General features: G+C 32.7%; 2 protein-coding genes, 1 long non-coding RNA gene and 1 pseudogene across 4 annotated transcripts; all 4 read right to left on the bottom strand.

The window, feature by feature from the left end:
* Nucleotides 1–9,356: 9,356 nt before the first annotated feature.
* Nucleotides 9,357–13,511, bottom strand: LOC120169336. Its single transcript, XM_039177503.1, has 3 exons — nucleotides 13,336–13,511; nucleotides 13,106–13,248; nucleotides 9,357–9,514 (listed from the first exon to the last, which is right to left on the bottom strand). The coding sequence occupies exons 1-3, from the start codon at nucleotides 13,509–13,511 to the stop codon at nucleotides 9,357–9,359; spliced, it is 477 nt and encodes a 158-aa protein (XP_039033434.1).
* A 19,079-nt stretch (nucleotides 13,512–32,590) lies between these two features.
* Nucleotides 32,591–35,272, bottom strand: LOC120169256 (glycerophosphocholine acyltransferase 1-like). Of its 2 annotated transcripts, none has more exons than XM_039177448.1 (8): nucleotides 35,092–35,272; nucleotides 34,882–34,980; nucleotides 34,679–34,736; nucleotides 34,468–34,568; nucleotides 34,274–34,369; nucleotides 34,087–34,180; nucleotides 33,120–33,357; nucleotides 32,591–33,003 (listed from the first exon to the last, which is right to left on the bottom strand). In XM_039177448.1, the coding sequence occupies exons 1-8, from the start codon at nucleotides 35,179–35,181 to the stop codon at nucleotides 32,625–32,627; spliced, it is 1,155 nt and encodes a 384-aa protein (XP_039033379.1). In that variant the 5' UTR covers nucleotides 35,182–35,272; the 3' UTR covers nucleotides 32,591–32,624. The 2 variants fall into 2 exon arrangements, with proteins under 2 accessions (XP_039033379.1, XP_039033380.1); XM_039177449.1 differs by having other exon boundaries at nucleotides 34,882–34,983; nucleotides 35,095–35,272.
* An 18,229-nt stretch (nucleotides 35,273–53,501) lies between these two features.
* On the bottom strand, nucleotides 53,502–66,254 carry LOC120169294. Its single transcript, XR_005520654.1, has 3 exons — nucleotides 66,240–66,254; nucleotides 64,210–64,212; nucleotides 53,502–53,583 (listed from the first exon to the last, which is right to left on the bottom strand). It is a non-coding gene; the product is annotated as an uncharacterized LOC120169294 (long non-coding RNA).
* Nucleotides 66,255–69,133: 2,879 nt separating this feature from the next.
* Nucleotides 69,134–72,089, bottom strand: part of LOC120169280 — a 2,962-nt pseudogene continuing 6 nt past the window's right edge.

Raw genomic sequence — 72,089 nt, 5'->3', positions numbered from 1 at the left:
CTCCAATATTTCCTCCATCTCATAGTTTTAATCTTATATAACATTTCCTTAAGCTAACATATCACTTAAGTTTGCAAGAACCAACCAAAATCAAAAGGAAACACTAACCAATTAAAATTTTACCTTTACTATGGATGAGAGCTATTTCCACGGGAAAGAAGAAGAAAAGAGAGATGACTTTTGAGTAACTTATTTTCTCCTTTTCCCCTTTTCTTTAATACCTTATTAAAAATGAATTTTAAATTCATTTTCCCTTAAAGGACTAAAACACTCTCTTAATTCATCTATTGATACAATTTAGTTCAAAACACTATTTCAAATCATTTTTGCATCTTTTACCATTTATTCAAATAAATCTTCAAAATTCAAATCTTTTCAATATAGTCTCTGACCTGATATTTGGGGTATTACAATTCTACCCCTTAAGAAAATTTGTCCTCGAATTTAAAGACTTTATGCGTATAAAACAATACTTTAACTAAAAGAATCATTTTGTTACGCGATTTCTAGATTTCTCTATTCCAGACCTTTATTAGTTCATTTTCATAATTCAATTACATTTACCATAATGATCTCAAAATCATCAAATGGTAATTCCATTAAATTTGCTGGGAATATCATTCCTTGAATTTTATCAGGAAATTTCTACTTATCTATGTTACTCTGACGTAAAGACCCAACTGTTTCATTACTATAAATAAATTCTAAGAAAATACATGTTTAAAAAAATCTTTTATTAACATAACTTATTCAAGAATTCTATTCTCAACGATAATTTCTACTGTATCACTTGAAGTCATTCTTCATATACTTCCTCATTTCTATAATCTTACACCAATTACCATAATCGTAAAACCCTTTCAAGTCCTTGAGATCAACAACTACTCTTTTTCAATAGTACTCTAAATCCTTTCAAAGGATAACATAATTGTCATCTGATTCACTAAAAATTTAACTTTCTTTAAATATTAACAGACAATTTACTTACATTTAGGTATTCCAAAATCATTGGTAATTTCAATAATCTCTGCGTCTTTTTAATTCTTGATTTCTCTTTTATACTTTCTAAACTTTCTGCTAGTTTCCTCTAATCTTGCTACCTTATTAAACACTGGGGTATATCTTACACAGAATAGAGGAAAATCCCAGAATCCCTAATGTAACACACATATCCCTTATATCTTTTCGTACACGAGATACAGAGGTCACATCACTTTTTAAAACAATTTATCATTTGAAAACCCATAAAATTTTCAATTTTCAACCACAAATTATGATATTCATAGAAGCATAATACTAAAACTATCACTTTAAATACATTTCAACATATTTATTATAGTTTAATTACATGCCAACTAAGTTTTCATATTGAATAAGATTGTCCCAATGTTATTGATAGTCAACCTTTAATTGATAAAATTGTTATTACTGCACTCATTACTCGGCAAAGCCTTGATTGTTCCTTACGCGTGAAATCAACACACGTTAAGTATTTACTTAGTGAGACATAATACTGTAAAGATATCACAATTTATACATAAGTATTTTATGACTACTAAATGACGAATTAAATTGCATAATCCATAAGGACCATATAAGCCTTTCTCAGTTAAACCATAATTCTTTCATCCAATCATCAAAATTATTCTTAATAGGCTCAACATACCTATCCTTTTGTATATTTTCCCCATTATTCTTTATTTCCCCTGTATACATTAAATGAGAAAGTCCTATACATGTATTGCACCAAAGTACCTATTGATCATGTATATTTTATAATCGTCATGGGTGGAACCTTAAATACTGGCAATACATCATTTTGTATTTTCATTTGGGGCATCCTTTCATGCCCATTATGTACTGTTTATGTTTTCCTCTATGACATCCATTCATACCAATTTTGCATTGTTGTACATATATATATATATATATATATATATATATATATATATATATATATACAACATCCCTTCATACCACTTATGCACCGTTTATATCAAAAGGCATTATAATTCCTTTAGTGTTTTACCCAAAGGCATTTAGTCTTTCATCTAACTTTCATGATTGAAACTTTTCTGCCAAATGCACAGCTAGGCTATTAATATTTTACTCAAAGTTATTTAACCTTTCAACTAACTGACATAATTGACACATTTCTGCCAAATGTACAGTTAGGCTATTAATATTTTACTTAAAGGTATTTAACCTTTCATCTAACTAGCATAATTGACACCTTTCTGCCAAATGCACAACTAAGCTATTAATCTTTTACTCAAAGGTATTTAACCTTTCATCTAACTAGCATAATTGACACATTTCTTCCAAATGCACAGCTAGGCTATTAATCTTTTACTCAAAAGTATTTAACCTTTCATCTAACTAGCATAATTGACACCTTTTCGCCAAATGCACAACTAGGCTATTAATCTTTTACTCAAAGATATTTAACCTTTCATCTAACTGGCATAATTGACATCTTTCTGCCAAATGCACAGCTAGGCTATTAATCTTTTACTCAAAGGTTTTTAACCTTTCATCTAACTGGCATAATTAAAACCTTTCTGCCAAATGTACAGCTAGGCTATTATTCTTTTGCTTAAAGGTATTTGACCTTTCATCTAACTAGTATAATTGACACCTTTCTTCCTAATGCACAACTAGGCTATTAATCTTTTACTTTGGAATAATTTATACTCTAATAATTGTTTATAATATCAATTAACTCTCTCAACTCATTATAAATTCTATTGTATGCACACGTAGTGCCAATCACAATAAATTCACAAACTTATTATTATTTACATAGGTGGCATACACATTACCAATACCAAAATTCATTAACTTATTATGAATTTATTATTTTTGCACACAAAATGCCCATACGGAAATTCATAAACTTATTATGAATTTCTTAGTTTTGCACACATAGTGTCATTTGGAAATCACTATACATATTGTAAGTAACATATATATATAATTATTATAACATATAAGTAATAATAAATGCACTCACCTGGATTGCCTCGCTATTATATCTAAAATGCAAAGTTGATTACTCAGGTACTTCACCTTTGCCTTTTGTTTTGCTTGACTCGGGAGCTTGATTTCGATCTACTCAAGCATCCAATAAAGACACGTACAATATCAATTGTTAGTATATTTCCTAACAATTATACTTAAACATTACTCAAGAGTACATATTATTATATTTTCTATAACAATCTCAGCTTATCTTCACATTTCTGGCTCAATAGTATCGATACCCCTACCATGGTATCGATACTCTATTACGGAACCGATATCATTTCTGCATTCTGTTAACAATGGTATCAATACCATCCTCATAGTATTGATACCCTCTTTTGGTATTGTACTACTTGCATCGGTATCTTTTTTACTCAACGGATTTTACTGATTTTAAGCTTATAGTATTGGTACTGTTCTATCAGTATCGATACCCTTACCCATATTTTACCTTTTTCAGCCCGAAACTTACCCAACTTTGGTCAAATTTCCTTATGTTTACCCTTAACAATACTAATTAACTCGTCTCTACTTATCTCTACTAACTTTCCTTCATTTAGCTTCTTAAAACATCTAAAATCTCTCAAGCTCACTTGAATCTAAGAATCACACCATATTTTCTAACTTGTTTTAAACTCATCCAATGCTTCTAATCTCTTATTTACTTCATTGACAAGTCAAATCTACTAGTAAACATCAATAAACACTCATATCTTAACATATCATTTCAAAACTCATTTTCTTAAATCTCCAATATTTCATCCATCTCATAGTTTTAATCTTATATAACTTTTCCTTAAGCTTACATATTACTTAAGTTTGCAAGAACTAACCATAATCGAAAGGAAACACTAACCAATTAAAACTTTACCATTGCTGTGGAGGAGAGTTATTTCCACGTGAAAGAAAAAGAAAAGAGAGATAGCTTTTGTGTAACTTATTTTCCCCTTTCCCCTTTTTCTTTAATACCTTATTAAAAATGAATTTTAAATTCATTTTCCTCTTAAAGGACCAAAATGCCCTCTTAATTCATCTATTGATAGAATTTAGTTCAAAATACTATTTCAAATCATTTTCTCATTTTTTACCATTTATTCAAATAAATCTTCAAATTTCAAACATTTTCAATATAGTCCCTGACCTGATATTTGGGGTATTACACCTAACCTTACTAGGGTGAGATAATAAAGTCTCCCTGAATCCAATTGAATTGGTTCTAATCGCGATTCTATTTCTAATATTATCTATATTCTTACCATGGTTCTTAACTTCCAACATCTAACACATACATTTCCATATTACAATAGTAAGGAGTAGCATCACTAATAAAATCATTAAACAATACCCGATCAGTAATTTTGACATCCTAGTGAAATATACATATTTCTAACAATAACATAGGCTCGGTTTAAGCTGAGAATCGACTAAACATGCTACTTTGATACTAATAAACGTAATACCCATAGCTCATATATGTCTCGATATATGAACCATATATGTCACATCAACTTGAAAAACATTTACTGAGCATAACGACTTAAAATATGATTTCCTTTTTGAACTTTATCTATTTCAATTTAAAAACTTTAATATTATTTGTATGAAATCGTAAAATAAATTTAATCATTGAAAACAATTTCACTTAGTAAGAAAGCAGTTCATAACTGTTCATAATTATATATATCACATCCTAAATACCACTTAATTTAAAAACCATTTAAAACCAGTCAAAATATTCATTTATAAATACGATTATAATTGAAATTAACCAAACATTAAAATTATTTTAAATTTATATTTTAAACCCTTTTAAATATAAATATGATAAAGTAACCCAACATATATAATGTACATGCCACTAATAAATCAATGTTAGGATGTCTTACTGATACTGTCGGTAGGTTTGATTTCCATAAGATGCTGGTAAGCTCCTCACTGGACGTCCTCTACTATATTCGAACCTACGCATGAAAATAATCACGCACGAAAATAATCACGCACTAAGTAAAACATAGTGAGACAAAAGTATAGCTAAAACATAAATTCTAAAAAATATATACAATAAACTATAATTTAAATAAAACATTAAAACTTCAAATTGGGCTAGTCAAGTCGTTTCCCTTCTGAAAACCTGAAAATCATCATCTTAAGATTTTGTCAAAAATCTTGTAAGTCATCATCAAATATCATAAATAACTTTTATTCTTTCCATTCGAACATATTTCAGAATTTTTTTTCATATACTGCCATAACTTTCTCATTTACTGTTATAGCCCAGTGTATATGTAAGAGAATATAAGGTACGTGAGCATAAGGTGTGCACTAGGTACAACACGGTGTCGAATCATAAATGAAACTAGGATATGATGCACTTCAGTGCAATCATAACCTGTGCACCAACGATACTGATCATAGGGTACACGAATGTACCATAGTTGAACTGAAACTGAGATATGATGCACTTCAGTGCAATCCTAACATGAAAAGTACTACACTTAATGACATGCAAAATATACCTATGACTCTCAACGCAACATACAGTGGGCTTATATTTATCATCATAATATCATTTATTAATCTGTCTTATAAATGTAAAACATCTGATAACTGAAAAACATCTGATAACTGTGAACATTTAGAATTCATCATCATAAATTTAGTACTTGGGAAGTTCATACCCAAAATCATTTATAAAAATTGATGAAAAATATTATGAAAATATTCCATCATAAGAACTTATAAACCGTATTGGAAAAATAAAATGAGGTTGACTTATCACAAGTCATCCTCGATCATAATAATAAAATAAATAAATAAATTTCACTCACTTTAACACTTTACTTATAAATCAAAATATAAGCCTCACTAAGCTTTAGGTTTAATCCTTTGCTTTAAATTGCTTCCACCACACAATTTATCAAAATTTCATATTCTGACAGTTTGCACTACCTTCAAAGAAATATTATTATGTATTAATATATATACTAAAAATTATTTTTGTTTGCAGAACATAAAAATATACTTGAATAAGAATCTAACCATATAAGACACTTTGTTTAGTTCCACTTGTACAATTTATAGCAAATTTTCAAAGTTGACTAACAGAAACTGTTTTGACTATAATTTGCTGCCCTATTTTATGACCTATCACTGATTAAAAATTCATATCTTTTTGTATACTCCTCAGAATAAATTTATGTTTATTATAAAGAAAACTATACTGATATATGAATCTAATGGTATAAGATTAATCCTTCAATCATTGTTATAGAATTTATGGTGATTTTTTAAACTTACTGTTGAGAACATATTTTCTAGACATATTTTATTAATTTGCATCCTTAACTTATTTACTAATTTATTAGTTTACTAAATGAACATGTAGGCTCAAATCACACTACCTATTACACTAAGAGTCACTTATTAATTTATTTTCGACACAGACTTATCGCAAGCCAATGTTTGTTTGATAATTTTGCGTGTTGTGAGTACTAATAAATTATACGCAAATGATGTTCAAGTATACAAAATCGTAATGAGTAATAAAGTGATGAGTGAGTATCGTCTCCACATGGAATAGTGGAAATTATGAGTTTGACCATAGCACTACACTAATTAATCTAAGTATAAAATGATATATACACTGATGATGCTTCAGCAATAGAAATACGAGACTGAATGAAATAATGATGAGGGAGTGTGAATGAGTGAATAATGTTGTGGCCAAAGAGCAGTTTATAATGATGAATATGATGAAAATGCCAAGGCAATGTAAAATGGTAAAAATAGCAAATAAATTGAATAAATTGATAATCCTCACAAGGGAAACTACTTTGGGAATGAATTATGGGGAGTTACTTAAGGAGCTGAATACTTATCTTTCTAGCTGATTTAGTCTTCTATTGCTTTACTTGTTTGACGGGGTTTGTTAAAAGTGTTCTTGCTATCTCTATTCATAAGAACCTAACAAAATATAATGCTACGACATATTCTCTCAGTCTCAACTATGACAACCTACACTATTGAAGACGGACTACCCCTCTTAGTCATTGAAATCCTAGCTTAGTTAGTCTCAAGTACTAAGGGATTAGGCTATAGTGATTAACTATATCCCATTGCTTATGTTAATCATACTTAAGTTTATCTCGAATACTTAAGAATTAATGACTAGATTTATCTCGAATATCTAGTCTTCATCTAAGAAATGGACACTCTCATGCCTACTACAATCTTAGAAGATGAAGCACACATAAACAAAACAAGTAAAAACAAAAGATAAACATTTATCAACCATTAAAATGAAGTTTCAAGCATCCATCGAATCAACCCCCACCTAATATTATTTCATGGTTGGGTTAGAACAAACCATAGAGTATACCCAATCATTCATTCGGCCTTACAACCCGAATAAAGTTTCAAGCTTTAACAATGGAGCAAAGGTTGGAGAAGAAAACACTAGGTGTGCACGACCGACACTTCCCTCAAACCACCATGAATTGCTATAGCGTGAGCTCCTCACGGATACTACGCCACTCCCTTGAGCTTCACCAATGGTGGAACACCAATAAAAAAATAGAGGAAGAAGAAAAGAAAAAACTATAGTGCGCGTTAATGGAGGTGGAGAAAAATGGAGAAGATGGTGATGGATTTCTGCATCTTCTCTCTCTTGTGTGGTGTCCTTTTAAATAAAAAAATATCTAAGGGTATTCTTAGGAATTTTACACTCAAAATACCCATCATATCCCCAAATTCATTCATTTTGTGAGAAGTTTATCTCTACAGGTGGTAATGAACAAACACGTGCTTTGACAACTGTCCTATTGTGAAAATATCTCTGTCTTTTTCTGCGCCAGAAATGCCAAGGCATAGCAGTCTGCTTCAACAACATGTGATGCCACGACATTTTTCTTAGCTTGCCCTATGCTCATTATTTCCTGTATATCACTAACCAACCATATCTTTCCCATCATATAGCACCTTAACAAAGTAAAAATAACAAAACCACCACCAATACATCTACATGCAACTATATGAATATAAAATGACCTATATGAACACTTAGACAAACAATAACTTAAGTGAAAAAAGGCCTTAAAAATAACCTTTTTTATGGAGTTGTCACACCCCCAAACTTAAGCTATTGATTGTTCTCAAGCACTGGGTAGCAATTAACACAATCAAAATGTCATGGCAATTTTCAACAATAAGACAACAATTGAATTTCAACGCTTAGAAAATTTGGCTTCATATGCTATAAATATGAAGAAATCAAGTAATTTTCCCTCGGTTAAGATTCTTTGTGGTTGTGTGTGTGTGATTGTATATAATCTATAATTAACGAATCTAGGTAATTTTTAATTGAGTTCCCAAGTTTTTCCACAACACTTATTCATTCATTAAGCACATTTGTACTCATTTTTTACTTAATACACAATTTTTTCTCTTTTTTTTACACTGCTACGAGGAGAGTCATCCTATTAGAACTATGGTCTACACTTTCTTTGGCTGCCATTTATTGAAACACAATATCCAAGCATTGTCTCAACAGTGCAAACAAGTAGATTCATTCCGTGACTACTTTTATTCACTCGTATACGCGTGACTGCCATTTATTAAAGAGAGTTCCAGGCAATATCACGACAAAGAGAGGTGTCCCTCTACAGCTATGCGGAAGTATTTATTCATGATTAAACAAAATTTAGACATAAGGGAGTTCTTCAAACAATGATTTATCATTTAAGTACACTATCAAATCTTAATGCCAAGGCTAACCAAAGTTTTTTCCATAAAAACTTCCTAAATTCCTTAAGTATAGAGAACATACGAATAATTTAAGAATAATTCATAAAGCATCAAGTCCTAGAGTCAATTCTATCATTCTCAATAATAATTTACATTCAATTTCTAGCCTAAAATTCATCAGCATCGGGTATCATCAAAACATTTCATCTAATTGTCCTAACAATTACTGATGCCACAGCTTAATGTTATGCTAATATTATCATGCACATGTTCTTCAATGAACACTACCTCCTCCAAACTTAAGAGAATCATTGTCCTCAATGCTTAAGAGAACTAAGTAACTAATGAAACGAAATGCAATGTCATGCTATACAAAAATGAATGAAAAAATAAGGCACCTCAATTTATATGGTGGTGGCAATGTTGCGGTGGAGGTGCTTGCAGTTCCACGCCTGGTACGTTTCCTTAGTGGTGTGGGGTTGGATTTTGGAGATGTTGAATAGTTATGTGTAATAGAGGTATTAACGCACCACCTGAAGTCTTGATATGATGGCGAGTTCTACACATGGAATGAGGCTTTGGTGTTTCATCTAGACTAGGGGCTGAATGAGACGGCTTATCAGGAACACCATGAGATGGGGGCTGGGTTGAGGGTCTGGCACGGGCTCAGCATCAGCAAGATCGACATCATCAGGCTCAGGGGTTGCCTCAGTATCGACAAATGCTGGTAGAATTTCATTAGGGAAACCTGAGAAATTCTATTCCACGTGAGGGAGCATCTTCTGAAAGATTGACTCCACAACAACATCCCTATGCTTGACGTAGATAAATAAATTCTTTATATCACCCATGAGAACATTGTTTGGACAGATTTTTTGAGGGCAGGTAGTCTTTTCTCGGCATTACGAGGTTTCTTCCTCAGACTTCTCAGTATTGGTTGCCTTGGATTTGGGGTTAACCAGTTCCAACAGAATGGGTAGCCGTGATCTTGTGATGGCCGACACTCCAGATAAAATTTCATCAAAACCGCTTTCAATCACCTTCAATTTTTGACACAATGTCGTGATAAGATTCTAGAACACCAATGCACTAGATTTCTTTCCTAAACACTCATGAACTTCCTCAACAATTATTTGATCAATATCAATTGAATGAGTAACCATAATAGAATGTAATAACATTAGACGTGGAAGGGTTACTCTCGCATTATGGGAAGTTGTCATTAACTTGTGTTTCATGAAGTGGTTCCACAATTTTGCGTGAGGTTAGAGACACTTCCGGTTGACAGAAAAATGACCATCTTGATGGCTATTCCATTCGGTGTTCAGCAAACACAAATCTTCGAGTATACCATCTTACATCGCACTATCGACTTTATTTTCAAAATCAACACGTTGATCAACTACGTCCTGTAAGTGAAAATAACGGTTAATCATTGACAATGTAAAACAAATATAGTGACCTTTAACAAAAACAAAATTTTTGTTTGGTTTTGAGATTTTAGCATAAAAATCTTTAACCAACAAGGCGTTGACTGAATTGGGATGTCACGTAAACTTTTGTTATTTGTGTGGTTCGATAATGTCCATGACATTTGGCCCTAAATCGTCATCTTACTCCTCGGTGAAAATAAACCCCAACTCAAAAAAAAGTTTTCAATTTTTAAAAATTTTGGAATCGCTCATTCGTAGCTTCACCCACGAACTGTTCAGGAAGATTTCTTTCATCTATTTAGGGTCGCGTTCGTACCATTTTTTTACCTGTTTGGAAGAAGAAAGAACAAAAAGTTGAGAGCTTTGTTTGCAATATTGGCATCGATATAGAGGGAAAGAAAGAAGAAGAAGATGAAAAGTTAAAAGAAATAGTGAAAGAGAGAATGAGTGGACGATTAACAAGAAGTGAGTGGATGAGGTGAAATAGGTATGTGAAAAAGTAAACTATAAACATTAAATGAGGGGTAAAAGGACAATTAAAAAAATGGAAATAAAATAAAATAGAGGAATAAAGTGTAAAAAGAATATTTCCTCCTTAATTTTTTTTCTTCCATTGGTAACCTCTTCATCGGGTAGGTATGAGCTCTGGTGGGTTCTTACAATACAAAATAATTTGTAAATATCCATGAATAATAAAAATAAAAATAAGAAAAATAAAAATAAATTCTTTATTTATGCACAAACAACAAAATCCAATGATGTGGCATTGAAATTTGGTTCACGGGACAGGCACACTCAGACGTCGTGCAGGTAAAGCACTGACTTGTCGCGCAAAGGTGGAGCTCCATTGTAAACTTTCAAGCACTGACCATTAACTTTAAAGATCATTCCATCATCTATATTTTTTATATCAAATGCTCCATGAGGGTGGACGTGATACACCTCAAATAGTTCTGACCATATAGATTTGAGCTTTCCAGGGAAGAGTTTAAGCCTTGTATTATAAAGTAATACATGTTAGCCAACATGAAAATGTCGTGGTATCAACTTTTGGTCATGCCACTTTTTGGTCTTTTCTTTGTATAACTTGGCATTCTCATATGCTTGTACCCTGAACTCTTCCATCTCATTAAGCTCAAGCAGTCTTTGGTCCCCATCTAATTGAACATTAAAATTTAGCCTCTTAATGGCCCAACACACTTTGTGTTCTAGCTTAATAGGGAGGTGGCATGCCTTCCCATACACTAACTTAAAGGGTGACATGCCCAGATGAGCCTTAAAAGTTGTTCTATATGCCCAGAGTGACTAGTCTAACTTTGGTGACCAATCATTCAACCTCGAATTCACTATTTTTTCTAAGATCTACTTTATCTTACAGTTGGATATTTTAACTTGGTCATTCGTATGTGGATGATATATCGTGGCAATCTTGTGACAGACTTCATATCTTCTCAATGCCTTGACAATCAACTTGTTATCAAAGTGGGTTCCCTCGTCACTAATGATGGCTCGACGCACTCCAAACGAGTAAATATGTTATTGTGTAAAAACTTAAGCATGGTTTTGGAATTATTATTTGATGTTGCAATCACCTCCACCCACTTGGATACATAATCCATATCAAACAATATGTACAAATCACCACAAGAAGATGGGACTGGTCCCATAAAATAAATGCCTCGAACATCAAATAACTCAATTTCTAAAATGCCTTGCAATGGCATTTCATGTCACTTGGATATGTTCCCAGTGCGTTAGCATCGATCACAAGACTTGTAAAATACATAAGCATCTTTGAACCATGTTGTCCAATAAAATTCTGATTGTAGAACATTGGTAGCGGTCATCGCTCCTAAAAAAATGGCCTCCACTTGGGGTCGTGTGACAATGTTATAGGATGTCTTGTTGCTTCTCTTCAGTTACACATCGTCTAATGATTTAGTGTGCATAATGCTTGAATAAATATCGCTCATTCCAAAAGTAGAACTTTGCATCTTGCTTGAACTTTTTCTTTCCCCTGCCTGTTCATTTCAAAAGGTAGTATACCAATAACAAGAAAATTAACAAGGTCATCATACCACAGGATTACCGTGGCATATAAGATTTTCTCATCACATAATTCTTCTTGAATATATACAATGTCAGGGCATTCATAATTGCTTTTTAGCCTAGATAAATGATCGTCAACTTGATTCTCAATACATTTTCTATCTACAACCTCTAAGTTAAATTCTTGAAAAAGTAAGATCCATCTAATAAGTCTAGGCTTGGTATCCTTTTTGTTCACTAAGTATTTTATAGCTGAGTGATCAGTGTGAACAATAACCTTAGTGTCTATTAGTTATGGTCTAAACTTATCAAATGCAAATACCATGACAAGCAATTCATTCTTGGTGGCTGTGTAATTCATTGGGGCCTCATTCAAGGTGCGACTAGAATAATATATAACATGAAAAACTTTACCTTGGTGTTACCCCAAAATAACTCCTATAGCATAATCACTTACGTCACAGATCAACTCAAATGGTGATGTCTAGTCTGGAGGAACTACAATGTATTGAAATCAATCGTTACTTCAGCTCAGTAAATGCACCTGGGCAAAACTTGTTGAAGACAAAGAGTTGATTTTGTTTAAGCAAGGTACATATTGGCTTAGACATTTTAGAGAAATCCTTGATGAATCTTCTATAAAAGTCTGTGTGTCCAAGGAAACTCTTGATGCCCTTGGTAGAGGTAGGTGGAGGCAATTTTGCAATTACTTTAATCTTAGCTTAATCCACCTTAATGCCCTTATGGGATATCTTGTGTCCTAATACAATGCCCTCAGTCACCATGAAGGGACATTTCTCCCAGTTCAAAACCAAGTCATCCTCCTGACATCTTTTAAGAACTTTTTTCCAAATTACCAAGGCATAACTCTAAGTTATATCCAGAAACAGAGAAATCATCCATGAATATCTCAAGAAAGTCCTCAACCATGTCAAAAAGATGATTTGGATGCAATGCTGAAAAGTTATTGGGGACATTACAGAGTCTAAAAGGCATCATCCTAAAAGAGAAAGTGCCATAGGGATATGTGAATATGGTCTTCTCTTAGTCCTATGGTGCGATGACAATTTGATTGTACCCATAATACCCATCTGAAAAGCAATAGATTGCTTTGCCTTCCAATTGATCCAATATTTTATTGATGAAGAGTAGAGAAAAATGGTATTTCTTTGTAGCATTGTTGAGCTTACGATAATCCATGGATATCTTCCAACCAGTGATAGTGCGCATAGGCAATAGCTCATTATCTTCATTGGTTACCATAATTGTGCCACCTTTCTAGGGCACACACTAGACAAGGCTCACCCATGAGCTATTAGATATGGGGTAAATCTCTCCAGCATCAAGTCATTTGATTATTTCTTTCATCATAACTTTCTTCATAATCAGGTTGAGTCTTCGTTGTGGTTCTATTGAGTTGCCATGGTATTCTTCTAGCAGGATCTTATGCATACAAATCATGGGACTAATCCTATTCAAATCAGCCATCGTCAATCCAAGTGCTTTCTTATACTACGAAAAAACACTTATCAAACTTTGTTCTTGGTTAGTAGTAAGGCTAGAGGAAATAATCATAGGTAAAGTATTATAACTACTCAAACAAACATATTTAAGATGCCCTGGAAAAGGCTTTAGCTCTAGGGTAGGTGCATGCAATATGATGGCTTATCAAATGGTTCAAAGTGCATACCTGATCTAGCAAGTAGTAAGCTAGATTACTCTACCCCAGCTTGCAATTTTTCATGCTCCTCTATGCTTTCATCGTCATTAGGTCATTCATAGTCTACTAGCTGAATCAAATTGTTTTGGAAAAGTTGTTCGATTTATTCTTCAATCAAGGAGTTCATTTCAAAAATGACTTGGCATTCTTCAGAGTCATCAACATACTTGAGAGTACGAAAAACATTCACAGTCACACACTGGTTGAAAACTCTCATATTAAGTTCACCTTTTTTACAATCAATCAAAACATGACCAGTAACTAGGAAAGGCCTACCCAAGATAATAGGCACATTGGCATCAACTTCACAATAAAGGATAAGGAAGTCAACTGGGAACACAAATTTATCCACCTTCACTATGACATCTTCGATTCTCCCTTCAGCTCTAAGATATGATCGGTCGGTAAGTTGTAAAATCATAGAGAAGGGTCTGGCATTTCTCATGCCAAGCTTCAAGAATATAGATTTTGTAATGAATTTCAAACTTGAACCAAGATAGCATAGTGCCTTTCCAACTAATTTAGCTCCTATAGAACATGGAATAACAAGGCAGTAACTTGCTCAATGCGGAACAATATTATTTTGTCGTGGCAACTATCTCAACTTCTTAACTTTCCTCTTCTTGGTGCAAATTTCCTTAAGAAATTTGGCCTAAGTAAAAATTTGCTTAATGGCTTCCAAGAGAGGTACATTAATGTGGAGATGATCAAGAATGTCTGCATACTCTTTGAACTGAACTTCATCATTGTGCTTCTTCAATCTTTGTGGGAAGGGAAGTGGGAGTCTAACTTCCTTAACTGCGAGAGTATGAATTGTTTTTCCCTTGGCATTGAAATTTAGTGCTTTGGCATGTTCACTAGTGGAACCCTCATCTTTTTCCTTCTCAACAATGATATCATCATGTAATTCAGGTTCAACTTGTTTAGAAGTGAAGGTAGAATCATCATGTTGTTTTCCCCCAAACTTGACTTGTTGATTAATCTTAGTTTCACTCCTAAGAGTAAATACATTGCATTATTCTTGTCCGTGAGATTTAGTGACTTCAGTGTCACTCGAAAATCATCATTGCTGACGTTCTTGTAATACTATAGCAATCTAACCAACTTGATCTTCCAAAGCTCTCAGAGACGATCTATGGCTTTGAACTAAGGTACATTGACTATGAAGCAAAGCTCCTTGATTTTTAATTGAAGTAGAATGATCTTGCAATATTGTCTTCGTGGTAGATATGAAATCTTGAATTGTGGACTCTAAAGAACTAGTGTTTTGCTGAAGATGAGGCTCCCTTATTAGCATTATGCCATTGCATAGTATGTTGGTAGCCTTGAGATCTAGTATAATTTTGCTGACGAGTAGGTTTACTAGCATGAAGAGCTCCTTGATTACTCAGTGAAAAGTTAGGGTGTTGGCTCCACTTTAGATTATAGGTGTTGGAGTAGGGATTGTTATTGCCTCGATTAAAATTTCCTACAAAATTGATGGACTCATGATTGGTTGGGCATTCTCTCTCGTGATGATTGCCATAGCATAACAAACATGTCGAACTAGCTGCATTTACTTCCTTTACTTTAGTAGAGTGTTGTAGTTTTCAACATATTAGTGATAGTTGAGAGTTTAGCGAACACAGAGTCCTTAGTATCTAACTCAAATGCCCCAGTTGTTTTTCTCCCAATTCCAAGCCTTGAGGAAGGAAATTGATAGTCATTGTTCGTAATTTTATCTAAAATAGCAAATTCCTCAGTAGGTGATTTATCAAGCAATGTCCCATTTATTAAGGCATCGAGCATCATCCTTATGTGGTCATTGACTCTATTATAAAACATAACTACTTGCGTCCAGTCTTGAAAATTATGATTAGAACATTTACGAAGTAAACTCTTGTAACGATCTCAATATTCATACATATATTCGTCATCGCCTTGGCGAAAGGATGCTATGTTATTCTTCAGCTGAGTGTTCATGTTTGGCAGGTTATAGCGCAATAGGAAACGTTTACAAAGATCAGCCCATGATTTCACTCAACCAGATGGAACACCACTCAACCAAGCCCTCACTCTGTCACACAAATAGTATGAAAATAGAATTTAACATATTGAATTTGCTACCTAGAATCTGTAGTTGGCAAGCCCCCAAATTACCCTATAGAATTTAACATATTGAACATCACATGTTTGAGCTTAAAATGGGCTTCTTGAATTTCGAGTGCCATAATTCCATGATTCATAAATAGATTCATCATCGCCTTGGCGAAAGGATGCTATGTTATTCTTCAGCTGAGTGTTCATGTTTGGCAGGTTATAGCGCAATAGGAAACGTTTACAAAGATTGGTCCATGATTCCACTCAACCAGATGGAACACCACTCAACCAAGCCCTCACTCTATCACACAAATAGTATGAAAATAGAATTTAACATATTGAATTTGCTACCTAGAATATGTAGTTGGCAAGCCCCCAAATTACCCTATAGAATTTAACATATTGAACATCACATGTTTGAGCTTAAAATGGGCTTCTTGAATTTCGAGTGTCATAATTCCATGATTCAAATGATCGCAAATAGCATGAGGCCTATCAACAGGCTCATCATTATGGAATGCCTCAGCATTCTGATCATATTTTTCTTAACCAAGGCCCTAATTCCCAATTTGATACATATTTTCTTGAGCACATTGAACACATCTCCTTTTCCTAAAAAGTCTCTCAATCTTAGGTTCAGTTGGTTCTAATGGCTCATCAGAATGTCTTTTGGTCATGCACCAAATAAGCCTAAAAAGAATAAAGTGAAATAGCAAGTAAACTATACAAAAATAAAATGCTATGGAAAACGAATTAACTTCATGTTGTCAATCCCCAGCAACAACGCAAAAAACTTGTTGCGTGTTGTGTGTACTAATAAATTATGCGCAAATAATGTGTGAGTATACACAATCGCAATAAGTAATAAAGTGATGAGTGAGTATCATCTCCACAGGGATTGATGGAAATTATGAGGTTGATCACAACACTACACTAATTTATCTAAGTATAAAAATGATATATACATTGATGATGCTTCGGCAATGAAAATGTGAGAATGAATGAAATAATGGTGACGGAGTGTGATTAAGTGAATAATGTCGTGACAAAAGAGCAATTTATAATGATGAATATGATTAAAATGACAACGCAATGTAAAATGGTAAAAATAGCAAATAAATGGAATAGCTTGATAATCTTCACACGGGAAACTACTTTGGGAATGAATGGTGGGAGTCACTTAAGGAGCTAAAAACTTATCTTTCTAGCTGATTTAGTCTTCTAATGCTTTACTTATAGACGGAGTTTGCTAAAAGTATTTTTGCTATCTCTAGTGTCACGAGCCACGGAGTTGGGCTCGGGACATTGGTGCAAGTGTCCGACAAAGAGGTTTAAAATGGAGTATCGGGCTTACCAAGACCACCAGACTTGGCCCATCACTTGGAGAATATTCTGGATCCATTTCACACTAGTCGTGAAAAAAAAGAAAAGTGACAACATATTCGAAGATGTTCACAAGAGCTTGGAAAATATGACAGGGGATGATGTAATATCAAGGAGGATTATGGAAGAATCTTTCCATTTCCAGTGTGAACACCTCTCCAAGGAGGGAATCTTACTAATGGATGTAATTATATAGGATTGGGTTGGATTTCCTTGATTTAGGGGATTATGTATTAATTGAGCTCATCTTAGTTGTTGATGTAAATAGATCTAGGTCATTGATTTAGAGGAAGCTCAACTATAAATAGAGAACTTCCCCTCCTCATTTAGAACATTTCATTTCATTCATTCTTTTAGGAGATTAATAAAGTTCTGAGGCATTTACTCTATCTTTTGTGTTTTTTGTTCCTAAGACTCTTTGTGTTGTTTCCTATCTTGGTGGCTAGGAGTAGCCACGCTTGTGTTTTCACTCCCACAGCATAGTCCAACCTTGGTGGCTTGGAGTAGCCACGTTGGTGTTAAAGCTTCCGTATCCTAGAAGCCTTGAGGGCTTGGTTCCAACCTTGGTGAGTTTGCATGCTCAGTAGGCTTGGGTAAGGCTTACTTAGTTGCAGAAAAGACTCATAAGTTTCAAGAAGCGTCTAAGGCTGCACTTACGATAGTTTGGGCTAAAAGGTTCTGAGGGTGTGACAAGTGGTATCAGTGCGAGTTGTTGTGGAGAGACAACGATCGTTTCGTACATGTTTGGTGGATGTGGTAAACCATGTAAGTTTGATTTACTTATTGTATTGTAAATTTACTTTGGCTGTTAAGTTAGCAAGGATTTGCGCTCGAGCTAGTCAAGGGTGATTGAACTAGTTTGTGGCAAATGAGTTCGAGATGGCAAAATAAAGAGCTGGAACTTTAAGGGAGTCGATAGCTTTAGTAGAGGAAATGGTTACTAGGTTGAAGGAGTTAGATAGCCACACCCAGAAAGAGGTGCATAAGCTACTCGACGAGTTCGGTGGAAAAACTTTCAAGCACGTGAAGAATGTGCTGGACAACAGGTTAGAAATCTTAACTTGGTTGGAGAAAAGGGTCGATAGACTTGAGAGATCCATGGAGGGAGCCAAAGAGACCCTAGGTGTTGTAGAGTCTTGCCTTGATAAATTAGAGTCCATGGAGGACAAGTTCAAGGATGAGACACATTCTCAATGAGTTATATATGGTTCGAGGGAGTAATGCTCATAAAGTCGAGGTGATGGCTTTGATAAATGTGGTGGATGAGTACAAGGGTGAGTTGCTCATATGTAAGGGTGTAATGAGTGAATGGGGTGCACTCAAGACCTTCTTGAAAGGACTTATACCAGGGGCGAAGCTCGTGGTGGAGCAAGATTATGCTTAGAGACTTTTTAAAGGCCATAGCTTTAGAGATTGCGAGGGGAAAGCCAACCAACATAGTGTTATCCAGGCTCACGTCGAGGGAATGCGATAATGGTGGGGGAGACCAGGGAAAGGTACAACAGGAATATGATGGAGAAAGCTCTTCGAATGGCCAAGGTGGGTTATCATCTGTTTGTAGTCAATTGAAGCCATTAAAGGGGAATGACAAGGCTAAGTTCGTGGTAGAGAAGAAGGTGAGCAAAAAGATCAAGTGTTACTTCTATGATGATCCCCATGTGATAAGGGAATGTCTCAAGAAGAATCTACTAGCTCCATCGTCAAAGGCATAGATAAGTTTGAAGAGGGAGCAATAAGATATGGTGCAACTACAGGTGTTAAAGTAGTCAACCCATGATCAAAACATGATGAGACTGTAAGTGTCAAAGCAGTCAAGCACGAGGGGAAGATCGATGAGATAGCAAACGATGCCATCAAGCTGAGAGTAAAGAGGAAGTAATTAAAGTACTACTAGTGCAAGGGGCATCACGAGGTATAGAGGTGCCCAAATCGAACCAAGCAGGCCGAGGATAATGAGCTTGCAAGACATGGTGCGATAAGGTTTGTTTCTACCAATGCGAGCGGTAGACCAGTGCAGAAAGGGATAGCCATGTCCAAGGAGGTTGAAGAGCTCACCGAGCATGTTCGAGCGGAGAAGAACATGGCTTCAAAAACCATAAATAGAAAAGGTTCAAATAGAGCTAAGCCAAGAAATGACAAGGTAATTGTGTAACCACCGATGGGCAAGGTAGGAAAGGAGCGAAGAACTTCGAGTAAGAAGTGCCAACACAATAGGAGGAAACAAACTTCAAGGAAGAAGAGCCAGAGTAACAAGGGAGCACTGAACTTCAAAAAAGAAGGATCGATGCATGAAGTGTCAAACTTTATGGAGAAAGAATGGCTGACACATTTTAGAGTAAATGCAACAAAAAAGTGGTACATCTCGAACACAATTATAATGTTTCTAAGTTTGATTTGTCATCTTTGATGAGTATAGGTTTGGAGAAAGCTAACCATCTGTGGGGATAGGCCAAAGGTTTGAGGGATAATTACAAGCCTTCGCCAAAAGGATAAGGGAGTCCAAGTATAGGCAAATCAAAGTTAATAGGAGAAGACTCCTACGAGGAAGATGTACCCAAAGGTGACATCACTTCGATGCAAGAGCTAAAGAAAGCACAACCTGTTTGGGAATGCCAAGTCCTTTTGGGGGACGTGAGCAAGCCGAGGCATCGAACAATCAAGGTTATAAGGGAAATGGCGTGAAAGATCAAGGAGTTATATGGAGGCAAGAGCCAAGGCAAGCAGTTCGTATAGGAAGATTATAATAAGCCGAAGCACCGAGAAGTATCCAAGGTAAGCTAGCCCAAGATCGTCAGAGTGGAGCAACGTGGGCGTCGCTAGGTTTGGTAGGGGAGAAAGTCACAGGCCGCGGAGTGGGGCTCAGGACATTGGTACAAGTGTTCGACAAAGAGGTTCAAGATTAGTATCAGGCTTGCCAAGACCACCAGACTTGGCCCATAACTTAGAGAATGTTGTGGAGTCCATTCACACTGACCGTGCAAAAAAGGAAAGTTGCATCATATTGGAAGATGTTCACAGACCTTGGCAAATATGGCAGGGAACGATGTCATATCAAGGAGAATTATGGAAGAATCTTTCCATATCCAGTGTGAACACCTATATAAGGAAATAATCCTACTAATAGATGTAATTAGATAGGATTAGGTTAGGTTTCCTTGATTTAGGGGATTATGTATTAATTGGGCTCATCTTAGCCATTGATATAAGTAGATCTAGGCCATTGATTTAGAGGGAGTTCAATTATAAATAGAGAGCCTCTCTTCCTCATTTGGAACCTCTTATTCCATTCATTCTCTTGGGAGAGCAATAAAGTTATGAGGCATTTACTCTATCTCTTATGTGCTTTGTTCATAAGTTTCTTTGTGTTGTTACCTCTCTTAGTGGCTAGGAGTAGCCACGCTTGTGTTTCCACTTCCACACCATAGTCCAACCTTGGAGAGTTTTCATGGTCATTAGGCTTGGGCAAGGCTTACTTAGTCGTAGAGAAGACTCAGAAGTGTCAAGAAGCATCTAATGACGTACGTCCCGTCAGACCTCAACTCTGATATTGCGACAGTTTCGGCTAGAAGTTCTGAGGACGTGACACTAGTCATAAGAACCTAACATAATGGAATGCCACAACATCTCCTTTCAGTCTCAACTATGGCAACCTACACTATTGAAGATGCATTACCCCTCTTAGTCATTGAAATCCTAGCTTAGTCTATCTAAAGTACTAAGGGATTAGGCTGTAGTGATTAACTATATCACATTACTTATGTTAATCGTACTTAAGTTTCTCTTGAATACTTAAGAATTAATGACTAGATTTCTCTCGAACATCTAGTATTCATCTAAGAAATGGACACTCTCATGCCTCATACAATCTTATAAGATGAAGCACACATAAACAAAACAAGTAAAAACAAAAGATAAATATTAATCAACCATTAAAATAAAGTTTCAAGCATCCTTCGAATGGACCCCACCAAATATAGCTTAGTTCATAGTATGGTTCGAACAAACCATAGAGTATACACAATCGTTCATTTGACCTTACAATCCAAATAAAGTTTCAAGCTTTAGCAATGGAGTAAAGGTTGGAGAAGAAAGCACTAGGAGTTCATGGCTGACACTTCCCTCAAACCAACACAAACTACTATAGCGTGAGCTTCTATCGGATACTATGTCACTCCCTCGAGCTTCACCAATGGAGGAACACTAATAAAAAATGGAGGAAGAAAAAAAAGTTGTGCGTTAATGGATGTGGAGAAAAATGAAGAAGATGGTGATAGATTTATTCATTCTCTTTCTCTTTTATGGTGTCATTTTAAATAAAAAAATATCTAAGGGTATTCTTGGGAATTTTACACTCAAAATACCCATCATACCTAAAAATTCATTCCTTGTACATGAAGTTTATCTCTACAAGTGGTAGTGGACCCTATTCAGATAGTTATCAGCAGTATACACGTACTTTGACTGTTGTCCTCTTGTGAAAATGTCTCTTTGCCTTTTTCTACGCTATAAATGCCAAGGCATTGTAGTCTGCTTTAGCAACATGTGATGCCACGACATTCTTATTATCTTACTCTATGCTTCTTGTTTCCTACACATCACTAACCAACCACAACTTTCTCATCATATAACACCTTAACAGAGTAAAAATAACACAACCACCACAAATTCATCTACATGCAACTATATGAATCTAAAATGACCTATATGAACCCTTAGACAAACAATAACTTAAGTGAAAATGCCTTAAAAGTAGCCTTTTTACGGAGTTATCAAATAACATAAATACAAATTAAATACACTCAACTTTGCCTCATTATCGAACCTTCTTCACAATAATCTTCTAAATTCTACATCATTTCCTTTTCTTTAGAGTTACTTGGATAACTAAATTTACCATAGTCTGACATTGTCATATAACATCATAAAATGTTCAAGCTATATATATTAATATCGAACTAACATAATTTAAACTTAAATATAAAATTTGATAAAATGAAATCGATACTTAAATCTATATAAAACTAAATCGTACTTCTATCATAATTTAAAACTTCTCAAAATATTCCTTAAGTTCCCTGAAAATTTAGTTTCACTATCAACTCTTCAACTTCTACTAATTTCATAATCCAACCACTAAATATGAATTCTTTTTAGAATTCATATCAACTTTCCTATTTAATCTATAGTGACCCTTCACCATTATGATCATTTCACACTAATCACATAAAATTTCCAACACCTCAATAACATATTCAAATCAACACTTAAACATTCAAAGGCTTGCAATTTCATACTAAACTTTCTTAGACTTTCCAAATTCAACCACACAACTTGATAAACATGAAATTAAATCTCAACTTAAAAATTAAACCCCAAAATCAGCAATGAATCCTCCAAAAATTACATGCTTACAATAATATCCCACAATTCTCAAAACTTGTATATTAGCCCTTTTTCTAACTCAAGGCTCCAATTTGACTTAAATTGATCTCCAAAGCACATAGAACAATCTAGACCATAGGAAAATTTTCAATATTTTCCCCTATTTTTTCCCCAAATGGTCGAATATCACTATGTATATAAGGCTAGCTTTTCATTCAATTTCAAGCATGAATTCTACTTCATTACTTCAAATTCATGTTATTCTAATCAACATAACATCAAATTGAACCAAAATCCAATCAATCACAAAAACCCTAATTAAGCCAAATGCTTTAAATCATTCAACACTTGATTTTAAACATCATACATGCTTCAAAATTAATCTCCAACATCAAAGACATAATAATCTTTCATTAATTCTTCAAAATTCAAAAACCCTACATAAGCTCTAATTCTCAATCTCAACACACAAGCATCTTCACTATAAAATATTGGTACCAAATGATAAAGAATTTCATGTAGATTAATTCTCTATTTCACAACATAATCCAAAAATTAATCATATAAGCTTAAAAATAAAAAAAAATACTTACCTATAAGTAAGAGTAGTTTCGGCCTAAGGAGAAGAAGTAGCTGAAAATGATGCTTAATCTTGATAATTCTAGTATTTAATATATAATACACTTTGCATAAAATTAATTTAATTGAATTTAAAATTCAATTAATGAAACTTGAAAATTACCCAATGCAATTGCATTATATTTCATTAAAATATTCGTTAGTCAAAGATGAATCAACTTGACTTTGACTTTTCACTTTGGCCATGTAATTTTTGAAAATTGCACTTTAGTCACTAAAATTCCACTGTTCGACTAAATCTGAAACATTACACTATTCTGAGCCAAATAAATTTGATATAAAATATAGAAATAATATTTCCAACCATTTTATAACAACCTTAAAATTTTCATAAAATTCTAGTTCGATCCGATTATTCAATTTTTAATACCGAACTTTATCGCTTTAGAATTTTTAACAAAAATCTCGCATCAAAAATATGATTCCCATGAAAATCATTATTTTAGGCCAAAATGTTCATTTACGGGCTAAACTATATAACTTTTTAAAATTATATTTTAAACCCTAAACTTTTACAAAGTTTATACTTTAACCCTCAAACTTTCAAAACTAACATTTTAGTCACTAGTCAAAATTTGGTTTATTACAATTCCTCCCCTTAAAGAAAATTTATCCTCAAATTTTCTATATGTATCTACATACATGAAGTAAAGAGATAAGGAAATTGACTTTTCATGGATTTTCCTCATTCCCAAGTCGTTTCCTTAACTTTATAATTTAACTAAAGAAATTTCACCAGTGGAATCATCTTATTTCTCAGTTATTTGTCTCCATATACTAAAATATTTATTGTCTTCTCTTCATATAACAAATCTGATTGAATCTCGATTTTCTCTAGTAAATTATTCAATTTATAATTTGGAAGCAGCAATACATGAAACACATTATAAATCTTATCCATTTCCAGAGATAATTTCAACTGGTAAATTATCGGACTATATCTCTTTACAATCTCATATAACTGATAAATCTATGACTTCACTTTATTTTATGCTCAATCTCATAACCTTTTTCTAAAGTAAAACTTCGATAAATACTTTATCATCTCTTTGATATTCGATTTCCTTTCTTCGTTTTCTCGATCCTTTCTAAATATCTTTTATCTTTGTTGGGAAGATCTTTAATCGAATCTGACAATATAGCTCTCAACATCAACTCTACAACAAGTACACCATCATTTTTCCTTGAAAATCAAGTATTTATAGCTTTCAAAGTAGAGAAGATCTTTCAACTAAATGTGTAAACTACCATATTAACCTTCCCAAGATGATAATCAATAATCATATCCATATTTTAGAAGTTCGATTTATCTCCTTTATCTTAGATCCAATTCTTTCTGAATAAGCAAGTACTTCAAACTTTTATGATCTGTTTAAATATAACATCGCTCACCATATAGATAGTGGTGCCATATTTTCAAAGTAAACACCGCAACCATCAACTCTAAATTCTAAGTTGGATAATTTCGTTCATGCATTTTTAGCTGTCTCGAAGTATAAACTATCACTTTACCTTCTTGCATCAAGACACATCTCAAACCATTAAGGAACGTATCATTGCAAATCACATACTCTTTATCTGATTCTGACTATGCTAAAACTGATGTTTCTGTCAAAATTTTCTTTAGTGTGTCGAAGTTTTCTTGTAATTTTTCAATCCAAACAATTGGTACATCATTTCTAAGTAACTTTGTAAACAAAAAAGTAATCATCAAGAAATTCTTCACGAATCCCCGATAACCACCAATTAATCCCAAGAAATTACGAACTTCGAATACATTTTTTGAGGTTTTCCATTGTATTATAACTTGTACTTTCTTGGAATCTACTCAAATTCCCTCTACTGAAATCATGGGGCCAAGGAAAGAAATTTCTGACAACTAGAAATCGTATTTTGACAACTTAACATGTTTTTGATGTTGCAAAGTTTGAAGTACAATTCGAAGATGTGCGTCGTGCTCCTTTTTAATCTTAGAATAAATTAAAATATCATATATGAACATGATCACGAAGTAAATCTATTTACATCTAAAACATTCGATTCATTAAATTTATAAGTACTGCTGGAACATTATTTAGTCCAGATGACATCACAACAAACTCATAATATCTATATTGGGTTCTGAAAGTCAACTTCAAAATATCTTACTCTTTAATCTTTAATTAGTGGCACTCTGATTGAAGATCAATCTTCAAAAATTGTGATGTACCTTTAAGTTGATCGAATAGATCATCGATCCTCGAAAGAGGGTACTGATTTTCTACTGTCACTTTATTAAGCTGACATTAATCTATATATAGCTACATCTATTCAGTTTTCTTTTACCAAAGAGTATCAGTGTATCACATGGAGATATTTTTGGTCTGATAAGCTCTTGTTGTTAGACCTTTAACTCTCTGAATTCTGTCGAAGCTATCCGATATGAGACCATCAAAATTGACATAGTACCCGAAAAATATCAATTTTAAACTTTACTTCTCGATTAGGATGTAATCAAGATAATTCATCAGGGTTACATCTAGAATTTCTCAAACTATCAGAATATCCTCTAATCTAACTTCAATTGTTCAGCTGTCAATTACATTTACCATAATGATCTCAAATTCATTAAATCGTAATTCTATTAAATTTGTCGGGAATATCATTCCTTGAATTTTATCAGGAAATTCCTACTTATATGTGTTACTCTAACATTGACATTAAGACCCAGCGGTTTCATTACAATAAATAAATTCTAAGAAAATACATGTTTAAAACAATCCTTTATTAACACAACTTATTCAAGAATTCTATTCTCAACGGTAAATTACTACTCTATCACTTGAAGTCATTCTTCATATGCTTTCTCATTTCTATAATCTTACTCCAATTACCATAATCGTAAAACCCTTTCAAGTCCTTCGGATCAACAACTACTCTCTTTCAATCTTATTCTAAATCCTTTCGAAGGATAACATAATTTTCATCTGATTCACTAAAATCTTAACTTTCTTTAAACTTTAACAAACAATTTACTTACCTGTAGGCATTCCAAAATCATCGGCAATTTCAATTATCTATGCGTCTTTTTAATTTTTGATTTCTCTTATATACTTTCTAAACTTTCTGATAGTTTCCTATAATCCAACAACCTTATTAAACATTGGGGTATATCTTCCAAAGAATAGAGAAAAATCCCTGACAACCCTAACCTTACTAGGGCGAGATACTAAAGTCTCCCTAAATCCAATTGAATGGGTTCTAATGTCGATTCTATTTATAATATTATCTACATTCTTACTTGGTTCTTAACTTCCAACATCTAATACATACATTTCCATATTACATTAGTAAGGAGTAGCATCACTAATAAAATCATAAAACAATACCGATCAATAATTTTGACATCCTAGTGACATGTACATATTTCTAACATAACATAGGATCGGTTTAAGCCAAGAATCAACTAAACCTACTGATCTAATACCAATAAATGTAACACTCATAGCTCATATATGTATCGATATATGAGCCACATATGTCACATCAACTTGAAAAACATTTACTGAGCATAAAGACTTAAAATCTCATTTCCTTTTTAAACTTCCCCTGTTTCAGTTTAAAAACTTTAATCTTAATCGTATGAAATCATAAAATAAATTTAATAATTGAAAGCAAGTCCAATTTCAATTAGTAACCAGGCAGTTCAAAATTGTTCATAATTATATATATCACTGCCTAAATACTCCTTAATTTAAAAACCATTTAAAACTAGTCAAAATATTCATTTATAAATACAATTATAACTAAAATTAACCAAACATTAAAACGATTCTAAATTTCTATTTCAAACCCTTTTTAATATAAATCTGATAAAATAACCCAAATGATATAACGTACATGTCACTAATAAGTCAAAGTTAGGATATCTTACTGATATTATCGGTATGTTTGATTTCTACAAGATATTGGCAAGCTCCTCACTACACATCCTCTACTATATTCGTACCTACACATGAAAATCATCACGCACTAAGTAAAACTTAGTGAGGCAAAAGTATAGCTAAAACATTAATTCCAAAAAATATAGGCAATTAACTATAATTTAAATAAAATCATTAAAAATTTAAATCGGGCTAGTTAAGTAGTTTCCCTTCTGAAAACATGAAAATCATCATCACATATTTTGTGAAAAATCATGTAAGTTGTAACACCCTTAACTCATATACATATCCACATATGAGTTAAAAATGTCACATCAGGCATACAAAACAAATATTATTCGAAAATCAAAAAAGTTTTGTTTTTTTAAAGTCCACTAATATAAATAAAATAAGGAAAATAACTAGTCAAGTTAATATTCATTTAAACTAAAATAAAATACGATTTAATAAAATATATTTCATATCTAATAATGTTCATTTAATAAACTAGTATATATATAGTTTAAATCAAAAAGTAGTTCGAACATATCGAATAAGAGCCTCAAAATATAAATATATACATGCCAACTAAGAAATATCAAAAATATCAGAAAGATGCCATACTGATTTTAGTTGTCTGAACTGGATCTCAAAATATAGTATGTCTGGCATGACTCCTTATTCCCCTATCGACTTTCCTTTACATACTGTGTGAAACAACCACACACTAAGTTTTTCTACTTAGTGAAGCAACAAATAATTTAAATAAACATTTAACAGATAAAATAGATGATATACACAAAATTATTAAAATAAAATACATATAATTAACAAAATAGATGCTCGTAATAAGAACAATACTTTAAAAATTCAATATGTCAACTATACTGAGCCATTTCAAGTTTATACTTTTCTATTCAGATCAAATTATCACCCATTGTATTTTCATGAGAATGTATGCTACGTGAATCAGATAACAAATGTGCGCGCTATATATAAATTCAATGTCAGTAACATATAGCACTTTTTGTGCTAAACAGAAGTATATGTACTATAGAACACAATCACTATACTAAATCAGAAACATATGTGATAACTCATGATGTCAAAACATCATGACTATTATAATGCACATTTAGTGCCGGAAAGATGTACATGTATGTACCAGATCATATCAGTAATCAGATAACACTCCACCTCATAGCATGCCATTGTACCACTAACCCTCATTCTTATACAATGGGCTTATTAAAAATCATATACTATTTTCATATTAAAATAATTCATCCATATAATCGAATACAAAACAATTCTTATAAAACCATATCAGGGCAGTTCATAACAAAAAATATTCACATGTTAGGAAATAAACTATCGAATAAAATAATTTGGATTATTCAAACCCAAAATCATATAAAAACCATTTAGTAAATCATTATAAAGATATTTCATAAAATATTTCAAATTGTTTTCAATCGAAAACCTTCATTGTTGGATCATCGCAAGCCGTCCTCATATCTAATATTAAATAAGTAAGTTGTACTCACCTGTTGCCTCATTGCACTTTAATTACTATTTGCCTTGCACCCTCGAACTTAATCCTTTTCTTTTGGTTCGATTTGTTTTTGTTTTCGATCACAATCTACACGACAACGATTTCCCGACATAAACAATTTCGAATACAAATTAGTACTTTAACTAATATAATAGATTCGAATCCGAATAAAATTCCAAAAATACCATCAAATCGTATTCTATACAGATTCTATCAATCTATTAAAAGCTAACTTGAACTTCATCAATTTAATCAACAAACTCGCCTAATAACAACAAAGATGTGCTTACCCAACGTAAATTCCTTGTTATGAGCCATATTCTCACTTAAAACTCAACAGCAACAATCTTAGTCAAACAACACTCGAGTACAAAAAGCTCAATCCCACAAACACCAATGCTTCTACCACTAAACATTATCACCAATCTACTCAAATTTACCCAATCGATTCGTTATTATCGTTTGTGATCAATATTAGTATGTTAATAATTGTTTCATCATTGCAATAAGTGGTGCGCCGTAACAGCTTCCCCAATTTCCATGTTTCCTTTGCATTCTTTTCTTCCAATCACAAAAGCTAAAATATACAAATCGAAATAACCATTGCAAACATATGTAATTGAGCAATATAAATAAAAACCCATTACTTTAGCTCAAAGAATCTCAATTGATTCCATCAATCTCACGTCAAAACAACCAAAAATAACATTTCCTTTATGAATTCCATTATGGCCAAATCACTAAACAAGTCCCTCTAGAAATTTTTCATCCACTTTCATGCTTAATCATGCTTCCATAACACTCCTAGAACCAACATCCAACCTTATTTCTTTGAATTCTCATTTCCCCTTCATCCTACAAAATCACAACTTTCACAAATCAACATGAAACAAAGAAATAATTATATCATCTTGTAGATAAAATATTGTAGGTAAATTTCTTATTTCACACTTTAGCCCAAAATCCTAATAAATTGGATCAAAAATGAAAAATAAAAACTTACTCACATTTGGCTATAGAGCCACGGCAGAATGGAGAAGATGAGATGAGACTTCTTGAAATTTCTCACAAAATATCTCTTTAAAAACCTAATTTAAAATGAATTAAAAATTCATTTAAGCCCAAAAGTCAAAATTACCCTTAATGAATTTCTAAAATTACCTCTATGTCACTCCTTCATATCTATTTTAATATTATTAAATATCTGTAAAATTCTCATCTCTCATTTTTTTTCTTTTTGACCCTCCAATTTTTCAAAATTTTATTTTAATCACTAAATTGCACTATCTCACTTTATAGTGCAATTCTCACCAAATTCCACTGATCCAGCTTAAATTTCACTGTTTAAAAATATTCATATAATTTTTCCAACCCAAATATACCTTCCTTGAAATTTTATAAACTTAAGATTCGATCCGGTTATCCGAATAATATATCGAACTTTGTCCTTTAATATGCTTTTATGCAAACTCTAGATCAAAATTCTAAAACCCACTAAAATAATAGTCTTGGGATAAACTACTAATTTACCAATCCAAAATTTAACTTTTAAAAATTTACAATTTTAATCCTTAAACTTTTACAACTCTATACTTTAGTCTTCAAAGTTTAAAAATTTACATTCCAATCACCGATCCAAAATTTGAGATATTACATAAGTCTTCATAAAATATCATAAATAACTTTTATTCTTTTCATTCAAACATATTTTAGAATTTTCTTTTCAATCTATTTTCCTTTCTTTCATATATTGGCATAACTTTCACATTTACTGTTGTAGGCCAATGTATATGTAAGAGAATACAAGATACGTGAGTATAAGGTGCGCACTAGGCACAACACAGTGTCGAATCATAACTAAAAATGAGATATGATGCACTTTAGTGCAATCATAACCTGTGCATCAACGATGTTGATAATAGGGTACACGAATGTACCATAGCTAAACTGAAATTGAGATATGATGCACTTTAGTGCAATCATAACCTGAAAAGTACTCAACTTAATGGCATGTCAAATGTGCCTACGACTCTCAATGCAACATATAACTGGCTTATATTTATCATCATAATATCATTTATTAATCTACGTCTGATAACTGTAAAACATCTGATAACTTAAAAACGCCTGATAACTGTAAAATGTCTGATAACTGTAAACATTTAGAATTCATCATCATAAATATCGTACTTGATCAAGTCATACCCAAAACCATTCATAAAACTTGATGAAAAATATTATGAAAATATTCCATCATAAGAACTTATAAATCGTACTGGAAAAATAAAATGAGGTTGACTTATCGCAATTCGCCCTCGATCAAAATAATCAAATAAATAAATAATTTGCACTCACTTTAACGCTTTACTTATAAATCAAAATATAAGCCTCACTAAGATTTAGGTTTAATCATTTACTTTAAATTGCTTTAACCACACAATTTATCAAAATTTCATATTCTAGCAATTTGTACTACCTTCAAAGAAATATTATTTTGTATTAATATACATACTGAAAATTTTTATGTTTGCACCACTGAAAAATAGACTCGAATTCAAATCTAACCATATAAGGAAATCTATCTAGTTCCACTTGTACAATTTATAGCAAATTTTCAAAGTTGACTAACAAAAGTTGTTTTGGACAGAATCTGCTGCTCTGTTTTCTAACCTATCATTGATTCAAAATTCATATTTTTTTATACTCCTCCGAATCAATTGTCATTTATTTTAAACAAACTAAACTGATATATGAATCTAATGGTATAATATTCATCCTTCAATCATTTTTTATAAAATTTATGGTGATTTTCTAAACTTACAATTCATAATATAATTTATAGACATATTTTACCAACTTCATCATTAACTTATTTACTAATTTATTAGTTTATAAAAATTAATTCTTAAATCCAATGATTCATATTATTTTTTATCATTTTAAAATGTGAAAATAATATTTCTAAGATTGATTTAATATCCTTCAAATTTTCTTAAAGTTCTATCCGATCCGATTTATCAAATTTTTATTGTACTTTAACATTTTCTAGCTTTTAATACAAATTTCGGATCAAGAATATGTTTTCCATAAAACCCACTTTCAAAAGTAAACTATCCATTTATGAAATAAATTTTTTTTTATAAAAAAAACCACTTAGGTCCTTGAACTTTTTCAAATTTTATATTTTTGCCACTAAACTTTCAAAATTTATATTTTGATCACTAACCAAAAATTTTGGGGTGTTACAAATACTCTCAACCATTTAACAATAAAAACTCATTCATCCTACTACAATACTTAGTGTTCGAACTCTTGATCTCTAAGAACAACAACATTCCTTTAACCACTGAGTTTAGATCTTATTAGATCTAGCTTGTATATATGACTTGTCAATGTCTTCTATTTATAATTGTTGTAAGATGATTGTAAAATAACACATAATTAAGATGGACTATCAATTAGTATAATATTGAATAATTTTACGGTAAGATTTGGACACTAGATATCTTGTGGTCCATTACTTGATTTTTGACAGAAAAAGGAACAAAAATAGTCTTCCTTTCACATTCTCTGTTCATTTTCTTTAAAATTATTACAGATTCACAATTAGAAAACTACGAGTTAGGACTGCCTAATAAAACAACTCGTCTATGAACTGCAACACACTATCCATGTCTTTCTGACGATGGTTTTTACATCCAACTATTCATGCACAGCTATTCGGACTGGTGATGGTGTATCTCAGAAGATCCGTTCTCTTTCATCTCGTTTACGGTTGAAACAGAGTGTTGATCTTGTTGGTTTTGTGATGCTTGCAACCGCTTCTCGGATCTCTTTTTCTCCTTAACAATCACTTGTCTCGGCATCACTTCTAACAGAAAGCTTCCTCCATTCCATACAGATGCAGAAACCTTGAGTATTTGGAAAATCGCATGGAATTCATATGAAAGAAAGATCGGGACTGTGAGTGCCATGGTTGCGAATGTAAAAACAGCTTGCAGTAAAATGTACATGAACAAACGGTTTTGATCGCCAAGCAAACCACTTAAACGCCACCATATGCTGTTTGCTTTCTGAGCTTTTTTAGAAAGTTCCCTATAAAATGAAGAAATCATCTGGATGAAGATATATTCCAAAGCCGAGCAACTTAAACATATATAAAAATATTTAGGGGACTGATGATATGTATCAGGGTAATATAGAGAGCAAACCTGTAAGAAGTCATGACTTCGGGATCTCTTAGCAGCCTCTGGCGACGTAGCACGTTGACAATGAGGAAATAAGGAACTTGCCAAAGGGTATAAGCAGCTAAGGGAACCACGAACAACCAAGTCCATAGGTAAGATTTGTCTTCTACATATGGCCATGAAAATCTGTGAGATGTACCTTCAGGATGCATGGCTTCAAAGGTTGCAGGATTCCACCATCGAATCGTGAAAAACACAATTCCTGAAAGCAGAACATCACCACATTAGTCGTCGAGAACATTCACACAATATTAGAAAGAAATATAAACTACCCTGTCTTTCTAGCGAACCTTAACCACCAACTTGAAATGGTGTTCTTGAGCAACACCTACCTGCCATACACCGAATTCCCCGAATATACTATTCACACAGTCGCATGTCCACCTAAGTTACAGTGTGTCAACAACTTTCACAGCTTGAGAGGGATTTCCGGACAACCAGCAAGGAATAATGAGACAGTTGGGTCTATAGTTTCACATTCTACATGAAACTAAGCCCGTGGAATGTCTTTCAACCATTATACATAAGAAAAATACGAATTAATAAAAGTTGCTAAGTCCTTCACTACTCGTTAAACAACTTACTACCAAAATTTTACTGGCAGGGCATGTCCTACTAATCGAAAAATTCAGGTTACTAGACATCTCAGCTTTCTTAAACCTCTTTTGAAGGTTGCAGGCTGCAGGTTGATGCAATAGATGCAATCCCCCGTATTTAGAATCAGAAGATCAACTTTATACATAAAAATAGGAGAATTTCATTGAGATTAGAAATAAACCCTATTCGAAGGAAATTCTAAGTTATGTTTTTATGAGCAATTTATAGTGCAATAAACTATTGCTATCGGTATCTTCAATATATGATGTTGAAGGTAAGCATTCAGAAATTGCTATGTAAAGAGAACAATTGAAAATAAGGATTGCAAACATACCCGGTAAAAGATGTATAAGGACACTAATAATTTTGTCCACAGAACTAAAAACCAAGCTACAACGCCAAACAATAAGCGCCCAAGCAAGCGGACCCTAATGTAGCAAACAGAGAGATTAAACAAGTTGAACTCGATTCATTCACCAATGGAGATATATGCAGGAAATCAAGTGCCCCCAATTTTTGACCTCAGCAAATGAGAAACAAATCATAAAAAGCTTTTCGTTCTTTGGATAAAGAAGAAGGTCGACCAAGAAGATTGTGTTGGCGTAATAGCAAAAATCCTAGCATACACAGAAATGTATCATTCTTGATGCAATCTTTCAAAAAAAAAAAAAAAAAACTCCAAAACAAGTCCGAATTGAGCAGAGTTGTGACTCACCAGAAGATAATAATGCCATTTCTTAAAGCGGTAGTATATCCATCGAAGAGGAACAAAGGTGACATAGAACACACAATATACATATGGAATATCTTGCGGTCCTGAATCAGAATTCCAAATTAAAAAATACAGAGAGAAAAAATCACTAATGGATTCAAGAGCCAACATTTTAAGTGACCAATTTCATGAATTCAAGGCTGAGTTAACTCACTTGCTCCCAAAAGAAAGCAAAACCCTCCAAACCCGAGAACCCCCAAGAGATGTATCACCTAAAACATCAAAATCCCATTAAAGAAAAACAAATAAAAAATCGAAAATTATAGCTTCAGATCCATATGATAAACATAAAACCCAGGAATTAAGTACATAGAACAAACATTAAAGCAAAGGGAAAAGAAACTTTGAAATAGATACCTTGGTGATAAAGCGTTCGTCTTCTTCAGCTTGTTTCGACAGCATCTCCTTCGTTTGAACCGCTTGTTTACAGAACATCTCCCTTGTTTTCGCCACTTTCTGCACCGAAAAAATCAACCCCAAATCATAAAATTACAAAAAAAGAAGAAGATAATAAAACACGGAATTCAAAATGGCTCAGAGAAACAACTGGGTTGCCAAAAATTATACATCGGCTCGATCTTTGAACCTCCGGTGCACCTTCCCAGATGAATCCCCATTTGAGCTCAAGTCCTCCATGAATTCATCGCTGCTCGACATTTCTCTTCACTTTTGGTCACTGTAATAGAAATCAAATCGAAGAAACGATGAAGAAAGACAGAGAGGGGAAAGGTGGTGAGTTGCCGCTTGAATATATAAGATTTTGCTAAACACTAACAGTGCTCTAATTCTCAATATAACTAATTTCGTAATTAAGATACTAAAACCATTTGATAACTCGATTTTATTATTGAAAAAAATTAATAAATATTATTAATTTCTTAATTAAGATACTAAAACCATTTGATCACTCGATCTTATTATTGAAAAAAATTAATAAATATTAATAATTTCGTAATTAAGATACTAAAACCATTTGATCACTCAATCTTATTATTGAAAAAAAAATAATAAATATTATTAATTTCTTAATTAAGATACTAAAACCATTTGATCACTCGATGTTATTATTGAAAAAAATTAATAGATATTACTAATTTCTTAATTAAGATACTAAAACCATTTGATCACTCGATCTTATTATTGAAAAAATTTAATAAATATTACTAATTTCTTAATTAAAATACTAGAACCATTTGATAACTTGATCTTATTATTAAAAAATTAATAAATATTACTAAATTTTTAATTAAGATACTAAAACCATTTGATCACTCGATCTTATTATTGAAAAAATTAATAAATATTACTAATTTCTTAATTAAGATACTAAAACCATTTGATCACTCAATCTTATTATTGAAAAAATTAATAAATGTTACTAATTTCTTAATTCATTGTTTATATCTTGTATATTAAGTCAAAAGTTTAATTCATGGATACCTTACGGTCCTTATCTACTCTAGTAAATACTTAATTAATTTTCGGATTTCATTTTAAATTTCGGAAGAATCCTAATTACGTGGGAAAGTAATTTGCTCAATGGTGACGTGGAGCTGTTTCCGTTTAGGGCGTGTACGGGTACAGGTGGCATGAAACCATTGGATGAATGGCAAAATATGGAGCCACCTGTCAATTGAGAGAAAGTTCTACGAAGATGAACTCTTAAGCTGTCGGTTTCTGGTTTCGTCTTTATCTTTCCAAATAGTAAGTGGCTTCTAGAGATTTATGATTTGATGACCAGAACGTAACATAGAGATTTAAGATTTCCTTTTTTATATTATAATAGGTAAAGCACAAATGAACCCTAACTAAAAGGTATTATTCTATTAAAATTTTTAATTATTAAAAATTATAAAGTAATCCTATAATTATAATATATTATTTTATTGTATCATTTGATTATTAAAAATTATAAAATGATTATATGATTATTTGTTTTGTTTCAAATTTGTTCTTTTTCGTTAAGAAATTGATGACAGTCTGAGCTGGATGTTAACCTGTTAACTATGATATGATAAAATATGTTATTAAAATCTCAAACGACTATCATATCTCAATTAACATTGTTAAAATCAATTTGTCATCTTTATCCCTGAATTTGAATAACAATCGGTCAATTTGTCAAGTGGTTGACATGTACAATCACACACATAAACACACCTACTGTGTTAATCAGATCATTTGTATGTAACAATAGTTAGTTTTCGAGTTTTAAAAAACACTTTGAACCTTTTAATAGTGTTTCCGATGACGTTCAACATTTGCTTGTTGTCAAAAAAAATAACAAGTTAAATACATGATCGGTAGAAGGATTAAAGAAACTTACATGCATTACAAGCAAATCAGAGTAGAGAATTATTAGTACGTTCATCTAACATATGTTATGGTTATGTATTAAGTCAAAACTCAAAACTTGGAAATCGAAATATGAAATATGATTTTTCGTTTTCCTCCTCGGTGTGTTAAAATGATTTGTTAATCGAGGTTAGAAGGCTGAATAATAAGATTATAGAAATTGTGGACTATCAAATAACTTGTTTTATTGATAGTCAATCAATTTTATTTTCTTCCAAACAAACTATGATATCTATAAGATGATCTCCCCAAATGCGACCATGGCCAAGCCGTCTGGATTCATCTCGGGCAAGCATAGTTGCTTCAATTGCTTTCTCTGTGAAGCCCTCGAACTTGGCCTCTTTAGCTACATATCCGCTACCACTCGCCTGCCGGGAAGAGATCGTTATCGGCGGCGAACGGAAATATTGGCCAAATCTCATTATCCAAACAAATTGAATCACTCCTGATCCTTAAGACTGGTGTTTGATAACCGAATCCCATTTTCACAGACCTCGGATTTTCAATTTCTTTGAAAGGATAACGATCAGTAAGTAGAGTCGGCTGAGCAAAAAACCCTAGCGATCATCACTCACAATTTACACAGTAAACTACTGTAAAACCTACAAGGTGATAGCTTATTGAAATGAACACGAGGTTATTTGGGTTTAAGTAGTGTGGTCTGCACGAATATATGTAGATTTAAATATAGGTATTTTCAAAAAATTATAGGGTAAAATACACAAATGGTTTCTCATTGCAGATTTGCTTTATTAAATCTCTCTTCTATTAAAAGTTATAAAATAATTATTCGATTATAGAGTTTTATTGAGTCTCCTAACTATTAAAAGTTATAAAATGATCATTCAACTATTTATTATGTTCCAAACTCATCATTTTCCATTAAAAAATTATCTATTATCTAATATGGACGTTAACATGATGACTGAGATATGACAGTCGTTTGAGATTATGGGATTAGATTTTATCGTATCACAGTCAGCACCTTAATATTCAGCTCAGAATATTGTCAAAATTTCAACAGAAAATGATGAGTTTGTAATATAATGAATAGTCTGATGATTATTTTATAACTTTTAATATTCAATGGACCTAACAAAATAACATTTTATAATCGATGACTATTTTGTAATTTTTAATAGTTATAGATTTAATAAAATAGTATCCTATAATCGAATAACGTTTTTATATTTTACCAAATAAGGTGCAATCAACACTGACACTAGGCATATCATCCCCACACTATTTTTTGTGTTTATATGTATATTATAAATAAGGTGAGAAGAAAATAGGGGGAGAAGAGGGGAGTAGCAAAGACAAGAGATGGAGTCTTCAAGGCATGACTGCCTTTGTTACCGGTGGATCCAAAGGGATTGGGTAAATTTCTCTTCCTCTCCTCGTTTTTTATTCATTACATGTATTTGGAATACACATATCTTATATGTGTTTGTGGAATTTCTATGTTTTTATGTCCATGTGAAACACAACTATTCCAATGAGAGCAGAAATGTGATTGTGGAGGAATTAGCAGGACTAGGAGCGAGCGTCCACGTAACACCCTAAATCAATACGACACACAGTCAACCGTTTAAAATGTTACACGGAACCACCAAAGTGGCTACCCAGCTTTTTTCATATTTCTCTTACTTTAAAATGACCATTTTAATAACCATTTTCACAAAAAAAAATAAACCATAAAATACAAATTAAACTTTGTACTGTGGCTTTCAAAATAGATATTTAGATTCAAAATAATACAGATCAACTTTTAATAAAATTTACGACTCAACTTTACAACCGGGTTTATAAATATACATACCCTTCAAAACTTGAGATGTACTCTTTTATGCTCTTGGTCTGGACCTCAATCACTAAGAATGCTCCTCAACTGCTCCACCTAATCTGCGTAAGTAAACAAATTCCAAATGCTGAGCTAACTAGCTCAGTGTCATGCTAATAAGTTTATTGCTTTAGTGAGTATACTTGTATACTCACTCTCTACTCTATGGTAAACATCATGGTGCGACTGAGGGTTCTGCATCTCGGAGCTCCACACAACCCTCTAGTCTACCGAGGATGATGCCCGAAATCTTTGCATCGTTCAACACCCTCGACTAACCCACTCCTTGTGATTGTCGGGCCTTGGCCATAGTTAGACAGCCTAAAGTTCCTTGCGTACTCCCTAAGGATATCCAGACTGATTCTATACTTTCGACACCCTTAACTTTACTAAAGGAACTCGGGTGTCATGATCGTTTCTCGAGCATTCAAACAAGGCTAGTCTTATGCTACCATATTTTATCTCGTTTCTACGTTTGATTAAACATTATTATTATTCCCACTTGTAGTCTTATTTGAGAGTAATTAGAGCATTTTGGGAAAACCTCATCTCATCTTAATACCATTGAAAATTAAAGCCCTCAAAACATTCTGCTAGTAGTGATACCAAGCATCTTGGTATCGGTACTGACTATAGAGTATTGATACTCCTCTTGGGGTATCGATACTCAAGGAAAACTTTATTAAGAACTGAGGGGTAGTATCGATAGTCTCATACCAGTATCGATACTCCCATGTTATAACATCGATACTGAGGAGGGTATCGATACCAAAATAGCATTCTGGAATTTTATTTTTGATGTCGATATCGATACCATCCCATGAGTATCGATACCAACTCTGTAGTATCGATACTTTTTCCATGAGTATCAATAATCCCTCTAAACGTAGGCAAAATTTCACACTGCTAAAGAATAATATCGATACTGACACAAACAAAACTGATACCCCTACTTGAGAATGCCCTATTTAGACTCAAAAAACCCACTCAAACTCCCAAATTTTACTACCTTGAGGTTCCCCACTTGTTGTTTACATCTTATATGAATCATAGGGGTCATAAATAAGGATTTATACATGCTAAATAACTTTAATAAGATTTTACCATGCTGTCGTAACAGCTTTTTTTGACGAACGAATATGGTTTCGATGAAAACATCAAATTTATAACTTATTTGGAAAAATTGAATTTTTGTGTTTATTTTGACAAAATTGATTTGGAGTCACCATCGACCTTTGGGTTAGGTAGGTCAAATATCTAAAAACATCTTTTAAAAAAATTAGGAAAAAATCATTTAAAAGACAAAAGATGGTACATGTTTACCAAAAATTTATTTTTAAGAATTCGAGAGTCGATTATGCGTGGGGAAGGATAATCACCCCCAGAGCACCCAAAATTGGTACCTAGTCACTTATACATTGTCATAAATGGTGGACAACGTAAATTTGAATCAATATTTAAAGTGTGATTCTTTTATTGAACATTGAATAATTTGTTTTGAATTAATTATTAGGGAATATTCCTTAATTTGAGAAGAAATCATTGGATTTGCACATCCTCCAATGGGAAGGCTATCCCATTTATTTCTCCTTTATACGAGAAATGTCCCCTCCCCAACATTATCAAAAAGTACAAATCAAATATAAATTGACTATCAGTAATTGCATAAAGTAAATTACTGTTTAAAGAAACAAACATTGCTTCATTTGAATTAAAATAAAAATGAATTAATCATTATTTATAAAAATAAAATTGATTTATTACAAGTTCGTTTTTTGTTCGAATATCGTATTGAATCGCGATGCTTCGATCAAGCAGTGCTTTTCACGCCCATTCTACAATAGAGTGTTATTGAAAGCATAAGAGCATAAAATGTAATAAAATGTCGATATCGAGTATTTAGGGCATTCTATAAATTTTAATTGATGTTTACAACAATATTGAAATGTATATATATATATATATATATATATATATATATATACACACACTATATACGACATATTTGCATGTGATAATAAAACAATAAATAAAGCATCAAGATAAAGTATCTAGAGACTAAAAGCAAGAACACAACCAAGTTTCGTGGATCTAAAGGTGATTTTCCCTCGAATAGATGACTAAAACAAAAAAAGTGCTAAAAAACGATGATTGACACGTGATTATACCTTAATTTAATGAATATGACTCGAAAGGCTGCCTAAAGTATGTGGACCTTTGGGTAATTATCCCATAACTAAGTGACTTAAACGCAAAAACATGCTAAAGGTCTAAGAACCTTAGCGTGATTTACTGTTGAACCATGTTTTTATACAATTTAAGGCAAAATGTTTTTGGACTTGAATTGAATTTATTCTAAGTATTCAATGTTTTCAAAAATAATTCAAACTCCATTAAAAGTGAATTTGAGCACAAAACTGATTTTCAACGTATGTAGTAGCAATACTGTTCTTACAGTATCGATAATATATGAACAGTACTGATATTGTTCATATGGTATCGATACCCTAGGTAAGATAAGTATCGATACTCTCTAGGTAGTACCGATATTACCAGCATTGCTTAAATTCCAGAATGCAAAAATGGTATCTATACCCAAAGGGGTACCGATATTACTTTACATAGTATTATTAATACCATAGGCTTAGTAGCGATAATGTCAGGCCCAACGGCCAGTAACAGCTAGTTTATTTAAAAATAACTAAGGTAGTATCGATACTCCCTATAGGAGTATCTATACCCTCTATACTAGACAGTTTATTTTTGTAGAGAAAACATCCCCAAATGGCTAGAAATCATCCCTAACGGCTAGAAACAGCCACAAACATATTCCAACATATAAATACAAGTTCAAGATACTTGAAGAAGGGTTAGAAAACCTATCCAAGCAATCAAACACAAGAGAAATATTTTTCACTCTTTATTTTCTTTCTCTTGTAAATATTGTGTTTTGTGAGCTTTAATTTGTAAACACCCTACCTTGAAGAGGTTTAATTATTTACTTATTTTTATCATTTGTAAAGGGGTTTTGGTTCTAGCTAAGCATGTTAAAAGCTATGGAGTTGTAAATGTTATCTATTTGTCCTTGAAAAAGAAAGAATAAATTATTGGATTTGTTGCAAAATCATTAGTGAGGAACTAAGGTAATTGATGTAGACTTAGTTGAGAAGTCGAACCACTATAAATCGATGTGCAAAATTGTCTATCTTTTCTTTCTCCTTACTCCCTAAACAATATTTGTCAATTCACTCATCTTGTATATTTTTCGATTGTTTAAATTGAGCTTCATAAATCCTAACAATTGGTATGAGAGCTTAATTCATTATAAGGTTTAACAACCTTGAGACGATCCTAGAAGAAGCTCTATCTATTTTTTAACCAACTGAGAAGATGACTTCCACCTCCGACTCATTATACATGGAAGACTCTCAACCGATCAACAAGCCTCTACATTTCAATGGAGCAAACTACGATCATTAGAAGAAAGTTATTTATCCAATCCAATGATCTTGATGCATGGGAGATGATTGAGAACGTATACACTTCTCTAACGAAGAAGACGAAGATGTGGAGTGACCAAGAACAAAAGAAAGCTCAACAAAATGCCAAGGCCATACACAAGGTGTTTTGTGCATTTGGTCCTGATATCTATGAAGGAGTTTCTTCTTGTTCGAATTCCAAGGAGCTTTGGAATAAGCTCGAGGAAATCTATGAAGACAATAAAGAAGAACCAACAAAGGTAGTGTCTCTAATGGCTCATAAAGAGCCCAATGTATCTTCTAACTCAAATGAAATAAATTCACATTCTTTTGATGAGTTACAAGATGCTTATAATGAGTTGTATTTGGAATTTGAGACCAGAAATTCCAAATATAAGAAATTAATTTCAAAATATAAAGTTGAAAATGATTTGGTTTTGAAAGCAAAAGTTGATTTTGAAAAACAAAATGAATCTTTGCAAAATGATTTAGAGCTTTCAAAAGTCAAAATCAATGATTTAGAAAAAGAAAATTTTGATTAGAAAGTTAAGCTTGATAGCTTAACAAAAGAAAAAAATTAATTTCTAAAAATAATTCATTATGTTTAAAAATGGCAAAATGCTTACATTGTCATTTTCATGGTCATATGGAACATGTTTGTCCTATAAAGAAAATAAAATATTTTAAAATTAGACAAATATGGGTTCTCAAGGGAACAAGGGGCATTGAAACTAATGTTCAAGGATCCAAAGTAATTTGGATACCAAAATCTACTTAAATGTCTCTTGTAGGTGTGTGGAAGCAATGATGATGAAAGTTAAGAAATTTAGATTCTCTAGCCACACTTAAAAAGGAATGGGTAACCTCTAAGCTGAATATTTTTCATCTCATGTAAGTTGAAAATATATTATGATGAACATTATAAAGTTTTAATGATTTTTCATAATTTTTAGTTCATCATAATTAATTTTGGTCAAAATTGGTTTAAAATGCAAATGATATCTCTCTAACAATTGATGTCAATTTTTCAAATTCTTTGACTTTGCAAACTTATTTTTAATTTTTTGACCTTAATTTAAATGATTATGCATGTGACTTATTTCAAATGATATCTCTCTAACAATTGATATCAATTTTTCAAATGCATAACATTTTTGAATAACTTTATGTACATGAACTCAATTTCAACAATTGATATTGCATAAAGTACATTAGACTTGGATATATTGAATTTCATATGCTACTAACATGTTTGTTCATCTTTGTTGAAATTCAAGTTTTTAAGTGTCAAGGTTTTAAAGTCAAATTTTGTTTGGAATTCATTTATTGAGGGTGAGCCTTGATTTTTCAAATGCTTTTAATGTAAAATTTACCACTTGCTCTCCATTGTTATTTTTGAATCTTAAAGTTGAATTATTTTTTGATATAACAAAAAGGAGGAAAAGTATGGTTTGAAAATTTCAATTTCTCAACGAAAAATATGAGCTTTTAACATTTTCCAAAATATGTCTCTTTTTCATTAAATGTTTTATTAAGGGGGAGTTTTGCCAAAAATGTTTTTTACAAATGGTTTGTTATATCAAAAAAGGGGAGGTTGTTGAACCATGTTTTTATAATGTTTTGATATAACAATTTAAGAAAAAATGTTTTTTTTACTTTAATTGAATTTATTCAAAGTTTTCAAAAATAATTCAAAGTCCATTAAAAGTGAATTTGAGCACAAAATTGATTTTCAACGTACGTAGTATCGATACTATATGAACAATGTCGATATTGTTCATGTGGTACTAATACCCTAGGTAAGAGAAGTATCGATACCCTAGGTAAGAGAAGTATCGATACTCTCTAGGTAGTACCGATACTACCAGCATTGCTCAAATTACAGAATGCAAAAATGGTACCGATACCCAAAGGGGTATCGATACTACTTTACATAGTAGTATCGATACCATAGACTTAGTATCGATACTGTAAGGCCCAACAACTAGTAATGGCTAGTTTTATTTAAAAATAAAAAAGGTAGTAACGATACTCTCTATAGGAGTACCGATACCCTCTGTACTGGGTAGTTTATTTTTGCAGAGAAAAGATCCACAAATGACTAGAAATCATCCCCAACGGCTAGAAACGACCACAAACACATTCCAACATATAAATACAAGTTCAAGATACTTGAAAAAAGGTTAGAACATATATCTAATCAATCAAACACAACAGAAATATTTTCCACTCTTTATTTTCTTTCTCTTGTAAATATTGTGTTTTGTATGCTTTAATTTGTAAACACCCTACCATGCAGAGGTTTTATTGTTTACTTCTTTTTATCATTTGTAAAGGGGTTTTGGTTCTAGCTAAGCCTGTTAAAAGCTATGGAGTTCTAAAGGTTATCTCTTTGTTGTTGAAAAAGAAAGAACAAATTGGTGGATTTGTTGGAAAATCCTTAGTGAGGAGCTAAGTTAGTGGATGTATACTTAATTGAGAAGTCAAACCACTATAAATCGTTGTGCAAAATTGTCTATCTTTTCTTTCTCCTTACTTCCTAAACAATATTTATCAATTCACCTCTCTTGTACATTTTTCGGTTGTTCAAATTGAGCTTCATAAATCATAACAATATTGTTCTTATAGTATCGGTACTATATGAACAATATAGATACTATTTATGTGGTACTGATACCCTAGGTAAGAGAAGTATCGATACTCTCTAGGTAGTACCGATATTACCAACATTGCTCATATTTTAGAATGCAAAAATGGTATTGATACCCAAAGGGGTACCAATACTACTTTACATAATAGTATCGATACCATAGGCTTAGTATCGATACCGTCAGACCCAACAACTAGTTTTATTTAAAAATAACAAAGGTAGTACCGATACTCCCTATAGGAGTATTAATATCCTCTGTACTGGGCAGTTTCTTTTTGCAGAGAAAACATTCCCAAACGGGTAGAAATCATCCCCAACGGCTAGAAACGCACAAACACATTCCAACATATAAATACAAGTTCAAGATACTTGAAGAATGGTTAGAACACCTATCCAAGTAATCAAACACAATAGAAATGTTTTTCATTCTTTATTTTCTTTCTCTTGTAAATATTGTGTTTTATGAGCTTTAATTTGTAAACACCCTACTTTACAGAGGTTTTATTGTTTACTTTTTTTTATCTTTTGTAAAGGGGTTTTGGTTCTAGCTAAGTCTGTTAAAAGCTAGGGAGTTGTAAAGGTTATCTCTTTTTCCTTGAAAAAGAAAGAATAAATTAGTGGATTTGTTGGAAAATCCTTAGTGAGGAGCTAAGTTAATGGATGTATAATTAATTAAGAAGTCAAACCACTATAAATTATTGTGAAAAATTGTCTATCTTTTCTTTCTCCTTACTCCCTAAACAATATTTATCAATTCACCCATCTTGTACACTTTTCGGTTGTTCATATTGAGCTTCATAAATCCTAACAATATTTCTCTTACATTATCGGTACTATATGAACAGTACAAATATTGTTCAGGTGGTACCAATACCCTATGTAAGAGAAGTACTGATACCCTCTAGATAATACCGATACTACCAACATTGCTCAAATTTTTAAATGCAAAAATGGTACTGATACCCAAAGGGATACCAATACTACTTTATATAGTAGTATTGATACTATATGCTTAGTATCGATACCGTCAGACCCAACAACTAGTTTTATTTTAAAATAACAAAGGTAGTACCGATACTCCCTATAGGAGTACCGATACCCTCTGTACTAGCAGTTTCTTTTTGCAGAGAAAACATTCCCATATGGCTAGAAATCATCCCCAACGACTAGAAACGCACAAACATATTCCAACATATAAATACAAGTTCAAGATATTTGAAGAAGAGTTAGAACACCTATCCAAGTAATCAAACACAAGAGAAACATTTTTCACTCTTTATTTTCTTTCTCTTGTAAATATTGTGTTTTGTGAGCTTTAATTTGTAAACATCATACTTTGCAGAGGTTTTATTGTTTACTTTTTTTATCTTTTGTAAAGGGGTTTTGGTTCTAGCTAAGCGTGTTAAAAGCTAGGGAGTTGTAAATGTTATCTCTTTGTCTTTGAAAAAGAAAGAACAAATTAGTGGATTAGTTGGAAAATCCTTAGTGATGAGCTAAGGTAGTGGATGTAGAATTAGTTGAGAAGTCAAACCACTATAAATCGTTGTGCAAAGTTGTTTATCTTTTCTTTCTCTTTACTCCTTAAATAATATTTGCCAATTCACCCCTCTTGTACATTTTTTGGTTGTTCAAATTAAGCTTCATAAATCCTAATATTTACCCAAAAATAAAGGCTTATATCCCTTCTCTGCCTCAACCGAAAAACAATAAACCCTAAAAAATTTACCCTTAACTCATCTATTTCCCTTCCTCTTCATGGATGCAAAGGCCGGCTCCCAAAGACCCAAGGTAAGCAGCGGTTCGACCACCATATATTGGTGACTGTTCCACTCTAGTCGATGCCCTACAAGGCATGAGAAGCTCGTCCAACACAATTCCCAAAGACCTAAGGTTCCTCTCCTTTCTCTCCTAGGCCGAAAAGGCCATATCTCTCCCACAATGCCGCCGTGACCGACCCCTAAAACTGACCCCCGTCCACAGTGGCCAAAACAACCCAAACCGAACCCAGGCCAAAAAAGTCTTCCTCGATAACCCCTCTATCATTGACGAAGCATGGCAGCCGTGAGATGTGTCTAAATCCCTATCTTTTTATCATTTCTTAGATTAAACATGACATGAATAAAAACGAAAAAAATAAAGGCTAGATACCTTTTAGTTTGAAACTTTTTGAGTTCTTTTTTTTATTAAAACAATGTTGTTACATTGTTTTTTTTTCTCGGTTATATACCTATTTCATATTGAAAATAAAATAAAAACTTTTATTGGTAGTTGAAGGTGTTGTAATTTGAGGGAGATGAAGGCCTTGTTGTTGCTGTCGTGGAGACATGGGCAGTGGTGGTGCGTGACAGAGTCAGTAGATGGAAGGTATGGTGGGCATGTTAGAGCAGGCGATTGGTACGCAGATGATGGTTGTTATAGCAGATATTGTTATGGTGATTTAGGACAAAAAATGGTGATTACAAAATCCTACTTAACATGCTTCCAACTCAACTTTCTAGCTAGAACTCATTTATAGTGATCCATATTTGGTATGAGGGAGCTGTAAGTGTGTTACCTGATTTCCTGTGCCACTAAAGACTCTCCCAAATCAACTAGGAATTACTTTTTCTTTACCCATATGCATTATTCTTTTGATCATTCGTTCTAGAGCAGTTCATACTCTAAAACTCATTCATAATATTTTTCCATACATTAAATAAAACTTAGTAACTACTATAAAACATACTTTAAAAAATTAAACATTCTAATTGTATTTATTGCATATTGTTCTTAAATAGATTGTATACAATAAATGTACTCACCTGGATCGCCTTGCTTTGATATCCAAAACACACAAATTGCTACTCCGAAACTTGACCTTTGCCTTTAACTTTACTTAACTCAGGAGCTTGATTTCGATCTATTTCATATCTATTAGATACATGTATAATATCAATTGTTAGTATATTTCCTAACAATTATACTTAAATATTACTCAAAAGTACCTATTGGTAACTTTTCCACAACAATCTTAGCCTTTTATACAATTTTTGGTTCCTCAGTATTGATACCCCTACCATGGTATCGATACTACCATACTATGGTACCGATACCTTCTCATGGTATCGATACATTTTTTGCATTATGTTTCAAAATGGTATCGATACCTTCCTTTCGGTATCGATACTCCCCCTTCGGTATCAATACTGATTTAATTAGTATCGGTACTACGCAGCTGATTTATCCTATTTTAGCCTATAGTATTAGTACTATTCTATCAATACCGATACTCGTGCCCAAATTTTCTAATTTTAACCCGATTATTACACAAATGAGGTCAAATTTCGTTAGGATTACCTCCCATAATGCTACCAAACTCTTCATTACTTATACATACTAACTTTCCCTCATTTAGATACTTAAAACATCTAGTATCCCTCAAGATCATTTGATTCTAAGAATCACACCAAAATTTTTATCTTGTTTTTAAACTCATCCAATGTTTCTAATCTCTCATTTAGCTCTTTAACAAGTTAAATCTATCTATAAACATCAATAAACACTCATATATTAACATATCATTTCAAAACCCATTTTATAAAATCCTCATTATTTCCCTTATCTCCTTATTTTAATCACATCTAATCCTTCCTTGTGCATATATATCACTTAATGTTACCAAAACAACCCATAACTTAAAGGAAACACTAGCTAATAGGAATTTACCTTATGCTAGATAGGAGCACACCAACGTGAAGAAGAAGAAGAAGAAGTGTAGAATTGTTTTACTTACCTCTTTCTTCCTATTTAAAATCCCTGTCCATTTTTAAATTCATTTTCCTCTTAAAAGACCAAAGTGCCCTCTTACTTATCTATTGATACAAATTAGTCTAAACACTATTCCAAATCATTTTTTTCATCTTTTACCACTTATTCAATTTAATCTTAAATTTTTAAATCTTTTCGATATTACAAGGGTATAGTTGGCATGCCAAGAATCGAGGGTTCTATGTGGTCCTTCGGGACGTATATGTGATCCTTTGGAACATATATGCAGTTATTCAGGACAAATATTTGGTCCTTTGGAACATATATGTTGTCCTTAGGGACAAATCTATGTGGTCCTTCAGGACATATATGTGGTCATTCGGGACATTTCTACGCGGTCCTTTGGGACATTTTATATGGCACTCAGTGCAAATTATATGAGTTATGGTGACAACATTTGTGCAAAACCTCAATGCACTCACATATCTTTAGTTCTCAGAAGTATACATGGGATAATAAAGAGATAAAAACAAATACCTTGTATGTGATGTATATAATTTGTTATGTGAAATGAATTACAGGATTTATGTAATGTTGTGTGTATTGTTTGGTTAAATGAGTTATATGATGGTTACTAATGTTAGGCATAAGAGTATATGATTATAAGAACTAATTATAAGAATTTTAATAATGATAATGATGGTATGTGTGCATATAAGCATTGTGTTGTATGAAATGTACATGCATTGTTAAGTAGTTACAGTTTTCATTATTCGTTTACATGTCTCACTAAGTCTATGACTTAGCGTGTGAGTGTTTCACACGTAGGATCCAAGAAGTTTGAAAGAGAAGATAGGCAGAGGAGACAACATAGCATTATTAGAGATCAAATTAGAAGAAATTTAACAGTAGGTTTATTTGTTGTATTAAATAACGTTGGCATGTACATAAAGGATTAAATTGTATCAGCTCTGATCAGTTTTTTAAAAAAAAATTATTTAATGTATGTAAATTATTTAGTATGTTTAAATTAAGTCTAAAATTCTCTTATATTTTATATAAGTAAGTGATTTGAAAGGTCAATGTGACACATTGGACTCATATTCGGGTTAGATACGGGTTGGGGGTGTTACAGGGAGAGTTAGATTCAAGAAATGAATGAGCATGATCTTCATTTGAACGAACGTTGGTGAATGTTAATCCAAATTAGGAATAAGATTCAGGTTTCAACGGCTAAAAGGAGTGGAATATCAATTATTGTTCACCCTTGTTTAACGAACGAATATATCACCAAGGCATGCAATATTGACCAGCTCTTTAAAGTTAGGAATAACAAGAAGACATTGAAGAACGCTCTACTGAGCTTTGAAGGAAGGAAACCAGTTGCTAAGGCAATTGGAATTATTTCAATTACCATGGTAATCATGTTGCCTCAGCAATAAACTACGCATACTTTCCAGACAATTGTCACACCACTAATTACGATAATCCAACCTGCTCTCTTATTCAATCTCAGTCTAATTTTATTTACTTGTTCCATATTTTATTTGTTTATTCACACTCCTACGATCACTAATTTAATTCTATTTATAGTGCAAGAAGTTAGAACTTAGAGTTTTACCAATCCCTGTGGAGACGATATCTCTCTATACTATAACTTGGGACGTGTATACTTATACCAATTGCGAGGCTCATAAATCACACAACAATACCCACCTTTGGTACCGATACAATTTGGGTACACTAGAGTCTAAATTTGTCTGGTATTACCAATATTGACCCCTTCAGTATCGATATTGACTCTCTAGTTTCGATACTCCTATGAGTATTGGTATAAAAAATAGGTTCAATGTTTAGAAAATTAGGCCAGTATCGATACCGTTACTTAAGGCATCGATACCCTTCGTGCAGCATTGATACTCCATGAGTATCGATACAAAAATAGGCTATTGAAATATGAGAATTGTTTGCAATATTGATACTCCATCCTCGAGTATTGATACTCACAGGACAATATTGATACCTCATAGATGAGTATCGATACCAGAGGCTAAAAAGAATCTTTGTTCTTAGCTAACTAAAGAAAAATATCGGCATTGTTCTTCCAATGCCGATACTCTAGCCAACAAATGCCATTTTTGGGCACGAAAATGAAATCTTTTTTACTTCTAAAGGTCCTAATAAGGTTCCTAAATTTTGTTTAAGTCTTATGTCTTATAAGAAGGGCATTTTAGGCTATTTTTCATGTTGAATAACATCATAAACTGAAATCTACCATTTGTGCACTCTCATGTTTCATAACTCATTCAAAGCAACCAAACACATCTAGTGATCTATAAGAGGTATAGTTGTTTTATAATTGTGTTACCTGGACCTCCTAAGATACTGGAATGATTTCAAGCTCAACCAAGAACTAACTTTTTCTTCCCCTTATCTTTGAATCTTTCCCCAATTTATCTCACTAGCAAAGAATCAAATGCAAGAATTACTAACTTGTTTGAAAGCTTAGGAAATGTTTAGGAACACTTTCTAGGGTTAAAACTTCACAAAACAAGCTGAATCACCATATGTTTCTAAACCCCCCACTAAAACCCATAAATGGTTCCCATGGCCAAAACTTGGTCTTGATGGCTTGAATGAAGCTTGGGGTGAGTAGATTACAACACTTACCTTGGAATTTTTGAACTAGGCTTGTAAGACTAAAAGCTTCAACTTTTGTTCAACTCTTGAAGAGGAAGAAGAAAATGAAAAGAAAGGAAGAATACAAGGAAAGATAGGGGGTAAAAAGGAGTTCATACGTGAGATCATCAAAATTAAATGGATTTTAGCCTTTCAAATGAATAATGGGTAAATTGCTTCCTTGGCCACTCTAACTTGGTTCTCATAACAAAAAACACTTTTCTTATCTTCTAATGGGCTTAAACCAAACCCAATCCAACTTTAACATGGACTAAGGCTTTATAAAACTAGTTGAGTTTATAGATTGATATTTTTAGGAACAATCGGTTTCTGGGAATTAAATCTATAAACGTTTGGATGTATCTAGACAATTTCTCTACTATGTTCAAAGCAGATAATAGGTTGTTTATTGTGTCAGATACGAGAGTAATTACAACAGTTACATGTGTAATTACAGAGTTACAAATAGCTAGAAATAAAATTACAAATCTAGACTGCTTTGGGGCCATGTTCATTTGCTTATTTCAGCAGTTACAATAGAGTTTAATTTCAGAAATTAAATCAAATTTATTTTTGATTTTTGTTGGACATTTTTGTCCCTGAAGCTCAGCCTATAAATAAAGAGGCTCTCTAAGCTTCTCACTCACTCTCAAACACACAAATCCTCTCGACACCCAAAAGCTTTCTTATATTTTTCTCTCCACTGCAGTCCACTCTGGTTTCGGGTGTATGAATTCTCAGAGAGACCGTGTTAACCTCGGGAGACGATCCACCTATTGCAACGATTACATACATCGGGGCAAATTTGTTTCTAAGGCAATAGTCTTCACCACGACACGATTTCTAAAGTTCATTTGTTCATTTTATTTATTTGTCATATCAGTGCTAACAGTGTAATTTTGTAGTATTTATTTCCAACAAATATATTTACTAAATGAAAGGAAACACTCAGATTTTGTTTACAGGGTAGTCTTTTCTTCGTAATTTTTTACTGTTCGTCGAGTATGCGTATTTACTTGCTCAAAATACCCATTCCACTTAATAAACATTTCTGCTGCCTAACTTGCATTTGCATAATCTTTTTTTTTTTATGGAAAAAGAAATTTGACTGTTCCTTTCCTTCCTTTGTTTGAGTTGGAGAGGAATCCGACAGGATTCGCATTTTGCTCATTTTTCAGCATGTTTTTACACGTGTTCTCTTCAGTGTTGTCAAGGGTTTTTATATACTTGAGAACAAGAAGCAAAAAATGTGCTTTGCCCGAGCAAAAAGGGTATATGTATGTGTGTTTCCTTACCTAGTATATTATGTCTTTTCGTGGTTTGAGTAAAAGGCAGTGGTAATTGAGGGACCGAAGTGGACAGCGAAACGCTAGAGACGAGCCCGGTTCAACGGTCTCAGTCGTCATAGCTTAGCTTATTGTAAGATTTCGATATCTCGGCCTTATTCTCTTCAGCTCCCATGCTAAACTTTTCATTTTTAGATTTTGGCTAGATTTTTATACATGTTTTTGTTGAATCGGAACCTTGCTTTTTTCTTTTCCCTGGAAATTTTGACAAGCAAAGGCCGAAGCGAGACTAAATATTGACTGTTTGGGAAATTTTGGTAGCTCTAATCGGTAATTTAATTTCTGCGTTTCTTATTTGATTCATTTATAGTTTTGTATTTTTACTTAGATTTCGATTTGTTTAATGAATTTCATTATTTTTTCTATTTTTTTTATGTATTTGAAAGACCATACCTATAGACTATAGTGCTTAAAAAGAAAATGAAAAGTTACAACAACATTGCAGTTCTCTTATATATCAATGGCACTAGGGGTAAGAAAAGAAGAGTGGAAAGAATTAGGGTTGAATATTCAATTAAAATGGAATGAAAAAAATTGAATTAGTCAAGTCAATGAATACAATTTTATCATTTAAATTTTATTTTATTATTTTATTTAAATTAAATTTATGAAATTCAAGTAGGGTCAAATCTAATATTGTTTGAGTTTTTGTTCAAATATAATTATTTATAATAGATACCGATTGATTTTAATTTAAATTACTCTTTTTTACCATAAACGATATATATTATATAATTTAAAGTAACAGAAACCTGAATGGTAATGTAGACAAACATTTTCATTTCTATCAAAATTTGTGATTTTAGAGGATTTCTACGATCCGAGCAAACATCTTTGTTTTGTTTTTTATTTATTGTGGCTCAAGATTTCTGATTCCTTTGTAGGCACCCAATACACTCAACAATCATACAAAGTAAGCGATTCTTTCCCCTTTAAGTGGATAAACAAAAAGTGGAGAGAGGGCTTAAACAATAAATGATAATAAAAATATATAGGACCAAAGCATACTAAATTAAAGTAGAATCATTAAATTCTGAAGTACAATACAGGAGAGGGACTAAAATCATAACTAGACCCAGGGGTGCTAGGATAATGACCAGTACATAAAGTCGACTGAGCAAAAACCCTAGCCATCATCACTCACAATTTACACAATAAACTACTGTGAAACCTACAAGGTGATAGCTTATTCAAATGAACACGTGGTTATTTCGGTTTAAGTAGTGTAGTATGCACTAATATATATATATATTGTCACAGACTAAACTTCTAGGTCCATAGACATCGGCACAAATGTTTACAAGAGGGGTTCTATGTGCGCAGACTTAGGCTTGTTGGGCTTGATGAGTTGGCTCAGTTCTTGGTGTTACATGTTCGATGGGAGCAATTTTGTCGAGGCTCGTGAATTCAGACCGAGACATGTGTGCGCGGATTTCTGTAAGATAATCCTATGGAGTGTTGGGCTTGCCCAGAACCATCAAACCTGGCCCGTTCTTTGAAAGGTTTCAGAAAGGATAAATATTATCCAATAATTAAGGAGATAAATACTTAATTAGGGATAATGTTATATTTGAATTCAAATGCCTTAGAGATAGAGTTATGGATAAGGTAGAATTCAATCTAAATCATCGATGTACTTTGATCTAGACCGTTGAATCTTGAGGGCCTCAACTATAAATAGAGAGTTCCTCCCGTCATTTGTAATCATTCCATCAATTACATTCTTTCATATTAATAAACTCAGGCATTTACTCTTACTCTCTCTAAGTTCCTTTGTTTCTAGCTTTCTAGCCTTGTTGGCTTGTTCCCATATGCGCTGAAGCCTTGTGGCTTGTGTTTCCAATCGTGAGGGTTGAGGTACCCTTGAGAGTTGTTCATTTCCGAGTTATTTTGAATTTCCAAAGTGATTCAAGTTGTGGTGAGTTAGGAAGTCCCCACAGTTCTCGTACTTCTGAGATCCGTTCAATCTTGGAGGCTTGGATCAGCCCTAATGGTGTTTTGCTTACGCATTGTTGCCTAACCTGAGATCTGTTCAACCTAGGTTACTTGGATTAGCCCTAGTGGTGTTTTGCTTCCACATTGTTGCCTAACCCTATCGGGTGTGTTCTTCGCTTAGTGAGCCAGAGACTCACAAGGAACTGGTTAAGGCTGACTTAGGCGCAATTTCAACCTGGAAATCGTCTAAGTGTTGCACGAATCGACGAAGCAGAAGTCTAGCCCCGTGACAATATATATAGATTTAGATCTAGGAATTTTAAAAAAACTATAGGGGAAATGTAACACCCATTTCCCGTATACGTCCTCATACACAAGTCACAAATGTCACATGACTTTCAAAACATTTATGTACTTGGAAACCAGTAAAATTTTGTTTCTTTAGATAAAACAATTTAATAATATAGTTTATAAAACATTCTTCATATATATATATATATATATATATATATATATATATATTAAACAGAGCAAATAGAACATTCATAAGTACATGCCACTAAATTGTCAAAAATTACATCATAGAATGTCTTATAGATATTGTAGTATATTCCTTAATGCTTGGAGTTTCTCGGTACTCTTTACTTCTAATCTTGGCTTTTTCCCACGCGTGAAACCAACACATGCTAAGTATTCACTTAGTGAGGCACAATAATATAAAAGAGACTTAACTGAAACATAAGCATATCATAAAATATCAAAATATGAATTTAATCGTATAAATCATAATAATAAATAAAACTGGCTTGGTAAACCAAGTTTCTTTCACATAACATGCGAAACAATATTTAGTATGCCCAACATACTTATCAATCATTATTTTCCAAAATTATTCTTTTATTTGCCTAATGTATGTTGAATGAGAATGCATGGTACATGAGTTGCACATAAGTGCCAAAATGAAAATTCAGAAACTCATTATGAATTACATGGATGCACACATGGTGCCAAAAGTACATATAGTACTGATACGAAAATGCAACATATGCATTAAACAAAATTGATCGATAACCTTCATACATAAATGTATGTCGAAATGGTAATTCACAAACTCATTATGAATACCATGGTTGCACACCTAGTGCCGAAAGTACAAATAGTACTGATACGAAAATGCAACATATGCATTAAACAAAATCGATCGATAACCTTCATACACAAAGTATGTCGAAATGCACCTATGACTCTCAATGCACATACAATGGGCCTTTAAGTCAAATTAAAATGTTAAACATTTATTTCTAAAACATCAATAATTGTTAAAATAATATAAAAGATCATTCTTTCATTTTAGAGCAGTCCATACTCTAAAATTATTCGTAAAATCATTTCTATAAACATTATGAAAATATATCAAAATACTGTAAAACATACTTTTATCAAAACATCCGAGGTTAACTCATCGCAAGTCATCCTCGTCTCATATAAGTATATAATAATCCACTCACCTCGTACGCCTCACTATTATGTCTTACTGACGAAGTCCAATTATTCTTGAACTTTTTCCTTACCTTTTGATTTGCTTGAATCACAAATTTGATCACGAACTTTATAAGCATCCATAATCACATATACAAATATAAAATACAATGTTAGTATCCTTACTAACATTTATACAAAATAATAATACTAAAAAGTACCATTATTTCCGAATTCTTTTAAAATTCATCTTAACTTCTCTTTTTTATTCATAATGGACCCTTGTCATAATTTCTTCCCTTAAAGCCTTCAACCAGTAATTTCCAATAATATACATCAAATATTAACAAATTCGCATTTACATAAACAAAATAACCCATCCACTTAAATTTTTATACTAAATAGTATCGGTACTCCTCATACAGTATCGATACTTCTCTTCTATGGTACCGATACCCATTTTAGTATCGATACCATTTTTGCATTCTGGAATTCCATTTTTCAATTACAGTATTGATACCTTTCTCTTGGTATCGATACCTCCACATCAGTATCGATGCTACTTTCATCAGTATCGTTATTGTTCATCGTGTTCATACTCTTTCCTCTAATTTAACCTTATAGTATCGGTACTGTTCTTCCAGTACCGATACCCTTACCCAGTTTTTACTTATTTCACTTCGATTTTTACCCAAATTTCACCTAAATCTCATACTTTTATATCCAACCATACCATCAAACTCATTATCATTTATCCAAACTAACTTACATTGATAAATCTCCTTATAATATCCAAAATCTCCAAAGAACACTTAAAACTAAAAATTACACAAAATTTTCAAACTTGTTTTCAAACACTTCTAAGGCTCCAAATCTCTTATTTACTTTTTTGACAAGTCAAATATGCTTTTAAACTCTAATAACTAACCATATTTCATCAAATCACTTAAAAACCTATTTTATTAAATCTCTAATAAATCACTAATCTCTTAGTTTTAACCATCCTTGAACTTTTCTTAAGCCTCTATATCACTTAAGGCTTCAAACCAACCCAAAAAACGAAAGGAAAACCCAACTTGAAGAAATATTACCTTTTCTATGGAGGGTACGGGGACGAGAAGAAGAAGAATAAGAGTAGAGATCCAAGTTGTTAGCTTATCCTTTTTCCCCTTTTCAATCCTCAATAAATATCCCTAAAAGAATAAATATTAAATTCATTTCCTCTAAAAGACCATAATGCCCCTCAATTATTCCATTTTTATTAATAAGTCTTAAACACAATTTCCTTAATCAATCCATGTACTTTTCAAATAATTCAAATTAACCCACAAAATTTTAAATCCTTACAATATAGTCATTGTCCCGATGATTGGGGTATTACAATTCTCCCCTTAAGAAAATTCGTCCTCAAATTTTAAGACGTGCCTGAGGTGAAAAGGTGTGGATACTTCTTCCTCATGTCCTCCTCTCTTTCCCAAATAGCTTTCTCGACTTTATGATTTTTCCAAAGCACTTTAACTAGAGGAATCTTCTTGTTACGTAGTTTCTTAATTTCTTGAGCCAAGATTCGTATTGTTCTTCTTCATAAGTCAAATCTGGTCGGATCTCTATTTCTTCCAATCTAATAACATTTGAAGGATCGAATCGATACTTTTAGAAATACCTTATCTCCCACTTGATATTCAATCTCTTTTCTCTTTAGATCAACATAAGACTTCGACTTATCAGATGCATTCTTGAGATGTCTTAAATTATCTTCACTTTATCCTCAACCTCTTTTAATAAATCAAGGCCAACCAGATTTTGATCTTTTAACTCAAACTAATTTAATAGTGTTCAACATTTTCTCCCATATAAAGCTTCGTATGAAGTCATCTTGATGTTTAGCTTTCTCCTATTGGTACATTAGACACTTTACCATAATTTATGTGATGGCTCTTTTCAAACTATGCCACCAACCCGACTCTTTAAATCTTGGTACATCTTGTTTCCACCTGAATGCATAGTCAACGGACTTAATGACCCAAAAAGAATATCTTTCTTTAATTCTTCATCGTCAGGAATACAAAGTTTCCCACGATAGTACAAACATCTGTCGCCCTTGACCTCAAAAATCCATAATCTCTTCATTTTCTACTTATACAATTCTTACCAAGAAATTTTCATCTTTCCTTTGTAATTATCTTATCCGATCTAAAAACATCGACTTTATCTTTAATTCAGCTTACAATGCCATTTTCTTTCAACAATAGTCGCACATCCATAGCTTGCAAAGCTGCAAAAATTTTCCGACTAAATGCATCTGCAACAACATTTGCCTTCTCTGAGTGATAATCAATGATCACGTTATAATCTTTTAAAACCTTTATCCATATTTTCTGTCTCTGGTTCAGCTCGTTTTGAGTCAACAAATACTTTAGGTTTTTGTGATTTGCATAAATATAGCACCGCTCACCATACAGATAATGGTGTCAAATCTTTAAAGCAAACTCGAATGTTGCCAACTCTAAATCATGCATAGGGTAATTCCTCTTGTTATTCTTTAACTTTATTGAGGCATAGACCATAACTTTACCTTTTTTGCAACCACACATCCCAAGCTGATATAAGATGCATCACTCAAAACCACATAATCTTTACCCAACTCAAGTTATACAAGCATTGGTGCCTCTATTACAATCCTCTTTAGCGTTTCAAAACTTTTTTGACATTTCTTCGACCAAACAAAAGGAAGTATTTCCTTAACAATTTAGTCAGCGGTGAAGCTAACATCGAAAAGTTCTTCACGAACCTTCGATAATTACCAACAACCCCCAAGAAACCTCAAATTTTAAAAACATTCTTTAGGGGTTTTCAATCCACTATAGCTTGAATCCTTTTGGGATATACTCTTATGCCTTCTGCAGAAACTATATGGCCAAGGAAAGCAACCTTTGCTAACCAGAATTTACATTTGGATAGTTTGGCATACAACTTCTTCTCTCGAAGAGTCTGGAGAACAATACGAAGATGAGCATCATGCTCATCTCTTGATTTTAAATACACCAAAATATCATCGATAAATACCACCACAAATTGATCCAGATAAGGTTGTAATACTTGATTCATCGAATCCATAAATGTTGCAAGGGCATTATTCAAACTGAATGGCATCACCACAACTCGTAGTGTCCATATTGAGTCTAAAAAACTGTCTTTGGAACATCCTCCTCTTAATCATTAATTGGTGATATCTTGGTCGAAGTTTTATCTTAGAGAATATTGATGTGCCTTTCAGTTGATCAAATAGATCATCAATCCTCGGAAGAGGATACTTATTCTTTATTGTTATTTTATTTAAGTGTCGATAATATATGCATAACCACATAGATTCATCTTTTTTTTTCTCCAATAGCACAAATACTCCCCAAGGTGAAACACTCGATATGATGAAACCTTGATAAATCAACTCTTATAATTAAGCCTCTAATTATCTTAACTCGAACAAGTCATGTAACACCCCCTAACATGTACCCGACTCGGATACGAGTCATAGATGTCACATTGACTTTTTAAAACAATATTCTTACAAAATATCATAACATTTGGACTTATATTCAGAAAATACTATAATATACTGTTGAATTATGTTTCGTTATAAATATTTTGAGACAAAAATGTTTTATGAACAATACTATATTATATGAATAGTACCGTAAACAGTAATGAATAGTACAGTTGCTAAAAAATTTCCAGAATGCTACAGGGGTATCGATACCCTGCTACAGTAATTTCGGCAAAACATGTATAAAACTCATAAAATTTAAACTTTCATCACTATAATTTACCATTTACATAAATACGTTTAAAACATTACAAAACTCAATAATATGATTTGACCAAAACCGATTAGAACATATCAGATTCAAATCTTTATTTACATGCCAACCACAATCAGTATTACAGAATACATACTTTTCAAATCTTTTCTGATCTGATCTTTGGAAAGGAGAACTGCCATGTCTTGCTTAACTTTACTCCTTCTTCTTGTACGAACCTACGTGTGAAACAATCACACGCTAACTCGTTGACTTAGTGAGACATATAAAACATATAATGTAAACTCTTACTTATAACAATGCATGTACAATTAATACTATCATATCATACAAAACCATATAACATTTCATATAATTAAATATATTCATATACATAACTCATCATTTACATCCTTACCTGATTCCATTATCATTTATATCTTTTAGTCATTTTTAATTAAACAATACACACACAACAACTTATATTCTATCATGCAACAATTATCTACCTGCATATATATTATCATTAAAAAAGAATCACACATATCATCATATAATCCTTGTAATCCATTCCTCATAACATGTCACACATACACATATCACATACAATATATTTATATTATTGCTTTATTAGCCCATGTATACTTTTTGAGAACTTAAGGTATGTGAGTACATTGAGGTTGTGCACAAATGCTGTCACCACAGCTCGTATAAATGCACCGAAGTACCACGTAGAATTTACACCGAAGTGCCGCGTAGAAATGCACCGTAGTGCCATATAAAATTGTCCATAAGGACCACATAGAAATTCCTTAAGAATCATATACATATACCAAGGATCAAGTAGGTGTCTCAAAAGACCTCATACATGTTCCAAAGAATACTTATATGTCCCGAAGGACCACGTAGAATTGTCTCAAAGGACCGCGTAGACCCTCGACTCTTGGCATGCCAACTATACCTCTAGATCTCATGACACATAACATGGGCATTATCTTTATACTTATCATTTCAAATAACACGTAGTTCACTTTCACATATCACGTAGTTTATGTTACATAACTTGGATCACATATACATATAGTCACATAGAACACTTTTTCATAGCTTATATCAACTTTTCATGTCATTTCACATTTCTTGTCACCTTTCTTACATCTTATTATTATGACTTCTCAAAGACATACATTCATATGTTCATATTTTTCTTCTCATAATCACATATACACATAATCTCATAGTTCGTTCACATAGCTCATCATCAATTTTCATAAGATCACATCCAATCACGTAGTTCATTTCCATATAATTCACATGTACCTATATTCTTTTTCATATAATCACATAGTCGTTTAATATTTCATATGACCTCATATATCACATCACATAGAAACATACTCAAATACTCATAGTTACGTAGTACTTAAATTATTCCTATTTACATCATTCATGGTCATATAGCTTCTATCACAATGTCACTTATTTCGTCTCTTGTTCTCATATGTTCATATTTATCATATAACACATAACACATAACATATGTCATATTTATAAACATATATCTTATATTTTATGTGCATATCATCACTTTATATTCAAAATTCCTAAGTGATATATTATTCTCAGTTCATTCTATAATTCAATCTTATCTAGTTTTCTTCAATTCTCCATAAATCATATCACTATGTACTTGTATCATTCATGTTTCTATTATTTATATAACCTTTACACATGTTTACCTAGCTCCTATTGTTCTCAGGAATTTACTTTCATCATATTTTCTTATTATTACACATTTTATCTTATAACCATATATTCACATAGTCTTATATTTCATTATCATATAATTTATATTTATTCTCTTATAACTCTTCATATTCATATATTTTCATTTCCATATATCACATAGATCTTATCACATGACTTATCTTTTATACTCACATAAAACACATAGCACATACCAGAACATATCAACTCATATAATCAAGCATACATACATTTCATGTCATTCACATACTTATGTTTATGACTTCATACACTAGACTTAGAGGAAATAGACTTATCGCAAGTCAAATTTCCATATAATCCTATATTAAAATAAGATGCACTCACCTGGATCTCTTTGTTTTTCCCCCGATCGTTCTTACTTCCCAAATGTTCCAGAATTGCTTTAGGCTCAGAATCTACATAAATATACATTTTAAAGTAATTATCAGATATCTACACCTTGTAATTTGATTCTAATAACTTAAACGAATTTAATAGACCAATATTCACTTTTTCCTTTAGGGGCTATCGATATACCCCTTGAGGTATCAGTACCCTTACTGCATTCTGTTATTTTTTGTTCAAGAGGGTATCGATACACATACATAGGATAACGATACACTCTTCCCAAAACATGCTTTTTCATCCGAAACTTTATCAACTCTTCACTGAATTTCCTCATACAAAGCTCCGTTCATACCACCAAACTCAACTACAACCATTTTAACTAACTTCTATCATTCCCACACCTTATTATCTCCTATACTTCATTCAAATTCTTAAAACTAAGAATCTTACTAAATTTTCCATGTAATCAAAACTTTGATTTAACACTTATAACTTATTGTTCATACCTATAACAAGTCAATTTTAGTTTCAAATTCAACTTATCAACTCTTCTCCAGAAATTTATTTAGAAACTCATTCCCTTCAATCTCTTATAACTTCTTCATCTTTTAATTATAAGACAACTTAAGATTTCCTTAAGCTTAAGTATCACCTAAGGATCATAACCCACTCTTAAAATCAACAAATAATTAACTAACCAGAAAACTCACCTTTAATGGAGGCTTACGGGGAAAAGAAGAATGAGAAAAAGACAAGGAAATAAGCTTCCAAATACTTCTTCACCCCCCATGCTTCTCTGTTAAATAAGAGATAAATATCTTTTACATGAAAAGACCACCTTACCCTTCATACTTTCATTCCTCGTAATTTAATCCAATACCAGAATATATCACTTTAAATTTCTGAACTGTTCAATAAATTCTACTTTAATCACTAAATTTTGAACTTTTACAATTTGGTCACTAACCCATAGTTTGGGATGTTACAAGTCATTCGGTACGAAACCATAGAAACATGTTCAATACCTTGATAACCATCAATTTTAAATTACACCTCTCGATCTGGAAGTAACCCAGGTAATTAATCTAAAAAGACATTTATAAAATCCTGAGTTGTGGGAATATCATACTATCCTACTTTAAATACTTGAGTAGCTATCACATTAGCCAGAAAAGCTATACATCTTTCTGACATAATTTTTTTGCAATCAGTGTTGATATCACCTTGGACAATGATTTTATTTTTTCTCCAATAACTATATTTTCCAAATCCTTCGTATTTTTCTGAAACAATTGCTTCTTGAGACAAACAACCCAACCAACATGATCTTAAACTCATCAAATGATAATTCCATCAGATTCACCGGGAACATAGCCCCTTGAGTCTTTATCGCATATTTACTATATGTCCTACTCACACTTGCACCATGTTCCAAAGGGTTTACCGCTATCATATCACTCGAGATCAAGTTGAATAGAGTACCTTTATTTTAAAAAAATTTATTTCCTTCTTGAGGTAATCCGTATAACTTTTCTAGATCCATTGAAAATATTCTCGAGCAGTTAAAAAATTCATCTTAACTATGAAAGTCTAAATATCAACATCATTTAATAAGAAGACTTGACAACTTCGTAGTAATAACTTCATAGCAGTTAATGCTAAAATTACACTAGTAAAAAAATTTATTTTTTTCCTATTATTACGAAGTTCACACTTTTCAAGTTCTCGAGAGTCAATCTCAATCTAAGCAATGATATCATTGTAGCATAGAATGGGTAGACAAACCATTTTCGCAAATTTACCTTCAAAATGTAACTCTATCAAGTCCATAAAACTTAACATCTATTCTCAAACAAACTCATAATCATTTGATTCACTAATAACTCAGCTTTCTTTAAACTTTTAGCTGACAATGTATTTACCGCTTACTCATTTCCTCTTACTCAACTCAACAATGCTTTAAATCATTTAATTCTTAACTTAAATATTTCTCAATTATTTAAGCTTACCTGAAGAAACCTCAGAGTCATCACTAGATTCAGAAATCTCCTCTGGATCCTTATTCGATTCAATTTCTCTTGTAAGTCATTCAAACTTTTTAATGGATTCCTTAATGCAGAAACTTCGTTAAACGTTGGGGCATTTCTTCCACATAATGGAGGGAAATCCCTAGCAGCTTCTGTCATTCTAAGGCGTGATACTGAATTCATGTCAAATTTTTTTGGGTCGATTTCGATCTCGACCTTTTTTCAACATTATCAACTTTCTTACCTTTGTCTTTAGTTTCCAACATATGAACATTGTCAAAATCATCTTACAATAGTAAAGAGTAATTTTACTCCCTAATAAGCATCATCACAGTATATATACAACTATCAGTAAACTTTTGACATCCTAGTGACATGTATACATTTTTAACAAAATTAATACTCATTTCGTGTCCAGAAATGGTTAAACCTGTAGCTCTGATACCAATAAATGTAACACTATTTTCCCATATATATTCTCGTACATGAGTCACATATGTCACATGACTTTCAAAACATTTCGATACTTGAAAACCAGTAAAATTTTATGTCTTTAGATAAAACAATTTAATAATATAGTTTATAAAACATTCTTCAAATACACACACACACATATATATATATATATATATATATATATTAAACAGAGTAAATAGGACACTCATAAGTACATGCCACTAAACTAAGTCAAAATTTACATTATAGGATGTTTTACTGATATTGTAGTATATTCCTTGATGCTTGGAGTTGTTCAGTACTCTTTACTTCTAATATTGGTTTTTTTCTACACGTGAAACCAATACACACTAAGTATTCACTTAGTGAGGCATAATAATATAAAAGAGACTTAACTGAAACATAAGTATATCATAAAATATCAGAATACGAATTTAATCATATAAATCATAATAATAAATAAAATTGGCTTGGTAAACCAAGTTTCTTTCACATAACCTGCGAAACAATATTTAGTATGCCCAGCATACTTATTAATCATTATTTTTCCAAATTATTCTTTTATTTTCCCAATGTATGTGAATGAGAATGCATGGTACATGAGTCGCACCTAAATGTCGAAATGGAAATTCACAAACTCATTATGAATTCCATAGATGCAAACATGGTGCCGAAAGTACATATAGTACTGATACAAAAATGCAACATATGCATTAAACAAAATCGATCGATAACCTTCATACACAAATATATGTCGAAATGGTAATTCACAAACTCATTATGAATACCATGGTTCACACTTAGTGTCGAAAGTACAAATAGTACTGATATGAAAATGCAACATATGCATTAAACAAAATCGATCGATAACCTTCATACACAAAGTATGCCGAAATGCACCTATGACTCTCAATGCACATACAATGGGCCTTTAAGTCAAATTAGCAGATTAAACATTTATTTTTGAAACATCAATAACTGTTAAAATAATATAAAAGTTCATCCATTCATTTTAGAGCAATTTATACTCTAAAATTATTCGTAAAATCATTTCCATAAACATTATGAAAATATATCAAAATACTGTAAACCATACTTTTATCAAAACATTCGAGATTAACTCATCGCAAGTCACCATCATCTCATATAAGTACATAGTAATGTACTCACCTGGTATGCCTCACAATTATGTCTTACTGACGAAGTCTAACTATTCTTGAACTTTTTCCTTGCCTTTTGATTTGCTTGAATCACAAATTTGATCACGAACTACATAAACATCCATAATCACATATACAAATATAAAATACAATGTTAGTATCCTTACTAAAATTTATACAATATAATAATACTCAAAAGTACCATTTTTCCCAAATTCTTTTAAAATTCATCTTAACTTTTCCTTTTTATTCATAATGAACCCTTGTCATAATTTTTTCCCTTAAAGCCTTCAACCAGTAATTTCCAATAATATACATCAAATATTAACAAATTTGCATTTACATAAACAAAACAACCCATCCACTTAAATTTCAAACTGAATAGTATCGGTACTCCTCCTACAGTATCGATACTTCTCTTCTATGGTACCGATACCCATTTTAGTATTGATATCAATTTTACATTCTGGAATTCCATTTTTCAATTACAGTATCGATACCTTTCTCTTGGTATCGATACCTCCACATTAGTATCGATACTACTTTTATCATTATCGATATTGTTCATCGTGTTCATACTTTTTCCTCCAATTTAACCTTATAGTATCGGTATTGTTCTTCCAGTGCAGATACCCTTACCCAGATTTTACTTATTTCACTTCGATTTTTACCCAAATTTCACCTAAATCTCATACTCTTATCTCCAACCATACCATCAAACTCATCATCACTTATCCAAACGAACTTACATCCATAAATCTCCTTATAATATCCAAAATTTTCAAAGAACACTTAAAACTAAAAATCACACCAAAATTTTCAAACTTGTTTTCAAACACTTCTAAGGCTCCAAATCTCTTATTTACTTCTTTGACAAGTCAAATATGCTTTTAAACTCCAATAACTAACCATATTTCATCAAATCACTTAAAAACTCATTTTATTAAATCTCTAATAAGTCATCAATCTCTTAGTTTTAATCATCCTTGAACTTTCCTTAAGCCTTTATATCACTTAAGGCTTCAAAACCAACCCAAAAACGAAAGGAAAAACCAACTTGAAGAAATCTTACCTTTGCTATAAAGAGTACGGGGACGAGAAGAAGAAGAATAAGAGTAGAGAACCAAGTTTTCAGCTTATCATTTTTCCCCTTTTCAACCCTCAATAAATATCCCTAAAAGAATGAATATTAAATTCATTTCCTTCTAAAAGACCATAATATTGTTCCATTCTTTCATTCTTATTAATAAGTCTTAAATACAATTTCCTAAATCATTCCATGTACTTTTCAATTAATTCAAATTAACCCACCAAATTTTAAAACCTTACAATAAAGTCATTGTCCCGATGATTGAGGTATTACAGGAAAATACACAAATGGTCCCCTAATTGTAGACTTTCTTTACTAAATCTCTCAGCTATTAAATATTATAAAATGATCCTCCAATTATAGAGAGTTTCTTTATTGAATCCCTTGACTATTAAAAGTTACAAAATGATCACACAACTATTTATTATGTTCCAAAATCATCCTTTTCCGTTAAAAAATTAACTGTTATCTAAGCTAGATGTTAACATGATGATTGGGATATGGTAGTCGTTTGAGCTTCTGGGATTAGATTTTATCATATCACAATCAGCACGTTAATAATCAGCTCAGAATATTATCAATTTTTAAACAGAAAATGGCGAGTTTAGAATATAATGAATTGTTGGATGATCATTTTATAACTTTTAATAATTAAGGGACCCAACAAAGCAACATTTTATAATCGAAGGACCATTTTGTAACTTTTAATAGTCGATGGACAAAATAAAGTAGTACCATGTTTCGTGTAGTTATGGTTTTCGTGTACTTATGGTTCGGTTTCGAGTTTAAGTCGAGTCTCAATTTTTTATTTCAAGAAGAGTTTGAAAATTTTAAGCTCACATTTTGATTTGAGTCGAGCTTTAATTTTTTCTTTTGAATTCGATTCGAACTTAACAATTATACGCTCGCGAGTTTTCAACTCAAGTTAATATCAACGTTAAAATTTTTTAATTGAGTCAATATCAACAATACGCTCGACTCGCCCTACCCAGAAACTTTACAATTTTGCAGAACACATGTTAAGGTAATATGATCACTATATAGTTGATGATCTGCAATCTATATCAACATATCAATTCTAATTATTGCTTAAATCTATAAGATGATTTATGAATATATATTAATTTCACGTGAGCTTTGTTATTCTGTGTAGGAAAAATGTGGAAAAAATCTCTACCTTGATGTTCTCTCTTCCCCTGCATACGATCTCTTATCTTTTTCCTTTTTGATGTTCCATGTTAAATCTGCTCTATTAGGATGTGTTAAGCATGTATCAAGTCCTTGTAATATTAAAAAGTTGCAATTTAGTCTTAATCTAATGTATTTTGTTTTGTAAAATACAATTGTTAACACCTTTTTCCGGCTTCTGTTAAATATGCCACGTTGCATACACATGCCAATGACGTGTAATATTTTATAATATAATGATGTGCAATTAAAATATTACTAGTGTTTACCAGCAACTAGTTGATCTAGTGGGATGAGGCATTAGATTCCTTAATCAAGGTTAGGGGTTCGAACCCTAACGTTTGCGAATGGAGCAAACTGTATTGGGAGTGTCATCTCCGCCTCTGCAGTATTTAATCTGGATTAATTGATCAATAGATTAGATACCGGTGATAAATTAAAAAAAATATTACTAGTGTTTACATATTGTGAACCATTTTCTTGGATTTTTTTTATAAAAGCAGTTATCGATACAATTAGAGTGAGTGCAAATGTATTTTATTATTTATGGCTTGACAGCTAATTTTCTCTTTGTATTATAGTCTAAGCAATGTGGCTCGTATACTTTGTACTACTAGCTTGTTTAGCATTTTGCCACGTGTTAAAAAGATGACCTGGCCTAATTAAAAATATTTACTTAAAAAATCAAAATTATCATTTTAACGGCAACAAATAACAATAATTGAGAAAAAAAAATATAGGACCAAAGCATACTAAATTGAAGTAGAATCATTAAATTCTATAGGAGAGGGAATAAAATCATAACTAGACTTAGGGATGTTTAATGAGTGCGTGAACTGTTCGAACTTAACTCGATCACTTGGTCATCCAATATGTACAATCCTTAATTTCACTCTTACTCTTTAGATGTATATTGGAGGCTCACTTTTAGTAAAATTGATGTGATTGATCACTATGTTCAGTCAACCATGTGTTGTAGATTTTGAGAGAATTAACCATCTTCTTTAGGACATGATTTTATGTCACAAAACATGTTTAATGTTTTTCACATGGTCCTTGCAGGGTTTTATTATCATTCTCTTGTTCGGGTACATTATAGAGAAAAATGAAGTGTTGGATGGTGTGTAAAGATGGACCCGGATGAAAAATCCAAATTGAAAGTGGTTGGTCAAATACTGCATTTAGTACCTGTATTATACGAAACTCGCGGATTCTGTAAAATCCAATTTTTTATTTATTTTTTAATAATAATTCTGATCCCTGTAAGTTTATAAACTTTAAATCTTCGCATTTCCAAATTTTGAGATTAAATACTAATTAGGTCCTAAGACAACTTTGGATCAGCCAATGATTGGTACCGTTGAGAAGCACAACATTTCCATCAGAGTCTGCATCCACGGTGATTGAATCACCCTCCTTGATTTTCCTATCAACCATCTTCTCTTCCATGTCTTCGACGAGTCTAAAGGCTCTTCTCAACGGCCATGCTCCGTAGCTTGAGTCCTATGCTTCTTCCACCACCCTATCTCGGAACCTTTAAGTGACACCGAGCTGAATTTCTTTTGCTTTAAGCCTGTCAAACACCCCAATAAGCATTGTATCAGAAATCTTCTTCACCTCCAACTTGGTGAGCTGCCTAAAAACAATTACCCTGAGTCCAATCACGAAGTTATGCCCGAGCCGTTGTCTCAGTTCTTCTATCACTAGGCTCTTCCTTCTATCGTAAAAGCAGTCTCCATCGAGACCCTTCTCGATTACACTACTTCCGGCATTAGATGTCATTATCAGGAGGGTATTACTGAAATCCATGATTCTTCCTTTCTCGTCTGTGAACCTTCCATTTGTGAGTATCTGATCGATCATGTTTAAGACATCGAGATGGGCCTTCTCAATATCTTTGAAAAGCACTACTGTGTGCGGTCGTCTCTGAACAGCCTCAGTTAGTCGACCCCACTCAGTATGCCCAGGGGTTGATCCAATGAGATTGGACGCTGTGTGACTTTCCATGAACTCCCTCATATCAAGTTAGATAACAGCTTCTTCGGTGCCAAAATAGCTAGCCGCTAGTGCCTTTGCTAATTCCGACTTTCCTACACCAGTTGGACCGAAAAAGATGAAGCTAGTAATTGGCTGAATATGGCGTCTAAACAATTCGCAGAGATCATTATGGACACAACGGCTGACGGCTTACACCGCTTCATCCTGACCAATGACTCGCTTATGAAAAGTCTCTTCCATCTTACGGAGCCAATTAGATTCAGAGTCATCGTATATTACTTTCTCGATAGGAATACCAGTCCATGAAGAAACTATACCTTGAATGTCCACATTTCGCACAGTCATAATATCTTCCTCGCTCATCTTACCGAATATACGGGTCTGAAACCCAATCTTCATTTCTAGATTGTGTAATTCCCTGAACTGTTAAAAGAATGGATAGTGATCTTGTAAAAATGATATTGATCTTTTCCACAAACCTATTGCCTCCTTAACATAAAAATGATCTCGTAAAGTTTTGTACCTTCTCTAAGTCCCGGCTCCGGCCTTCTTCCTTCTTTGCCTCTATGCGCTGGCTGAGCTCTCTTCTAAGCTCTGTAACTACATCAAGGATCTGCAACAACAATTGTTCCATGAAATCAACTTGTAAAAGAAAGATTAGATTGTAATACTAGCACACCTCTTCATGACAGGCGGAAACATGAGCTCCGGCTTTATCGATCAAATCGATTGCTTTATCAGGTAGAATACGATCACTGAAGTATGCAGAAATCAAGGTGAGGTACATACAGAAAACAGATACTCGAATGAAAATTTGAAGACCTCCTACCTAATGTACTGGTCCGACAGCAATGCAGCAACAAAGGCCTCATTTTCGTAATCACATAGTTTGTGATGGTTCAGGAACTTTGATTGGCCTTGCCAAAATCGGGTCTTTCTCGATATGCTCACTGTATCCATCGATCGTCAAAACTCCAATATACTGGATCAAGTCAAGTAAGAAGATAAAGAAATTAGTGAAATTCTCCTCAGCCAGCTCAATCAAGTTGATCCCTTCAGTAACAACGCTAAACACATTGCCTTCACCAACCATACGATTAACCTGGTCAAATTAGTAGACAATTGAGCTAAAAATAAACCAGGCATTTGAAACAAGATCAAGTCGATGAATGTATTTTTACCTGTGCGCGAAGTTTTCTAAAGTCGATTCCTAGATCATGAAGAACAGATGCTAGCTTTCCTCTGTCATGCCAACTAAGCAACCCGAGAAGAAGATGCTCCGGTCCAATGAAATTATGGCCTGAAGTTTTCACAAAGTAAAATTTCAAAGCTAAGGGCCAGTTCTGGGCAACATTCAAGGATTTGTTGAGATAAGCTAAGGACATGGTGATTACTAGGTAAATTCCAGTTTGAAAACTGATTTAAACAACAGGTGAACTATACATTTAGTTTAGTATCTAAAGTTTCAATTTTTTTAAAAACCATACCAAGTTTAATTTTCGTTTAGTAACCATAGTTGTTATGTCTTGAAAAAAAATGAAAATCTAAGTACCAAAAACACGTTGAGTACTAAAGCATACCAAAATTGATAGTTTAGGTAGTAAATGCATAATTTACCCTTAAACGACTAATTAACAACAAACGAAAAAGGGGAAATTGTATGGAGAGATATACCACGTCTACGGGCCTCTTCAAATGACAAAACCAGATCTTGAAAGTGCAAAAAATCAAACCCTAGACCAGCAGTCCCCCCTACTCTTTCGTTTCATAAGACTCACATGTTTACGTACATCTTTGAGTTTGATTCCCATAGATTTAAGAGCTTTGGCAGCAATGCTAGTACCTTCACCGATAAGACCCAATAAAAGATTATCACTCCAAATGTAATCATGGCCAAGCCGTCTGGATTCCTCTCGGGCAAGCATAATTTCTTCAATTGCTTTCTCTGTGAAGCCCTCGAACTTGGCTTCTTTAGCTACACATCCGCTATCACTCGCCGGCCGGGAAGAGATCGTTATCGGCGACGAACGGAAATATTGGCCAAATCTCACCGCTTTATTATCCAAACAAATTGAATCACTCCTGATCCTTAAGACTGGTGTTTGATAACCGAATCCCATTTTCACAGACCTCGGATTTTCAATTTCTTTGAAAGGATAACGATCAGTAAGTAGAGTCGGCTGAGCAAAAAACCCTAGCGATCATCACTCACAATTTACACAGT

This window comes from Hibiscus syriacus, unplaced genomic scaffold (assembly GCF_006381635.1).
Source record: "Hibiscus syriacus cultivar Baekdansim isolate YM2019G1 unplaced genomic scaffold, ASM638163v2 tig00111758_pilon, whole genome shotgun sequence".
NCBI classification, from domain to species: Eukaryota; Viridiplantae; Streptophyta; class Magnoliopsida; order Malvales; family Malvaceae; genus Hibiscus; species Hibiscus syriacus.
The sequence above is the reverse complement of the archived record's forward strand: the minus strand, read 5'-3'. Positions and strand labels throughout refer to the sequence as shown.

Excerpts from the sequence above, each read along its gene's own strand:
- LOC120169336 (XM_039177503.1), bottom strand. The coding sequence starts at position 13,511 with ATGGTAACCAATGAAGATAATGAGCTATTGCCTATGCGCACTATCACT. Across the intron at positions 13,249-13,335 it reads ATCTATTGCTTTTCAGATGG|GATGATGCCTTTTAGACTCT; the intron begins GTATTATGGGTA and ends TTTCTCTTTTAG. Across the intron at positions 9,515-13,105 it reads TAACTTAGAGTTATGCCTTG|GTTTCCCTAATGAAATTCTA; the intron begins GTAATTTGGAAA and ends AGAATTTCTCAG.
- LOC120169256 (XM_039177448.1), bottom strand. The coding sequence starts at position 35,181 with ATGTCGAGCAGCGATGAATTCATGGAGGACTTGAGCTCAAATGGGGAT. Across the intron at positions 34,737-34,881 it reads ACGAACGCTTTATCACCAAG|GTGATACATCTCTTGGGGGT; the intron begins GTATCTATTTCA and ends TTGATGTTTTAG. Across the intron at positions 34,181-34,273 it reads TTTGTTTCTCATTTGCTGAG|GGTCCGCTTGCTTGGGCGCT; the intron begins GTCAAAAATTGG and ends TTGCTACATTAG.